The sequence below is a fragment of the Leucopleurus acutus genome (assembly GCF_964270905.1).
Source record: "Leucopleurus acutus genome assembly, chromosome: Y".
In the NCBI taxonomy this organism is placed as follows: Eukaryota; Metazoa; Chordata; class Mammalia; order Artiodactyla; family Delphinidae; genus Leucopleurus; species Leucopleurus acutus.
The window spans coordinates 14,595,655-14,667,743 of record NC_139164.1 but is presented as its reverse complement, the minus strand read 5'-3'; the positions used below and the strand labels follow the sequence as shown (position 1 = coordinate 14,667,743).

General features: G+C 42.5%; 3 protein-coding genes across 3 annotated transcripts; 1 reads left to right on the top strand and 2 right to left on the bottom strand.

Annotated features, from left to right (window-relative positions):
- Positions 1-22,428: 22,428 nt before the first annotated feature.
- LOC309978858 (RNA-binding motif protein, X-linked-like-3) lies at positions 22,429-31,420 on the bottom strand (the record flags this gene model as incomplete). Its single annotated transcript, XM_082865504.1, has 7 exons — positions 22,429-22,470; positions 23,221-23,309; positions 24,476-24,587; positions 25,748-25,869; positions 28,105-28,165; positions 30,497-30,603; positions 31,312-31,420. The coding sequence occupies 7 exons, from the start codon at positions 31,418-31,420 to the stop codon at positions 22,429-22,431; spliced, it is 642 nt and encodes a 213-aa protein (XP_082721630.1).
- A 14,248-nt stretch (positions 31,421-45,668) lies between these two features.
- On the top strand, positions 45,669-51,079 carry LOC309978857 (testis-specific Y-encoded protein 1-like; the record flags this gene model as incomplete). The annotated part of the gene is made up of 5 exons (XM_082865503.1): positions 45,669-46,271; positions 47,601-47,712; positions 47,821-47,966; positions 48,082-48,151; positions 50,913-51,079. 5 exons carry the CDS (start codon positions 45,669-45,671, stop codon positions 51,077-51,079), a joined length of 1,098 nt encoding a protein of 365 aa, XP_082721629.1.
- A 1,155-nt stretch (positions 51,080-52,234) lies between these two features.
- On the bottom strand, positions 52,235-64,730 carry LOC309978856 (uncharacterized protein; the record flags this gene model as incomplete). The annotated part of the gene is made up of 7 exons (XM_082865502.1): positions 52,235-52,294; positions 56,531-56,619; positions 57,786-57,897; positions 59,058-59,179; positions 61,415-61,475; positions 63,807-63,913; positions 64,622-64,730. The coding sequence occupies 7 exons, from the start codon at positions 64,728-64,730 to the stop codon at positions 52,235-52,237; spliced, it is 660 nt and encodes a 219-aa protein (XP_082721628.1).
- Positions 64,731-72,089: the final 7,359 nt, after the last annotated feature.

Sequence of the window (72,089 nt, the reverse complement as noted above, 5' to 3'; positions counted from 1 at the left end):
CCGGGGGTGGTTCACAAACTGCTTTACGTCAAGGAGCCTCTAGATGGCGGAGGTGAAAGGGCTGGGAGAACAGAGCGAGCCTGGAGAGCGGCCTGGGAGTGTCTGATTTCAAGGCCCCACTAGCATCTAGTCCTATTCCTTCAATACAGACTGCATGAAGGAACAATGAGCCCCTCGGGGTGTGCATATCTGTGCACTAAAACAGGGAGCCTCCGATTCTGAGAGGGAGGCCCTGATCTCCATCTGGACAGAACAAGCTTACTTCCGCACAGCAAACACTCCTGGCTCTAACTAGGATGCGCATTCATAACTCCCCACTCTCACCTCCGTTTTCCCTGATGGTTATTCCAAGAAGAACCTGTGCACAAGACAACTCTTGTGTCTCAAGAGGCCCTGGTACTAATGACAATACCTTTTTGGACCTCTGCAACTAAAGCCCTAGTTTTATTTCCTGCTATGCAGAAAATCAGCATGCCCCCACAATTTCAGGATCATATTTCCCTGAGTGTGCCCACAATGCACAATCCAACGGATACATTTTGGTACCCAAACGGCCCGCTATTTTAGGTACCCCTTGCAGTAGCCGGCCACAACGTGGTCTCTCAAATACAAAATTAAGGATACAACTTTGACCCAGAAGCCAGGGATGCTCTGGATGATGGTACTTCTGTGTTCCAGATAAGGCTTCCGCCTCCGAAGTGTTGTGACCTTGAGACGAAAGAGTTGTCGGCTGCACTCCGCATTCACAGGCTCCAGCTGTAACTGCAAGACCTTCAACGCCTCCAGCGCCTCCAGCGAGGCGCTCTTCGGGGACGGCCCTGGCTCTTCCTGCCCCTGCTCCTGAGGCTTCTCCTCCTGCTCTTCCGCCACCACCTGCTGCTGCTGCTGCTTCTCCGCCACCACCTCCACCTCTTCCATCATGTCCTCCACAGGCTGCCAAAACACCTCCATGATCCGCGCCACCTCTCCCTCCAACAGGGCCGCGCATTGCCGCACCACCTCCCCGCTAAAGATGGCGGCCTCCTCGCCCCACCCATCAGCTAGGGCCAGCACCCTACCCACCTCCCGCACCACACCCGGCGACCCGCGGGCCCCTGCTTCCTGAGGACCCCCTCCCACACCTAGGACGACCCCGGGTCCCGCCTACTGCCCATGCGGACCTGGCTCGGAGCTGGGGCAGCTGCGAAGGTGCGGCAGTTGGAAGCTCAGCACGTGGGCCGAGCACCACGCAGGCCCAGCGACTACAATCGCGCTTCGCTGCGGGCTGAACCGTTCCCAGGAGCCTCTGCGGTGAAGAGAGCTGAAACGCATGCGCAGGAGCATTGGACACCAGGCATGCGTGTCCAGGTGGCAGGAAGCAGCTCCAAGCCACGCGCAGGCCGCTCGGCCCCCATCACGACCAATCAGGGCGAGGACAGTGGGCGTCACCCTCGGTTTGCCTCGCCCCTCGCCCGGTGGAAACAGGCCGATCTCCGGGATTCGCGGCTCCGCCAAAACACCCCTTCCGTCCCCCGGACTTAGCAGCCCAGGTTCCACAAGGAGCTCGCCTCCAGGGAGGCCTCCGGCCTTGCGTCTGGGGTGCCTGGGGGCCCTGTGATACCTATGTGGCCTGTGCCAGTTGGAGCCTGGTGTTCCCGCTCCAAAATCAGAAAATCAGAATCCGGTTTGCCTCGGGACCTTTAAGCACTGGGAGCTCTCAGAAAATGTACAAGGAAATGCGTGGTGGCCGAAGTTGCTGGATACTTTTCTTCCAGGGGACAGAGAGCCCGAAGCTCTGTGGCATGAGAGGGGAGTGTCCGGCAAACCCAGCTCTTTGCTAGATTTGAATTCCTTTGCTCAAGAGCAGAAAAGCCATGCAGTGAAGAGCTCCGTCTGAGTGTCTGTCTCCCCTCTGACCGTAAAAGCATCATGTTGTATCCAAGTTTCCACCTTATCGGGTTGGTTCCAGGGCTTGACTATTTTCCTTTGTGGACTGTATCCAGTGGTGGGATGTTTTGATTACTGCCTCTGTCCACAGTGTGACTGTCTCCATTTGAGTCTGGAACCAGTGTTTGACATTTTCAGCTTCAAACTGAGTCCAGGATCTGGCTAGATCACCTTCAGATTGGGCCCAGGAGTGGGCTGTTTCAAATTCTGTCTCGATCCAAGGTTTGCACGTATCCATCCATTTGAGTATTCAACCAAGGTCTGACTCTATCAGATTCAGGCTCAGACCAAGAAATGATTGTCGGAGATTCAGGTTGGCTCCAGGTTCTGATTTTATCAGTTTGTGTTTGCAACCAAAGTCTGACAGCATCAGCTTCACGCCTAGTCCATGCTGTGACTGTATTAACTTTAGACTGTGTCATGAGTCTGAATGTAGATGATTCAGGATTTGTCCATTGTTTGATACTACCAGCTTCAGACTGAATCCATGGTCTAACCACGTCAACTTCAGGCTGAGTCCAAGAGTGGATGTTTTAAAGTCTGCCTGGGTCCTCTCTCCCATTTGATCAGGTTTTGTCCAGAACCAAGATCTGGCTGTACCAGCTTCAGGATGGTTCCAGGGTCTGATTGTTTCAGTTTCAGTGTGGGTCCAATATTTGATTGCATCTGCTTCTGGCTGAATCCAATGTCTATCTTTACCTTCTTCAGTCTGAGTTCTGGGTCTGGCAATTTGGAATTTAGTCTGAATCCAGGGTCTGCTTCCTTTAGTCTGTAACCATGGTTTGGTTGTATCAGCTTTTAATTGAGTCAAAGGTCTTGCTGATTGCGTTCCTGACTGGGTCCAAGTTTGGACAATGTCGGCTTCAGGCTGAGGCCACGGTCTCATTGTACCAACTTTAGAGTGGATTAAAGGATCATTTACCTTAGTAACTGTATGAACCAAAAGCCATGTTGTATCTTTAGGGTGCATCTGGGGTTTGACTATACAGTGTCATGTTTATTCAATGGACTCCTTCTACCCACTTGACTTAAGGATCTGATCGTCCTTGTCTTATACTGGGCCAAAGATGTAATTATATTGACTGCAGATGGAGCTCAAGTAAAGTTCCTGTTAAGAGTTGATGCAGTCCAAAATTGAGTTGACTTAGATTCAGGGAGAAGCCTGTATTCTTCTGTCTTTTGTATAGGTCCTTGGGATCTAACTATATTTAAGACAGGCTGAAACCAGGGTTCCAAGGTATCGGTTACCATAGGATATTGGGATCTCTCTTCATATAGTATGGAATGAGCCCAGAATCCAATTTTATGAACAATTAAAGGGACCCATGGTTGCAAGTTATAAGTTACTGGTTTAACAACAGCATCAACTCTATCAGCTACATGATGTATTTGGGTTCTAACACTCTCCTCACTAGATTGAATTTGCATAACTATTCCTGTTTTATCAGGCACAAAATGGGTCCAAGGTCCAACACCAGGTAATTTCTAGCCAGGGTCTAGTTAGAAGTTGACCATGGAAAGGAGCCTTACTAGAATGAACTTGAGGCTGAACAGTATTAATCTCAGAATGAACTTTTGACCCATCTATGTCACTTGAAAACAGAACATGTGATCCACCAGCATTACCTAACGGTGGTGTATGAAGCCCAGTTATACCACCTAAAGGTTTAACCCAGGATCTTAGTGAATCTGTCATAGTTTGATACTTATATTTCATTGCGTCTCTGTGAGGAAGGTTCCAGGGTGTAGGTATATCAGGTGTTGGAGTGTTCTGAGGTCCAGACAGAACAGAAGGATCAGAAATATCAGCCACTGGGGTACTCCAGGGCATAGCTGTATGAGAAGGATCCCATGATGTGGCAAGAGGAGAGGTCCAAGATTGTACCATTGGGAATGTGCTAGCAGAGGAGAGCTGACTGCTTTGAAGGCGTAACTGTGTACTGCCAGGAAAAGAGTCTCCATTATTTGACCCAAAAAATAGTGGAGGAGGATTTCAGCGCTGTCTGTTCGGTGGGAAAGTCTCCTCCATAACTGTTCAGAGAATTCATGGGAGGTCAAAATGGTAGAGGCCCTGTTCAGGCTAAGCCTGTCTTGTATACCACGTTCTACCCCAGGAGAAAAACTGCAGGGTAGAGAAAAAATAGGATCCAGTGGCTTCTGGGGTGCCTTGATTAGCCATCTCATCCAAGATAGGCAGGGGGCTGTCTTGGTCACAAGAACTGGGTCATAACAGGCCACTGAGGACTCACTGACCAGGCCTACCAGTTCCCAGTGGTTGCCAAAGTGACAGAGAACAGGACTACCCTGCTGTATCTGAATAAGGCAACAAAGATAACCCATATATATATGAGATAGATAGGCATATATTAAATATATAAGTAACATATCCACATTACATATAGGTATATAATATAAGTGAATTATAAGATACATATTTATACATTATGTATATGCTTAACATTGTTTATAAGGACATTAAAATATATAAGGTTTATCTTTATTTCTACCACATATAAATTCCAAATGACATGAAAAACATGTGCCTACTTCAAGGAGGTCCATTAAACCACTTAGGTACAAATAACCATAACGCTGATTAAAAGAGGAAAATAGTAGGGGGAATTTAGAGAACATTATAAAAAGTAAACTACATATTCAGCAACTTTATTTGGATGTCACTTATTATCCCCTTAGCTGGGTATTTCTAGGCAGACTACCTCTACTGCTTTTAGTCTGGTTCAAGCCATCATTCCTGCTTCCTTCTCACCCATCGTTATCCCACCATTTGTTCTCATCCAAGCAGGCAGAATGACACTCAGAGTAATCGCGAAGGGCTTTATGTTGTTACCCCCGATCTCAACGCTTAACATTTTTCCTTTGTTCATTTTGCTACAATCCAAGAATCGTAACCTCCTGTTCTTTCCATAGTTTCAAAGATTATTTTTAGTAAGTTCTCTACTTCTCAATGAAAATATTCCAGCTTTATTTTATTTTCTTTTTCTTTTTTTAAAAACATCTTTATTGGAGTATAATTGCTTTATAATGGTGTGTTAGTTTCTGCTGTTTAACAAAGTGAATCAGCTATACATATACATATATCTCCATATCCCCTCCCTCTTATGTATCCCTCCCACCCTCCCTATCCGACCCCTCTAGGTGGTCACTAAGTACCATCCAGCTTTCTTTTTGATCTGAAGAATAAATGTCTCTATGCATCTTCTTTTACATAGTGATGATATATGTTTACATATATCTATATGATTATGTAACCCTCATAAAGATTACATCTGTGAATTGCAGTGGAAAAAACTTTCTTTTTTTTAAATTAAATTTAATTTATTTTTTATACAGCAGGTTCTTATTAGTTATCTATTTTACATTAAACTTTTATGTATCGTTTAACATGACATCTACCCTCTTAAATTTTTAACTGTATCATATAAGATTTGTCAATCTGTATACAGTATGTTGTACAGCATATATGCAGAATTTATTCATCTTGCATAAATGAAAGTGTACATATATTTCATAGAATTTTACACACATTTTTATATGTCCCCCCAAAGGTAACTGCCCTTATAGAGTAAGTACCCAGCAGTCTTCTGGATGACTCCAGATGCAAAACTTGTTACTTTCAGTCGGGTGGGTATGTTGATGGTGGGAGAATGAGAGGTCCACCAGCTTAACTGACAGCTTCTTGGTACTGTTCCCAGAGTTACCATGGTCTGAAGGAACAGATATAGGAAGGATTGTGAGATATGGGTTATTATGTCTCTTACGTATTTTATACCATAGCTTCCTAAGATTTTTACAGTATATCTTTCAATTTTTTTAATTACATAAAATTCCTGAAATACCCTCACTTCTTTGCTTCCATCTCATCTCATATACACTTATGTTATACACTCTTGGAATTTGTAGCTGTTCCCAAATCCTTGCTAAACAGAATAATAGAACACAGAATAATTGTAACCATTGATAGTTACTTTACTTCCTTAAGGACTCAGTTGTTTCTCCCTGTAAAGTGGAGTAATATGGATTTAATTATTAATAGTTTTTAAACTTTCCATTTTATTTTCTGCTTCATTTGCTTTTTTATATTAATTTCTAAACTACATTTATGATACAACAGACCATAACTTTTGTGGCTTACTCTGATATTGGTATACCCTGCACTGTCTGTATGAGCAGTTACAACAGCTCTTCCAGAAGATGTTATAAGTGTGAGAAAGCAGTATTTCTTCCCTCCTGATAGGGTATCGCAGGATGACCACCCCTGTGTCTCCTTTGACTTGATCTTTTCCAGTCTATAGCCATGTAAGATACCTTCTTGGTCCGTGACTCCTGAAATGTCAGAGTTTAAATGTTTCCTAAGGGAAAAGAAAAATAAAGAACATAATAAAATTAGAGTGAGAAAAACATTTCATTAAACTTCCATTTAAGCCAAAATGTCTACTTACTTAGCAATATAATCCAACAAATTTCTACTTTATATCCCTGTAAACTGAAGTTCTGCATTACACACTGAATGCAATTTGAGTTTTAGAACTTCAAGCTTCCTTTTTAATATATTTTCCAAAGAAGATAAAAGTCCTTTTAATGCATCAAAATCCAAAGCCAATATAGTTAATTGTAATGAAGCAAATATAAAAATTAAACACAACTGTGATTCCCTTATGGCTCCCGGTATACTTAAAGTTTAGTCAGACAGCTGGCTATGGAGAGGATCCACCACCGACTCATGAATAATAATGCCCTGGCGGGTTTCAGCCATGGATACTAGCCATGGGGTGTCACGGGATGCTGACGGTGGGGCAGTCATTGGGGTCGATGAGCTTAACCACTGCTTTTGAGAATTAGGTACTAAAAGGGTAAGATAGGGAGGGGAAGAGGTAAACATAACATGAAAAACAACATCTTGTTGAATGACTAATGAGATTTGTCATCCTACATTTTTTATTTGATGAAGAGGGAAAAGAGGAGAATAGAGAGAAGAGTGAGAAGGGATAAAGGTTGCAAAAATGGAAGATTAAGTGAAAGAGAATAATGAATAAGAAATAGGAAATGAGATTAAAAAAATAATGAGAAAAACAGAAGATATTTTAAGAGGTTAAAGAAAAACAAAAGTATCTTCCCCAGTACTAAGACAAAAAAGAGGAGAAAAATCCCAGGTATCTATCACTCACTACCACATCAGTGAAAAAACAATCCCCAAAACTGGTAGAAGCAAAGCGGAGCTTTCATGTTGGCTCACGTGTATGTGAATGCAAGAGAGGATTCTAGTAGAATAGCTCTCAAGGTTGAGACTGAGATTACAGAGTACAGAATGTCTGACATCACAATAACTACTAGTGAGATAGCTACCTTCCTTCTATCACAAGTAATCAACTAGAAATGTTATACGTAAGAAATTTAATGAAGTTAAATATTTTTAAATTAAAATTTTTATCTATCTCAATATTAACTTTCATTTTTGGAATGGGCCAAGCAATATCCCAGTTCCACACCATGAAAAAATTATGATCTATTTGGGCATTACCACGTGGCTTTCTTTACCTACTACGTACTACTTATTAAGTAAAGGAATTAGGTAGGCCTATATGACCTGACATAGAAGTTAATGAAATACTGATTGATTATAGTTTAAAATAATTTACAGATATGAATACACAAATGATACCATATTTTACTTATACACTTATTCACATGCCCATACCTACTTACTCATCACTCTCAACTCAGGAACACTTATCGTACAAATTTGTAGAAAATTATCTCAAGAGCTAAATTCACTTTGCTATGATGGCAGTCTGGGGCAAAGAGAAACTATTCAATCATTGTTTGCCAAAGTCCTCACATAGAATGTGCTATATACGGAACACATAAACATGAGGAAAGAAGCTTTTACCCTAATTGAGTTTTCAATTTAGGGGAAGAGTATGTTATTTAAGGTGAATTTCTGCTGGCCAATCCAGTATAAAATCCATTATATAAGAATAAATTTATATTTCATATCATATGAGTCATGAGGTAGCAGCTAAGTCAGCTTTATGATTTATCAGAAATCTGAGTTCCTTGTATCTACTTGGAAAATTTTGTACTTGACATTCATCCTCGAGATGACTGAAAGATGCTTTCTCTATTCCAAAGAAGAAATGAAATAGGGCAAAATCTCATACCTTCCAGCTGAGTCAGACATTTAAGTCTCAATAAGTAGCCTTTTCTGACACTTCCAGTGCTCCCCATTGTATTTCTCCCTTTATTTCGTACCCTGTGCAAGGAACTACTCTTATCAATTCAGCCTTACAATAACACTCAAACATTTTAAAGTAATAAATTTGTAAAAATGACCACTCACACACAAGAGGAGCACAATGCTATAATAATGAACTATGGAAAAACTATGGGTATTAAACTTACGCTTGAATCAAAATCTGAAGGATGAGTAAAAATCAAGCAAACAAAATTTGAGAAGGGAGTTACTACTCTTTAAATAACTCGTTGAGAGGAAAGAAAGCATGTGGTATCCAAGGCATTTAAAGAGAGCCAGTTAAAAGAAAGTAAAAAAAGAGAGGGGGAAGCATCATAAGGGCAGAGAAGGAGATGCTTACTCAATATAACCCTGTGAGAAATTCTCAGCGCACCCTCTTCCCCCAGCAGTGGTCATGAAGTTTTATACTGGGTTTTTAATTATTTTTAAAGGTAACAGAAAAATATTCAAGGACTGAGGTGATATCAAGATGGCAAACTAGGAAGCTCCAGGATCCCGTCCCGCATTCCAACACCAACTCAACAGTAATATATTAATTCAAGCACCTTTGTGGGAGCTCTGGAAACCAGTCAGGACCTGAAGAAAGCAACCAAGCAAGTGCACAATCAGAAAAATCCACACTCAGGATCTTAAGAAATTCCATAGCGCTCTTGTCCCAACTCCTCCCAGTCTCAAAACCCTGCAGTTGGAAAGAAACAACCTATCCCTGGTTCCTCCTACAGGATGGAAGAAAAAAAAAAAAAAGAACCAAATGTTTGCCGTTTTATGGACTGATGGTAGCCAACGGGTTGGTTTCTGTCCTTACTGACTGAAAGCTTAGAAAGGTTTGGAAGCATAGTTTGGACATAGGTTGGAGGCCACTGAACAATGGCAGGTGCCACAGCATGTGAAAACTGCTGGAATAGTAAAGACCTGCAAATGGCTGAGTACGAGAGATTACGGGAACAGGAATATAATGGAACACCTCAGGCCCTAGGAGAAACAAGACTGGGTCTCTTAGAAAAATAAGACATGTAAAAGTAGATGTATATAGGACACAACTGACAAAAAACTACACGTGGAAGCCTACAGAGGCACATACCCAGAAAAGGCCTGAGAAGACCCAAATCTTCTCTCCATAATAGTTAGTAAATGTCTTCTCCTGCACCAACCCAGACTGCAATGTTTATTACAAATGCCAGATTTTCAAAACAGAGATAAAAAGCCAAGACAAAAATCAAACAAACAAACAAAAACAATACAACAGGAAAGCATGGCCTATTCAAAGGAACAAAATAAATCCCCCAAAAACCAACCATTCAGATATTAAATCTTTGGACTTACTTGACAAACAGTTTATATCTTCTGCATTATTGAGATTGTTTGGCATATAACAATAAATAAAGTTAAAGTGTACAATGTGTTCATTTAATACATATATGCTAGAGATGATTCCCAACAAAGAGTTAGCTAACTCCTCCATCATGTCACATAGTTAACCATTTCTTTCTGTGGTAAGAACAGTTATGACCTACTCTCTTAGCAAGTTTCAAATGCACAGTACAGTATTAATTACAGTAACCATGCTGTATCTTGATCCTGCCACAGCTAATTCATGTTATACCTGGAAGTCTGTACCCTTTGACCAACATTTGCCCATTTTCCCCACTCCCTAAGCCCCTGGTAACTACAACCCTATCTGTTTCTATGAGTTCCGTTTTTCTAGTTTCCCTGTATAAGCAGTTACGGTATTTTGCTTTCTCTGCCTGACTTAATTAGGATAATACCCTTGTGGTTCATCCATGTTGCCTTGCCAAATGGCAGAATTTCTTTCTCCCTCATGACTGAATAATACTACACTGTATAGATAGATAGATAACATGATGAATGGGTAAAGATGCAGCGTTTTCTTCATCCATTCATCCCATGAATGGGCATAGATTGTTTCCACCTCTCTCTCTCTCTCTTTTTTGTTTTTTGGTTGCATCGTGCAGCATGCAAGATACTAGTTCCCCAATCAGGGACTGAATGCTCTTGAAGCGCGGAGTCCTAATCACTGGACCACCAGGGAATTCCCTGTTTCTGTATCTCGACTATTGTTTCTATATCTTGACTGTTGGAGATATTGCTTTGTATTTTCTTTCTATATATCCATAGAAGCTCAGTTGCTGGATCATATGGTAGCTCTATTCCTAATTTTTTGAGGAACCTTCATACTGTTGTCCATAGTGGTTACACCAACTTACATTCCCACCAACAGTGTAGGAGGTCTCCCTTCCTCCACACCCTCTCCATTACTTGCTATCTCTTGTCTTTTTGATGATATTATAGCCATCCTAACAAGTATGCAATAATCGCTCATTGTAGTTCTGTTTTGCATTTTGATGATGATTACCAGTGTTGAACATCTTTACATGCTTTTGTTGGCCATCTTATGTCTTCTTGGGAAAAATTCCTATTTAGTTCCTCTGCCCAGTTTTTAATCACATTGTTTATTTACTTGTTTTTGGCATTGAGTTATATGAGTTCTTCACATACCTTGTATGTTAACCCCTTATTAGTTGTATGACTTCTCTCATTCCATACATGGCCGTTTCATTTGTTGTTTCTTTTGCTGTGCAGAAGCTTTTTAGTTTAATGTGATCCAATTTGTTAAGTTCTGCTTTTGTTGACTGTGCTTTTGGTGTCATATACAAAATGATTATTGCCAACACCAATATCAAGGAGGTGTTTCCCCTATATTTCCATCTAAGAGTTTTATCGTCCCAGTTCTTAAAGACTTACTTAAATCTGTAATTCATTTCAAGTTAATTTCTGTGAATAGTGTAAGACAGGAGTAAAATTTCATTTTTCTCCTTGTGGTTATCAGTTTTCCCAACACCATTTATTGAAAAGACCATTCTTTCCCCATTCAGCATTTTGGTTCCCCTGTCAAATATTAGTTGGGAGATTTATTTCTGAGTTCTTGATTCTGTTCCACTGATCTAGGTGTCTGCTTTTATGCCAGTATTATACTCTTTTGATTACTCTAGCTCTGTGATACTTTGGAATCAGGAAGTGTGATGCCTCCAGAAGATGCCTCTTCTTTCTCAGGATTGCTTTGGCTACTCAGGGTTTTTGTTCTGTAAAAATTTTAGAATGGCTTTTTCTATTTCTATAATAAAAGACATCAGAGGAACCTCCCTGGCGGTCCAGTGGTTAAGACTCCGTACTTCCACTGCAGGGGGGCACAGGTTGAATCCCTGGTTGGGGAAATAAGTTCCCGCACACCACATGGCGTAGCAAAAAAAAAATTTAAAGCCATTGGAAATTTGATAGAGATTTCATTCAGTCTATAAATGGCTTTGGATAGTATGGGAAGTTCAATTAATTATTCTGATCTAAGAATATGGGATATTTTTCCATGTTTTTCCTAACTTCATCAAAGCCTTTTTGTTTTAATGTACAGATCTTTCACCTCCTGCATGAAATTTATTTCTAAGTGTTTTATTATTTTGATGCTTTTTGTAATTGGACTATGTTATTTTTTTCAGATGTTTTGTTGTTAGTGTACAAATATGCAATTATATGTAAATTTTGTACCTTGCAACTTTAATGACCTTGTTGACTAGTTTTAGCAATTGGTGGTGGACTCCACAGGGTTTTCTACATATAATATCAAATCACCTGCAAACAAAGATAATTTTACTTCTTCCTTTTAAATTGGGTGCCTTTAATTTCTTTTTCTTGCCCACCTGTCCTAGCTAGGACTTGATGTACAATGTGGAATAGGAGTGGTGAGATTTTACCCTTTCTGCTTAGAGTATGATGTTATCTCTGCGTTTGTATATGGTCTTTATTGTGTTGAAGTATATACCTTCTGTACCCGGTTTATTAGGTATGTTTATCATGAAAAGACATTATATTTTGTCAAGTGCCTTTTCTCCATCTATTGAGATGATTACATTACTTTTATCTTTCATTAATAATGCGGTGTGTCATACTTCCTGATTTGTATGTTTTGAAGCATCCTTGCATCCCAGGGATAATTTCCACCTGATCGTGGTGAATGATCCTTTTAATGAGCTATTGAATTCCATTTGTTAATATTTTGAGAAATTTTGCGTCTATCTCCATCAGGTATATGGGTCTATGGTATTCTTTTGTTTGTAGTGTCCTTATCTGGCTTTGGTATCAGAGTAGTAGCCTCATGAGATGAGTTTAGGAGTACTTCTTGTTCTTCAATTTCTGGAATGAGTTGGAAAAGGACTGGCATTAATTCTTTAAATATCTAGTAGAATTTATCAGTGAAACCATGTGGCCCTGGGCTTTTTTGCGTTAGGAGGCTTTTGATTACTGATTCAATCTCCTTGCCTGTTATTCGTCTGTTCAGATATTCTATTTCTTCATTATTCAGCCTTGGTAGGCTGTATGTTCTCAGAATGTATCAATTTGTTGTCATAAAATTGTTCACAATAGTCTTTTAGGATCTTTGTATTTCTGTGGTATCAATTGTGATGTTTTCTCTTTTCCGATTTTATTTATTTGAGTCTTTTCTGTTTTATTCTTAGTTAGCCCAGCTAAAGGCCTCTCAATTTTGTTTATCGTTTTGAAAATCTAGCTGTTAGGTTCTTTGATCTTTTCTTTTTTTTTCTGGTCTCTATTTCATTTATTTCTACTCTTTGTTATATCCTTCCTTTTTAAGAAATTTTGGTCTTAATTTGTACTTATTTCCTTGAGGTGTTTGTTTATTTGAGATCTTTCTTTTTTCATAATGTTGGCATTTATTGCAATAAACTTGCCTCTTAGAACTGCTTTTTCAGTACCCCATTGGTTTTGATATATGTTTCCATTTTCATTTGTTTCAAGATATTTAAATTTCTTCTATGACTCACTGTTTGTTCAGAAACGTGTCGCTTCATTTCCACATGTTTGTGAATTTTCGAACTTTTCTTCTGTTATTCATTTCTAGTTTCATACCATTATGGTCAGAAGAGATTCTTGGTATGATGTTAATCTTCTTACATTTGTTAAAACTTGTTTTGTGGCCCATCACATGGTCTGTCCTGGAGGATGTTCTGTGTGTGCTGGAGAAGAATGTGTATTCTGCTGTTGTTGGATGGAATGTTCTGAAAAATGTCTGTTAGGTCCATTTGTTTGAGGTATAGCTCAAATCCAATGTTTCACTGTTGAAGTTCTGCCTGGATGATCTATTACTGTTGAAAATGAGGTACTGGAGTCCCCTACTATCACTGTAATATGTGTTTTTCTCCCTTCAGATCTGTTAGTACTTACTTGATATATTCAGGTGGTCTAAGGCAGGGGTCCCCAACCCCTGGGCCACGGACCAGTACTGTTAGGAACTGGGCTGCGCAGCAGGAGGCGAGCGGCAGGGGAGGGAATTAAGCTTCGTCTGCCGCTCCCCGTTGTTCCCCATCGCTCGCATTACAGCCCGAACCATCCCCTCCAACCCGCCCCCACCCCCACCCCCCGCAATTTTTCCCAGTCCGTGGAAGAATTGTCTTCCATGAAACCAGTCCCTGCTGCCAAAAAGTTTGGGGACCGCCGGGCTAAATTATGATCATCTTTGTTTCATTAATGTTTTGGTTAAAGTTGATGTTGTTTGATATAACTATAGCTACCCTATTTTCATTTGGTTTCCATTGAATGTCTTTTTCTATACTTTTACTTTGAGCCTATGTGTGTCCTTACAGGTAAAGTGAGTCTCCTGTAGGCAGCATGTAGTTGGTTGTTTTATTATCCAACCAGCCACTCTATGTCTTTTCACTGGATGATCCAATCCATTTACACTTAGATTAATTACTGATAGGTAAAGACTTACCAATGCTGTCCTATTATTTTCTGGCTGTTTTGTACTTTCACTGTTCCTTTCTTCCTCTCTTGCTGCTTTCCTTTGTAAATTGATGATTTTCTGTATTAGTGTGCTCTGATTCCATTCTTTATCTTTTGTGTATCTACTGTAGATGTTTGCTTTATGGTTATCATAAGGTTTATATAAAAATATATGTTTCACAGATAATTACATAATTTTATATATAATTATACACATATATATTTTATTATTTATACTATATATATTTATGTTATGACACGTAGGGGAACTTCAAACCCACTTCAAGGTACACTGGCCCAGTTCTGCAGACATCGGACCCAGCTAGGAGACACCAAATCTATTTCAAGTGACCCATAATCAAGTGGCTCTAAATCCACAAGAAGTACCTCAGGATCCAGATCTACTTCAGAGCAAAGAAGACTAACTTCAGGAATCCAGACTCAGTTTAGGCATTCCTCAGCAACAGACCTGGAAATCAGAAACATACTGCAAGTTCACAGGGTAAAAGATATGGGGCTCGCAACCTACTTAAAGGAATCAAGCCATCCTCAGGATACTAAAACTCGGTTTGGAGGACATAGATTCAACTCAAGGAAACCAGAGGTTTCTCAAGTGTCCTAACACACCTCTAGAGACCCCAGATTACATCAAGGGACCAAGATTCAATTCACACACTCCCAGATATCAATCTATGAGGTCCCCAGACCCACCCTAGGAGCACTAAGACATATATGGCTAAACACAGACTCACCTCAAACAGACCCAAATTCAACCCAGGCTCTGTCCACAGGACCCAGACTCTGATTACAAAAGCTGACATCAGTTCATGGGCACCAAACTTAGTACATGCATCCCCAGAAAATACTCCAGATGACCCCAGACACACCTCAGGGACCCCAAACTGATATTGGCCAGTCCTAATCCATCTCAATGATACAGACTTCCACAGACAACATATTAAAAGCCTAGAAACACCTCAGTTGATCCAAAGTCAACTCAGAACATTCAGGCTCACCTTTGGAAATCCCAGGCCCAAGCTAGAGAGGCAGATTCAGTTTGAATAGTCCCTAAATCCACCTCAGAATTGCCAGAACCACCTCAGCAGACTGCAGATCAATTTCAAAGGAACTTGGCTCAACTCTGGAGACCCAGACACACTTCAGACAAACCAAATGCATCAGGGGGTATCACAGAATAATCTCAGGTGACCCATATTCATTGCCATACATACACCTTAGGGATCCTAAACCTAATTCATAGGAACGAGTTAGGTTAAGCTCAGCCATCTCCAGACAACAGCAGTGTCCTCAGATACTCAAAAGAACACTCAGATCCACCTACAGGTCCAAGACGTGTTTCAGAGTATGTTTGTTTCATACAAACATACCACTCAGGCAGGCCTACACACAGTCCTGGGAACCCCCAACAGGTAGCCTAGAATCACCTCAGATACGCAAACCTCTTTAAGCGCAATAACATCCACTTCATGAATTCAGACTCACCTCAAGCACCCCAGGCAACATACTTGGGAACTCAAAATACACAATAGGGGTCTAAGCCCCAACTCAGGGTAAAATACAGGGGGCCCACAACCTACCTAATGGGACTGAACCATCCTCAAGGAACCTCACTCAGGTCAGGGGAAACAGACTCGGCTCAGGGACCACAGAATCACGTCAAGCACCCAAACTCTCCTCTGGGGTTCCCATATTCAACTCACACATGCCCAGACATCCACTCAAGAGACCCAGACCGCCCCCCCCAGCGATCCAAGACCTACATACTGGAATCCAGATCCTCTAGCATGACCCCAAATATCCACCAACATTACCCCGAAGTACGTAGACTCAGGTCCCATAGGACCCAGACTCAAATCAGGAGGTCACCTCATGGACACCAGACACAGTATATATAGACACATCCCCAAGTAACATTCCAAGAGACCCCAAACATACCATAGGTACCCCTGACACTATCAGAAAACTCTAACCAACTTCACACTTATGGTGGGCTTCTGCAGACAACATAATTGTCCTCAAAACCCCACAAGTGGCATATAATAGGCTCAAGACATGCAGATGCACCTCTGCACACCTAGACCCAATACTCAGTTCAAACTGAGCAGACTCATTTGAATACTGCAGACCCACCATGGAGATGTCAGATCCACCTCAGTGAAACCAGATCAACTTCAGAGCACCCCAGCTCAGTTGTAGAGACACTAGGCCCACATTAGAGAAATAAAATGCACCCGGCAGGTACACAGGTACACATTTGTCAGGGGACAAGGATTCAGTTTTAGGCCCCAGGCCTAGCACTGTATAGAACCAGTATTGTATAGGACCAATACTCAGCTCAGGTACTTCATAAATCTCCAGAGGATTCAGATACAAGCAGACCCATCTCTACTAAAAGACACAAAACAGTTCAAGATCTGTCAGGTGTACCCACACAACAGTTGAGACAGCCCGTGACTCTAGGTAATTCAGATCTCTAGAGGCAACTCAGACTAATCTCAGGAGACACCTGACCCCCCTACATCTGCAACCATCACAGTGGACTTAGCTTTCCCAGGGCATCCCTGGGTATCCAGAGGGGCAATAACCCAAACATCAGGAGACTCAAACCTCTTCAGGGATGTTTGGGAACTCAGGGAACCCAGATTCAGCTCAGAGGACCAAAGACAATGTCAGACTCAAACTGCAACTCCAGTCTAAGAGGAAGGACATACCACCCACCACAGGGAACCCACACCCACCTAAGGATATACAGTCTCAGTTCAGGAGACCTAAATTCAGATGACGGGACATTAAGTTCAGAGAAATCTGAAAAATATGAGGTTCAAGGCAGAAATGAGGATATGTCAGATCCAAATAAAGGGTCCTAAAAAGCAATACAAGGATTTCAGACCAACCCAAGGGGACAAAGTCTCAATTCAGGTACGTGAAAACAACACTCCAGTAATGCCACACTCAGTACAGGGGTGCACAGGTTTGCCTCAAGGGACCACAGATCCACCTAAGGTAATCCGGATGCTACCCCCAACCATAACGGTATCCAAATCCATCTCAGAGGAGGGCACACCAACCAGGAAGAAAGACAGATTCCCACCAGAAAGTCCAGATTCATTTCCCAAGTTCCACACAGGAAAACTCAGACCAAATTCAGGTACACAAACTCAGATACAGCATTCACTGACATCACTTGGGGTGTATAACTATACCAGAAAAGGGCCCAAACATACTTCAGTAAGGCTGAAACATGCCTCCGGGGACCTGGACATACATCATGGACCATACAACCAACAGGAGAGTGCTGATAATTGTCATAACACCCAGACTCGGCTAAGGTACCCAAGACAACATTACCAGGGTTTTACACTCTCGTAGAAAGAACCAGGCCAGCCACAGTGGAACCACTCCCATATCAGGACACCCAACTCTGTTCAGTCATCCCCAGCTAAAACCCAAGGAGCCATGGACACTATAGGAAACTCAGACCTTCTCAGGAACTCAGACTCAGCTAAGGGATTTCAGACAACATGCCAGGTGGATACAGATCAAACTCAGAGTTTCAGACCAAGCTGAAAGGACCAATACCACTAAAGGGATCCCATACACAATTAATGGGACACAGACCCAGTACAGGGGATGTCAACTCTTCAGAGGCATCCCCAAACAACACCCCAATACCCACACTCAAAACATATGTCAGACCCACCTTAAGGGACTTTAGACTCACAAGGGACCTAAATTTATCTTAGATTAGACTCAGCTGAGACGAGGAAGAATCACCAGGGGACCCCAGACAACGTGTCAGGTAGTCCCAGACTATACTGGGTCCAGACTCAAAGGAAGGAGCCATAACCACAAACAGTGGATGCCAGATCAACCTATGGATATATTGACTCAACTCAGGCATCTGCAAAGAATACACCAATGGCTCCACTCAACATAGGATCCTCAGACCCACATGTGGGATCCAGTCTCACTCTGGAGTCCTAGATTCAGTTGAGGGGACTCAGATTCTACCTTCGGAGATCTCCAACCCAAACCAGAGGGGCGCAGAGTCACCTCAAAAGAGTGCAGTCCCATATCATAGAACACAATCATTTCCAAAGACCCAGGTACACTTCAGGAAATACAGGCCAAATTCAGCGTATGCAGAGTCATATCACCATAGAGTCCACTTTCACATCTAAGTGTCCCAAAGCTATATCAGTAAGGCACAGAAATCCTCAAAAAAACACCAGAGAGACTCAGATACTCACAAAATCCCCAGACCCACACCAGGGGGTTGCATACTCAGTTCAGGGATCACATACCCTCCTCAGGGGACTACAGACAGCTTCAGATACCCCAGGTAAGCTCAAGAGATCCCAAGCCACAATCAGAGAACACAAATGCACCTGTAGTTACTGCAGATGCAAGTCAGGTGACCCAGAGTCAGTTTGGGGGCCAGTGATCTATGTTAACAGATCCCACACCCACCTTATGAGACCCCAATTCAGTTAAGGCATGCCCAGGCCACATCACAGGGGTTTAGACCCTTATATGAAGACCCAGTCCCACCACAGTATACCCATATCCACAACAGGGAACCAAAACCTATTGGGCCCATTAAAAACCGCAGGTAAACCAGATATTCTCAGGATACCCACACTTAGATCGAGGACCTCAAATTTCATGGTAGGTGGCTCCAAGCTCAAATTATGGATCTTCCATCCACATAAAGATGCACGAAAAACTAACACAGAAGATGACAAATCCACATAAGACATTTAGACTCAGCACAGGGACCCAATCAGCTCAGCTCAGTTATCTCCAAACAATACCTGAACGTGTTCACACTCAACACAAGGAAACCTAGATCCACCCTAGGTGACACAGAGCCTCCTCAGAGGTCCAGACTCAGCTCAGGAGATCTACACATTCCTGAGGGTAAGCAGACTCAGTTCAAGGAACAAGGGACAATACCATAGAAGACTAAGCTCAGGAGATGCAAGACCTACTACAGTAAACCTCACACCACTTAGGGCACTCAACCCTGTTCAGGCATCTCCAGATAAAGTCCACTCACTGCAGGGACTCAGTACTCCTCAAGAGATGCGGACTCTGTTCAGGGTGCAACAGACAATATGCCAGGTAGCCTCAAAACCAAGTCAGGGAGTCTCAGACCTAAATGAAGGAGCTAAGGACCCCACCACATGGGATCCCAGATGCACCCAAAGTGATACATACTAAGTATAGCGGACTCAGCCTAACTCACGTATTCCCAAAAGACACCTCACCAAGTCAGCCTTCCACACAAAGGAACTCAGACCACCCAAAGGGTCCCCAGATGCAGGTGAGGGAACCCTAGGCATGTCTCACATGTCCCATACTCATTTCTGGAGGCCCTGAGAAACAGCAGGCGACTCCAGAGAAACTCCCTGAGTTCAGGACCCAAAGAAAGGGCCAAGTCCTCCCACAGAAACTCACAAATTGAGAGGACTAAGACTCACTTCAGGCAACCACCACCAATACCCTGAAAAATCCACACTAGGAGTAAGGGGTCTTAGACCTACCTCAGAGAGTCTAGAATCTAGCATATGGGATACCAGAACCAATTCGGGAGACCACAGACCAGACCCTCTAAGCCCTGCTCAGCAGAAACATACTCAACAGACCCCGTGTACCGCAGAAAAAAAAAAAAAAGTAAAAGGCAATTTGGGGGAATAATGGGAATTTCCATATAATCAATAGGGAGAGTTCAGGGATTTTCTGATAGAATCAGCACAGGGTCCAATACTCAGCTAAGGATATTGCAGATCCAACACAGGGGGATCCACAACAAACTCAAAAAAACACAGAAACACATTAGAGGATCCAGATTCACTTCTGGAGGCACAGACCCCCAACCCCATAGGAGAAACCAGACACCTTCCAAGTGAGGAAATAACAGGTAAGCCATACACAAATAACACAGAGGTGCAAATATTCCCCTCAGAGGACCCCAGATCCACCTCAGTGAATCTAAGACACAACTCAGGGAGAGCCAGGTACCCCTGGGAACTCCAGTTCCAACTCAGGAATCTCTGACATACCTAAGGACACCCAGAGTCAGTTCAGGTATCAATATACAAGATATATAGGACACAGAACAAACCACAGAGGGCTCAGACCCATGACGAGATCCACCCAGACTTCATTCCGGTGAGAAACACCCAACTCTAGCGATACCTAATAGACTACCAGGAACTGTGACTTATCTCCATGAGACCCAGACTCACCTCAGAGAATATAAACAAATCTCTGGGTGCCCCAGACCCAACTCAGATGACCCAGACTCAGTTTCTGGGCCTGAATGCTACCTTAGAGGGTCCATACTCAGCTCAAGTATTCCTAACCAATACCCTACTGGTCTCAGAACCTCACAAGAATGCCACTCAGGCATTTCCTACACTTGAAACATACTTCAGGGAACCTAGACACTCCTAAAGAACTCCAGTCTAAGCTAACCAGACTGAGACCTTGGAGAGCCAACCCTACAACCACTTGAGCCTCTCAAATTTGTTCAGCCATCCCCACCAGGACCCACCTCAGAGGGTCCAGCGATCCTCAGAGAGGACACTGTTTCAACTCACAGAATTCTAGACATCATGCCGAATGGACCCAGACGAATTCTACACAGCCCCAGACCCAGATGTAGAAGCTCAAGGCCCACAATGGATCCCAGTCCCACCTAAGGAGACACACAGACTCAGCACAGAACCCAGACTCAGGTCAGGCCCCCCCAAACAATATACCAGTGGGCCCATATTCAACACAGGAAAAAACTCAGGCACTCCTCAGAAGATTCGTATTCAGTTCAAGGGATCACAGTCAACAATACAGGTAATCTCAGGCCAAATTCAGTGAGTCACAGCCCTAAACAAGGGGCCAATTCCCCTCACAGCAGAACCACCTGATGGACTAGGACTCGACTCATACCTGAATAAGCCACACCTTACCAGGCCCACATTTAGCATATGGGATACCAGAACCAATTCGGGAGACCACAGACCAGACCTTCTAAGCCCTGCTCAGGAGAGATAGACTCAACAGACTCCACGTACCGCAAAAAAAAAAAAAAAAAGTAAAAGGCAATTTGGGAGAATAATGGGAATTTCCATATAATCAGTAGAGAGAGTTCAGGGATTTTTTGATAGATGAGAAATGGGGAGGACCAGATCATGAAGCACTTTGCTTGCTATGCAAATATGCCACTTACTTTATTTTTTAGTGGAACTGTTCAAATAATTTTAAACAGAAACATGAATGTCTACAAGATAAAATGCATATGGTACTTTAATATGATACAAAGGAAGGCAGACAAAAAGTAATCTAAGCTTCAAAATTTAGCAGGGGCTACTCTTCATCGCGGTGTGCGGGGCTCTCACTATCGCGGCCCCTCTTGTTGCAGAGCACAGGCTCCAGACGCGCAGGCTCCGTAGTTGTGGCTCACGGGCCCAGCTGCCCCACGGCATGTGGGATCCTCCCAGACCAGTGCTCGAACCCGTGTTCCCTGCTTTAGCAGGCAGAATCTCAACCACTGCGCCACCAGGGAAGCCCTATACTATTGCTTTAAAAGGATAAAGGCACATAGAATGTCAGTAATAATGCAAACATTGTTTTTCAGCCTTTTTGGAGACTTCTCAAACCTTTTATATGTTTAAGGTTTCAAAAAGGAACATGTAATTTGCTTAGCCTAACTGGAAAACAGTCACAGCTTGCGATGGAGAAATAACACATTGCTTAATTTTGAATACATTCATGTTCAAAGACACAAAGGAAAAGTTTAGGCAAACAGCACAATTCATCCTCCAAACAAAAGTTTTATGCTTGTTTAACTCAGCAGTATAATTAACAAGAAATATTTCATGAAATTGTTTTACTCTGAAAATTCTGAGCATTACATTTTAAACACAACTTCTACTTTTCAACTAACATTAACAACTATGAAAGTACTTTGAATAATTCCATGTTGTCATTTTCTCTGAAAAGTCATAAAGGGAAAGTTAATATATGCCTGTTCCCCCCAAACCAACATTTTTCTTTTAGTAGTATTCAAGCATCAATTAAAGAAACCAACTTAAACTTTTCCTTTGTAAAGAACATTTGGTACATAACTGAGTGTTATTTTTAATATCTGCTTTGGCCCTCTCATTCATATTGGCTTCCCGCATAACCTCCCCTGGAAGCCCCACAACCTGAGCTACTGTATGAGTCACGAGGAGCAAGGTAGCCCCCATTCACAGAGGGTGGAAACCCTGGTTGTTCTTGTCTTCCACGCTCACGACCACTTGAATAAGTATTACTTTGGCTGCTTGAGTAACCTTCCGGACCTCCTCCATATCCATCTGTTGTATTGCTATCATAGCGACTGCTTCCACCGTAAGTCACAGGGGCCCTTTGTGCTGCTGGTGCACCACGGGAGTCACCTGTGAAGTTAATGATTCATAAACTAAATTTAAACATTACAAATTTTTCTGGTATCATATAACATGACTTAAAGTGCTAAATATTTGAAAAGATAAGCTTTATCTGTCTCTGCTATGAAAATATAAACTATGTAGCAACAGTGAAGGGCTTTCACATTTATTTAAAAGAGCGAGCAATATTTTTCAGCCTAAGTAGTTTATTTTAAAGTAAATGTTATTTTCTGAAAATGGACTGAAATTCTCACCTTCATAATGTTCCTATGCTTCATACTTTTAATAGCACTCTACTGATTATTTGAAAATGTTAAAATAGGGGCTTCCCTGGTGGTGCAGTGGTTGAGAGTCCGCCTGCCGATGCAGGGGACGCGGGTTCGTGCCCCGGCCTGGGAGGATCCCACATGCCGCGGAGCGGCTGGGACCGTGGGCCACGGCCACTGGGCCTGCACGTCCGGAGCCTGTGCTCCGCAGCGGGAGAGGCCACAACGGTGAGAGAGAGGCCCGTGTACCGCAAAAAAAAAAAGAAAAATGTTAAAATAGTTTTTCTGTAATGAGAAATAAAGATGAGACTGTCAATTTACCCTTCATTGCATTTTAAGTGAGCTATTAAGAAAATAATTCAAAGGTCTTTAATTTATCAAAAAGGCCATGCTAAACATAGTTTTACCTTTGAGGAACTGAAGTAAAATTAGAGTAAACAACGATCTGGTTAAGTCTAATTCTATGATTTACAGGTTGTAACTGGACTCTTACCGTAACTCCCACATGAATCCCTGTAAGACCTTCCACTTCGATATTCAGAATAATCTCTATCACGACTTCCACCACAGCCATCACGATCACTAAATTTAAAAGAATGTCATAGATTTAAATTACGTGTCACGATCACATAATTTAAAAGAATGTTTTTATTTGATAAAAACACAAAACTTTATATTACCTATGTTCCCCAGAGGGATGATCATTCCAAGAACTTGAATGTCCATAATAACGGTATGCATTGACTCTACGTGGTGGAGTATAATCCTTGCTGTCTCGGGAGCTTGGATAAGCTCTGCTTGAATAAGTTAAATAAAGCAGATAAAATTTTAAATGCAACTTATAATATCCAGAATATATAAAGAATTCAGACAACAGAAAGACAAAAAATTTTAAACGGGCAAAGGACTTGAATATACTTTTGTTCAAGGAAGATACACAATAACCAACAAGGACATGAAAAGCTGCTCAACGTATTTATTATGGAAATGCAATTCAAAACCAAAATGAAATATCTACTTTGCACCTATCAGACTGGCTATAATTTAAAAAAAACAAACAGAATATATCAAGTGCTGGTGCAGATGCAGAGAAACAAATCATGTATGTGCGTGGCAGAAATGTAAAATAGTACAGGCTCTGTGGAAAAGATTAGCAGTTCCTTAAAAAATTAAAGAATTACTATATGTCCCAGGAATTCCACTCCTAAGTATATATACACTCAAAAAGAATTGAATACAGGTACCCAAATGCTTGTACAGGAGTATTCATGACAGCACTATGATGGGAATAACCCACACAGATGGATAAACAAACCATGTTAACCACACATAAAATGGAATATTTAGTCAGCCAAAAAAAAAAAAAGATCAGAAGTAGTGATTCATGCTACAGCATGAATGATCCTTGAAAACATTTATGCTAAGGGAAAGCTGGGTAATAAAGGTCACATAGTGTTTGATTCCATTAGTGTGATATATTCAGGATTAGATAAATTCATAGATAAGGACACAGATGGGCACCTACCAGGGACAAGGCGGGAGAAAATGGGAGTGACTGCTTATTAATTTTATTTTGGGGTAATGAAATGTTTTGGAACTGAACAGAGCTGGTGGTTGCATAACACTGTTAAGTGTACTAAATGTTACTGAATTGTTCACTTTTAAATGTTCAATTTTGTGTTAGGTAAATTTCAGCAAGAACAACAAAATTAACCATGGCTTAATTCATATACTGTGTTTTTTCTTACCTATCTTTAGTAGCATAACCACCATCTCTTCGTGACATATAGCCAACTCTCCGAAAAGAGACTGGCTCTCTGTGAGGAGAAGCTCCATAATGTCTTCCACGTGATACTGAGCCTTTAATTTAAAAATGCTTGTGTTTAAGTATCTCAAAATTGACAGTAATGTTTCCAGGAAAAATTCAAAAGTCTGATATCCTTCCTCTCTCCAAAATCATTTTAAAAAACTACTCCTTCTAAAATTCCATTTATGCACATTTTTGTTTCCCTTTAAATGATACCACTGAACATTTTATTTTCGGTACACCTCCCGTTCCCTATACATTTCACATACCCTTTAAATTACCAGCAGTAGGGAAAACTTCTCAAAATTTGAGCAAATAATTAATTTTTGGTAACTACTGTCACATATTCAATCACCAAGTGGTTGGCTCTCTCCTTTATGTGTACAACCTTAATTATTGACCTTTTATGATGATAGCAATAGTGACTTCTATTGTTTATTAGCAATAAAGGGCTCATTTGAAAAACACTGTACCACTTCCAAAATATGAAACTATCTCCCATAAATAATGTTCTCTTCATGTGTTAATTCTTATTCCTAATTCCTAGAGGTCACTAGGACGTTGTTTGTTCTCTTCTCTTGTTTGTTCACTAGGCTAACCATCTAATAATGGAAAGGGTAGGCTTCTTAGCTTCTGTTGTATTTTGAAGTCAATACCGTGCTACATTTGGCTTCATTAATATTCTACACATAAAATGGCAATTTGAAAATGACTGTTTCAAGTCCGTACCATATTAAGGATCAGAAAACAGTGCTAAAAAAGTTAAGAGCACAAACTACAGTTCATATGGCAAGTTTCAGTTATTGTTTATAATAATTAAATTAAAAACCAGGTGGCCAATATACATAGCTAAACTACTCTACAGACCAGAACATTCTCTCACAGGACATAGTTTTCATGAAAATTCTGATATTGAAACTATGTGATAAAGAAGCCTACTAACCAAAAAGTGTTAGCAACAACTTAAATTAAGAGGAATTCTATAGCAAACATGGACATACAAGCAATGTTTTCCCCACTGCACTGCTAATCACCTACTACATGTATAATTAGAAACTAAAAGATTATTTCCCAACCACAAATCAATCAATAAATTAGTGATTGGTAAACATGTTCATATACTTCTCACTTTCCATTTTGCTTAAACATTCTGTTTAAAATAGCTCACTTTCATTAATAAGAATCAACTGCCTCTGCATTACATAGCATTTACCTTGTCTTCCCATCCCACTACTGCTTGGTCTTTGAGCAGATCTTTTAGGAGGAGGACCTCCACTTCTCGAAGATGGTCCTCTTTTAACTGGAAAGGGTCCCCTGGAAGAACTCGCATTGAGACTAGGAGTATATCCACCACAACCTGTGTTTAAATGAAATCTTTTTAGTTAACTAGAATCAACATTTTTTCATTGGTCAAGTTTCACTTATTGTTATAAATTTTCACTAAACAATTACCCCAGTCTTCAGCTTTCATATTTGTCTAAACCAGTAAGATTGTTTGCTCATATGACACATAAGTTAGTACAGTTCAAAGACTTACTGTAAAAGTCAGTTTGGAAAATCTAGGAAGAAATTCAAGAACCACTGGTATGAAAGCAGTTTGGGGAAAAGAAAGAGAGTACAGAAAAACCTGGATAAATTAAATGTAAACCTGAACTTTGATCAGTTTAGGAGGAAGATGATAAGTTATTAGTTATATAATTCTGGTGTCAAGGAAGCTTTTTTTTTTTTTTTGCGGTACGTGGGCCTCTCACGGTTGTGGCCTTTCCCGTTGCAGAGCACAGGCTTTGGACGCGCAGGCTCAGCGGCCATGGCCCATGGGCCCAGCCGCTCCATCCTAGGTATAGATCAAAACATTAAAAATAAAAAAGATGAATAAAAAATGCATTACCTAACAGTTAAGTATATACATACAAACAACCCCCTTTGCAGGAGAATATCTGCTTATAACTTTACAGTTGGCCCAGTATCCCTAGTTCTGCATCCATGGATTCAACCAACCTTGGATCACGTAGTGATGTAATATGTATTTATTGAAAAAAAAATCTGCTTGTAAGTTGACCCACAGTTCAAGCCTGTGTTATTCACAGATCAACTCTTAATGTTGATTTTTCAGTGAAAAGGGCTATGTTGCGTTCAATTTTAATAGTATTTAAGAAATGCACATTAAATACTGAAAATTTATGTTTTACCTTTCTAACCAGAAAGATGTTTAGATATATTCCAATTCCCCTGTAGTGCCACAGGCAAGAAAAAATGAGTATTCTTACACATGGCAGAATACGAACTAGTAAACTTTTCTCAAGATCAAGTTAGGGGGAAAAGAACAAAACTATGTTATCTTAAAATGGGCACACCCTTTAACTGAACTTTCAAAAAACATTTCCTAAAATTCACACATCTAATTAACACAAAAAGAAACCAAATGTTTTATTTCTGAAGACTGGTTATGGTTAATAGGTGAAGCAAAGGTTGTTAAATATATGGAAGTTTTTGAAATACAAAGTGCTTTTCCTCCTTTTCTTACTAAGTAGAAAACTTCTCTGAAAAAATTCAAAAAATATATTTTCAACGACTTTCTCCTCTAATACACACAGAAAGAAAACATACATGTTTCTGAAGCAGAGGTTTTTACTCTTTTCCTGAATCAAAGACACCTTTTAGAATCTAAAGCCCTATTTATTTCCCTAAGGTATTTTCCCCCAAATGCAAACAACAGACCCAGGGAGGAAAGCCTCATATCAAAATGACAACGGAGATTTGCTTAGATTTCTGAACACATACACTTAAGACAAATACTGCAAGGTGAAACCTAAAATATGAAGTGTTTATCCCTGAATTGTGGATATTCTGAGTGACTTTTATTTTCCGTGGTGTAGTTTTCAAGATTCTCTAGTATTTTTATGATGCAATAAGTCTACTCTCAGAATAAAATTAATCAATGTATTTCTAATAGATTATTAATGAATCACTGACTTAAACTCATATAAAGTTATTGGCCCTAAAATGAAAAATTCTAATGTATGATCGATAGTAGTACACTCTGTAGAAAACTTCTTGAAGAAAAGAGGCAATTAGTAATAATGGTAAAAGAGACTGAATTTAGTTTAAAATTTATGCTATTTCCCTGTAAGGTGATTAACTTTTTGCATATTATCTAGTTAAGTCATTTTATAACTACAATAAGTCCTTACAACTTAGAAATACTTCTGACTATCAATGTAATTCATCATCTAATAATTCTTACAGACTACTTTGCTCATAAAGGATGGAATAAAAACTGAGATGTTTCTATACAGTTAAACTTATGATTTTTCGGTCCTATGGCTGCAGCCTTGTATTTTAAAACATTACCCAAGTGTCCTCCACGTGAGGGATGCTCTCTTGCTCTTCCATTTCCTCCTCTTCCATTTCCTCCTCTTCCATTTCCTCTTCTTCCATTTCGTCTTCTTCCATTTCGTCTTCTTCCATTTCCTCCTCTTCCATTTCCTCCTCTTCCATTTCCTCCTCTTCCATGTCTCGGATTTCTCAGATGGCCCCTGTTTCTTGCAGGAGGTTGCGGTCTCTGTTTACCACCGCTGTCAAAAGATGGTTTGTTGGCTCGCTCTACTTTAATTGCTTTTCCATCCAAAGACTAAAAAGATTAAGTATAACATTAGTAACATTACATCAAATTTATTTACTACTGCACTAGTTCAAGATCAGTATTTTTTCCACAAAGCAAACATTTTCTTCTGAAATGATTGTGTCCTTCACTGTGCCAAATAAATGAGATTTAATTAGTAACAGTCTTTCAGTAAGTCATCCAACACAAAGTGTATGTATTGGCAGTTACAGCTCCCTGAAATGTCCTCTGGTATTAAAAGAAGATTAATACCTCTCACTTATCATGAGAGAATATACCCTTTTATTTTCTATAATGGATAACTAAACTCACTTCATTTCTGTACTTCTACCATTCAAAGTTTTCAGTGTCCCAAGGGTATATAAAAGTATACGTGTCATTTAAAAAATAAAATTTTTCATTGGAATAACAGAATTATCCATTATTCAAAATGGTTATTCCTACTCTAATTATTTTTAGCATTTATTAAATATTAAGAGAAAGAAAATTTTCCAACATGATTGCTGTTCTGTATTTACTTCTAATAATTTCCCTGGTTTTTTTTTTAAATAGAGCACTTATCTGGTCCTTAACATCTCTTGCCTTATTCAATTGTTTAAACATGTCCCCAAAGAGTAACTTATTATAATACTACTTCATATTCTTATGTTTCAGAAATGCTTACATTTCTTAATCTTCCATCAGCTTCCTAAATTAACCTTCTATAGATGCCAAAGTAATTTTTGAAAACATAATGCAAATCATCATATAATTGCTCTACATAAAACACTCTAGCTGTTTCATGTTATTTTTGGAAAACAATTTTAAATGCTGAATTCCTACTAAGACTTCTGGTGGATATGGATGGGCCCTGGCCCAATACAAACAGCCTCAACAGCCATGTGTTCCCACCTTAGGGCCTCCTTTTCTGTTTCTGGGTCCAAAATATTTCCCATAGACTTATGAATGGCTGCCTCCCTCCCAACATTCAGGATATAACATTGTGAGATCTATATGTATAGAAATAGTGTCCACCACTCCCCTTAAGCTCTAATGAAATTACTTAATTTCCCTTAATATTTTTCCATATGAAATTGCATTTATTTTTACTTGTATGCTTCTCATCTTTCACCCTAGAACACAAGTGTCCAAGAAAATAGGTATTTTGTCTTACCCACAACCATTAATCAATTGCTAAATCAATGCCTGCCAATAAAATATCTGTTGAATAAAGAAGTGAAGACTAATGTCTACACAGACTACGCGTTCTTGTGCTTGAAAACAAAGAAAATGGGGGTGGCGGATCACCATCAACTGTTCTTCATAACGCAACTTTATCTCTGCACCCAAAATAAAATCATGAGTCAAAGTCAACTTTTAGGTACTACCATACCTTAAAATATGAAAGTAAAGTAAAAGGGTCAACATGTGCCAAGTGCCTGCAGCATACCAGAAACCAAGCTATAGAAAAAGGGAATTAATGTATGTGTTCCACACTATGAGAACTGAGAAGCACTGGAGGTAATTTTAACAATTAACAATTCACAGTATGATGAATATAAAAAGATATTACCTGCAATATAAAATGGGAAAAATATTACCTACAATATAAAAAAAATCTTGGAGCAAATATGCAATTAAAAGTACAGTTTTGGGCTTCCCTGGGGGCGCAGTGGTTGACAGTCCGCCTGCCGATGCAGGGTACACGGGTTCGTGCCCTGGTCCAGGAAGATCCCACATGCCACGGAGCGGCTGGGCCAGTGAGCCACGGCCGCTGAGCCTGTACGTCCGGAGCCGGTGCTCCACAACGGGAGAGGCCACAACAGTGAGAGGCGCGCGTACCCGCTCCCCCACCAAAAAAAAACGCCGAGACTTAAAAATAACAGTATGGGGGTTTTCCTTGGTGGCGCAGTGGTTGAGAGTCCGCCTGCCGATGCAGGGAACACGGGTTCGTGCCCCGGTCCGGGAGGATCCCACATGCCGCGGAGCGGCTGGGCCCGTGAGCCACGGATGCTGAGCCTGCACGTCCGGAGCCTGTGCTATGTAACGGGAGAGGCCACAACAGTGAGAGGCCCGCGTACAGCAAAAAAAAAAACAGAAACAGTATGGGATATTGGGGAGAGCTCTACAGGCTAAAACTTATTTACTTTTATGTTTGAATGCTAAAACGGGTTTAAAATATATTGTTAAAGCTAATGTTAATTTCAATCTCTTTCCAACCAGACAATCCAGTACTTATGTGACAAAAAGGAGAGTGAAGGCTTATATGGCATTATGTTAGTTTAAAAAATTAGAAAAAAGAGAAACAATCTAGAAATAGTATTAAATGGAGAACACAAAATATTATTAAAAGACTCTTACCTTTCCATTCATATCTTTGGCAGCATTCTTTGCATCTGCAGAATTCTCAAAAGTAATAAAAGCAAAGCCTCTAGACTTGTTTGTTACCCGATCCTTCATCAAAATAACTGTAATACACATAAATCTTTTTAATTTAAAATTTCACATAAAATTGAACTTTTCATATTTTCAAAATAATCAATCCTTTGACAATTTCTCATAAGGCCTCCTTAACTCAATTTGATGTTATGGACACAGTACAGTAACAACCTCCTGAAAGTTACTTAACACTGAAACAAAAAACAAAAACACATAAACCAAAAAAACCCTTTCCATTTTATATCATTTCCAGTATTTTAAAAATAGAGTCAATAATTTCAACCATTCTACAATTAGCATATCTCTTCCCATTTCATGTCCTATGACCACAGTATATTTAAAAAGCCCTGGGACTTCCCTGGTGGTCCAGTGGATAAGACTCCACTTTCCCAATGCAGGGGACGCGGGTCTGACCCCTCTTCAGGCAACTAAGATCCACATGCCGCATGCTACTCGGTGTGGGCTTGATCCCTGGTCAGGTAACTAAGACCCTGCATGCTGCAAAGCACGGGTCGGGGGAAGAAAATAACGCTGCTTTTTTCCCTTCTCAGTAGTAGGAGCCCCTAAGGTGTACACTTTCCCTCATTGCCCAGTGCTTTCCTAATAAAAAGTAGAAACTTAAATAAAAAGTGCTCATGTGTTAAAAACAGAAAAAGCATTATAACTTAGCTGTCCAGTGGTGTATGTTTAACACACATTTGCTTTGAATAGATATATATATTGGTTCTAAAAATTACCTTCCATAATGTGACCATATTTCCCAAATACCACTTCAAGAGAATTTTCATTGGTGTCAGCATGGAGGCCTCCTATGAACAGTTTCCCAGGCTGATCTGCTTCCACCATTTTTCTGTAAGTAATTAAAAATATATCTTTATACTCATAGCAAAAAATAAATTATAAGCCAAAAGTATCAAACTATTACACCTGTTTAAAACTCAAGTAAAGTACCCAATATCAGTGAAATTATTTGCCATTTCTTACTTAAAAGAGAGGAAACTTGAAACACAAAGCAAAATAAGCACTGGCATAACAAATGCTCCATTTTTTATAGATCTCTTACAAAAACCTGTGTGTAAAAATCAGATTAGAAGGCAACTGTAAATTCTTTTGAGCTGCAGGGTTCAACGCTTCATTTCCAAAAAACAACAAAAAAATAAGCAATAAAAAATGCTCCTGGATTCTACACATCTAACAGTTAATAAGTTTTATGAACTGTGCAGAAAATACCTTAAACATTATTTTCAAAATTTTCCCATCTACTCACATTTTTCTTGATTATGCATCAAATACTGTTTAAACTTCAAAAATGGTAAGTCATAAAAGCAAAGGAGGGAGTTACATCCTTTACTGAGGGAAATTTAAACTGTTTTACTTATACTGAGAGACTTTAAGAAACACTGGTCCAAAGAGAGTAACATACTTTATGTGCAAAATTAAAATCTGACGGTTTTTGTCAAGTGAATCAACATTTTGACATCTGATAACTAAAGTTACAGGTTTTAAATCATTTAAGTTAAAATAGTTAGGTATCTTGCCTCTATTGTTCAGTACCTCTGCTTTCACAAAGAAAACCCGTAAGGAAAAAAAAAGTGCACGCGGAACAAAATGGCGCCCTGGCGTACGCTCCACTACCCGCAAGTGAGAGAAAAAAAAAAACTTAAACAGCAAAGAGGGTACGCGTTAATCAAAGGTAAATTTCTCAGTCCGCCCCCAGGGGTAAACAAGTTAAACAGCAAAGAGGGTATGCCGCTAATCAAAGGTAAATTATCTACTCAGTATTCCCTCCCACAGCATTTCAAACCTATCTCCACCCCTCTCCCCACCCTCTCAATTCACGGACAAAATCCAGGAACTTCACTGGCTTTCCACTGCTGCCTTGGGAACTGATTATCTGGAAGAACAAAACTTAAACGTACTGTTCAAGAACAACTGATAGACTTCTGGAGACAGTGTATATTCAGACATATGTCTACAAACACAACTTACTCGGCTCTTAAATCTTACAGAGAAAGCCTGAGAGAAAAATCAAAATCTGAATTACCATGCTTTCTCTGGGAACAGGAGAAGATACAGGTATCAACTCTTTCTCCTGAGGTATAAATTATTCTCTCCACCCTAAAATGCCGAATTCCTTACCTTACTTTGTCCTCTTCTTCAGAAGTCTTCCTCCCGCGTCTCTTCAGATGACCGCTAAAGAAACTAACGGTCAAGAGCAAGCGCTCTACTTATAGAAGGAGGATAAGGAACAGGACGTAGCGCTGGGTGGACGAACGGATGAGCCGCACTGGAGTTAGGGAAGATGAAAGATGTAGAGCTGGGGGAGGGGTGAAGAGAGACACTCGCGAGAGCAACTGGCGAGAGCAACTCGCGGGAGAAACTCTGAAGAAAACTGCAACGACACAATGTGTTCTCTACTTTTTTACTGCATACATTTCCCAGTTGCTTTAATTTAATCAATATAAAGGAGAAGGGCTTTCCTGGTGGCGCAGTGTTTGAGAGTCCGCCTGCTGAGACAGGGCACATGGGTACGTGCTCCGGTCCGGGAAGTTCCCACATGCTGCAGAGCGGCTGGGCCCGTGAGCCATGGCCGCTGAACCTGCGCGTCCGGAGCCTGTGCTCCGCAACAGGGGAGGCCACAAGGGTGAGAGGACTGCGTATCGCAAAAAAAAAAAAAAAAAAAGTAAAAGGCAATTTGGGGGAATAATGTGAATTTCCATATAATCAGTAGGGAGAGTTAGGGATTTTTTGATAGATGAGAAATGGGGAGGACCAGATCATGAAGCATTTTGCTTGCTATGCAAATATGCTACCTACTTTATTTTTTAGTGGAACTGTTCAAATAATTTTAAACAGAAACGTGAATGTCTACAAGATAAAATGCATATGGTACTTTAATATGATACAAAGGAAGGCAGACAAAAAGTAATCTAAGCTTCAAAATTTAGTAGTTATATGAAACTGGGAAAACTACCTAAACTCTTAAATTTACCCAGTCTACAGAAACAAGATGATGAAGAATGATCAGATAGGGTTATTGTGAGGTTAAATGATGTACTGAGCACACTGAGCACAACGTCTAAAAACATAATTCAGGGTTCAAAACAAAAGTGTGGAAATACTGTAATTGTTTTATATTAAGTGGGAGCCTGAGATTAACTTGTAATCCTGCCTTTCTTAGAGACTGGTCAAAATCATGATACAGTTTTTGGTTTTTTTTTTTTTTTTTTTTTTGCTATACGCCGGCCTCTGACGTTTGCGGTCCCTCCCATTGCAAAGCAGAGGCTCCGGACGCGCAGGCTCAACTGCCATGGCTCACGGGCCCAGCTGCTCCGCGGCATGTGGGATCCTCCCGGACTGGGACACGACCCCTTGTCCCCTGCATCGACAGACGGACTCTCAACCACTGCGCCACCAGGCAAGCCCCGAAACTGTTTGTTTTCAATTACGTTCCTTTGCATATTTTGTATAAAGTAAATAATCATTGTATACTTGCACTAATAATAAGCCTAAAAGAGCATAGGAAGACATGACAGAACACACACACGATTGGAGTGAAGAATAATTATTAACAAAAAGATATGAAAAATAATTAGTAGAAATCTTTGGTGGATAACAAATGATTTAACAGAAGACAGTTTACCAATAATTATTCAAGAAGAAGTAGAACCCCCAGACGTAATTTATAGTCAATTCTAGGAGATAGCTGAAATTTTGCTTAAAAAGCTAGTATACTGATGATAAATATAAATAAATGCTATTACTCAGATGACAAAGGTTGTGTGTCAATACTGTTTACAGATATAACCTCTAAAGATAGCATGCACAAAATGTATGACAATACAAATGGTAATGAATTAGAAACAGGGCCACTTCCTTTCTGGGAATAACTACTGCAGACTAACTGGTCAAATAAAAATATCTAATAAATATTTTGGGCTGGCTACTATAGGAAGTGCTTCATTTACTTATGAATTTAACTATCTCATTTGATTACTGCCACAGTCCTATTGACTGCTCATTATGCAGATTAAAAACGTTTTTTCTCAGGTATGTGCAACACTTTTTGAAGAAGAAAACAGTAAAATTCTTTGAAATACTTGAATGACTTGAAATGACTTGAGCAACTGGAGATGGATGTTCTAATATGACTTCCATATGACCTTAAATAATATGTAAATAATATAAATAATGTGAATGAAAATTATAAGGTTATCATATATATATATGTATATATGTATTAAGGTATTTATATTTATATATGTATATATCTGTGTATATTACATATTTACTTATATATAATCTGTATATACATATTACACATATTGCATTCTCAATTAGATTTTTAGAGTTTATTTACAAGAATTACCATTCAGAAATTTAGAGCATATTCTAACAGAGGGCCTCCTTTCTGGATATTAAAGAGGATTATAAAGCCATGGTAAATGGAATGATTTAGTGAACACACAAAAAAGTAATAATCAGAAAGCATGTCCATAATAATAAAGGAACAACTGGTAATTTTAAAGTGTTCTTGATAAAACAGAAGGCAAAGCGTAATCAATACATTTTGCTATCGAATTTTTAGATAATATTGTGGGTAGAGGAACATGTTGGATATGTTGCCTCTGCATGGATAGATTCAAGAAGCAAAATTCAGACTATAGGAGACTATATGGGATAATCAATATGGATTTATAATAAATTGAAAAAAAATAAAGAATTGAAGGGGAAAACTGTTTTAGAAAACAATTAAAAACATTTGAACCAATTGCAAAGTTCAACTCTTATTTGCATTTTATTTCAGTGAAACTGAAAACATTTTTAGTTTGCCATTTATGAGAAAAATGGAAATTTGAACATACTTCATATTTTATGATTTTTAAGAAATTATTAATATCCTTGTGGGTTTTTTCTAGTAATGTGATGGCCTACAATTGTCCATTACATATCTACTGACTTGGCTTGACCAAACTGTAATCAGCTTTCGCTCCTCCTCACAGTGTGCTAAACTTTGACCTGCCCCTCAACTTCGGGGAATCACTAATATACTAAGGTCAGAACATATTCTGTAACAGCTTATTCTGAGAATCAGCTGGCAGGGGAAACATTTTCTAATAAAATACCCCTATTTTACCTCCTGCTCACCCCTCTGCTTCTGTCCCACTAGGTTTCTGCTGGCCTTGCTCATCCTTTCCTCTTAAAAAATACTTTTTCTACTTGATTTTGAAATACTTGAAGATTCTGAAATCAAAGTGTTCTTCTATTCAATCGTCTTTGTGAATAAACTCTTTCCTTACCTAGGTCTTAGTTTGGTTTTCAGTTTTCTGGTGCTATGACGCAGATAAAGTGTTGAGAGCCTTTTGATCTTTATCCTCCTGACCAACAGTGCTGCCCAAACCGGAGGGGTTCCAGCCCAGGATTTGTGTCTCAAATGAAAAAGTGTAAATGTTACCCTTGAGTAGAACTCCACCCTAACTGAGGCCTTAAACGGAGGTGTTCTCTCTCTATTGCCCAGGAGTGGATAGCACCATGAGACAGATAGTTCTTGACAGATAGTTCTTGTTCCCCAAGAACATGGCACCAAGCAGGTGACATCAGGAGTTAGTCAGCTTCTACCCAAGACACTGGAACAAGGTCCCCAGCTTCCAGGAATTCCTTATCTTTCTACCCTCACCGTTTTAACTGTCTTTCTTTGCTGATCTTTCATCTCTGTCCACTCCACCATCACTTTTGCTATGCGTATAACTGATCCTATTACAACTGTAGCTCTCCATAATAAGCCTCACGTTGTATTACCTAGTTTTAAATTAATTTTTCATAGGAGTAGAGTTGATTTACAATGTTGTGTTAGTTTCTACTGCACAGCAAAGTGAATCACTTATATGTACATACGTCTCCCCTCTTTTTTAGATTCTTTTCCCACATAGGTCATTACAGAGCACTGAGTAGAGTTCCCTGTGCTATACAGTATGTCCTTAGTCTCTGTTTTCTATATAGTAGTGTGTATATGTCAATCCCAATCTCCCAATTTATCCCTCTCCCTCCCTTCCCCCCTTGGTGTATTACCCCTCTTTATCTTCTTCCTTACATGAGCTGTTTCCCCCATAAGAATTACTCTGTCCCTCCAAGGAGCCCCAGATGTGTAGTATTCCTTCACAGGATTCAGAGCTAAACCTCACAGTCCTACTTGTGATTGATTTTATCTACCCACTTTCCTTTGGAAACCTGCAGTTTTCCCCAAATTGCTATACTGTCTCAGGTTTAAGGGCATCCTTTGTGTTGACACTTAGTGGGGGGAACTTTAGATTTTCTCTGTAGACTTCAATACGTTTTAGAAAAAGCAATGCATATTTCCACTGTAACATAACCAACAGCTGTTTCAAAGATCTAGGTATTTTAAATTATACTACTTTGCCACCAATACAAATATTTACACTATTATTACGGGAGGTCAAAGTACATATTCCTTACCTTGTTCTTTTAATACAGTATACTTGAGAAGGTCCTAAATACAATTTAACCTTTACTTGGAACTGTGTCCTGCCATCAAAAACTTGGGAACTTTCCTCTTCCAAAATGGATGGGACAGTACTTTCATCAAAAGGGTCATATGAACTCTGAAGTATAAACCCATCTGACAACCATTTTCATGAACTCTAGGTAACTCCTAATGAGACATATTTATGACTACTTTGCATATTAGTATCTTTCTGCCAGATGAGCTGGTATCTGTTATCTAGCTAATTAGTCCCTATCAAATCTTTAACTAGATTATCTTCTTTTCTCACGTTAACTACATTTTTACCTCTGATTTAAGTTTTCTAGGAACCTGATGAATCTACAAAGACATGTGACAACTACAACTTAGGTGCAGAATTCCACCTAACCATGCATGTGACCTTTCTTGGTCACGAGGTTCTCAAGAAGCCTTAAAAAAAGAGTAAGAGATTGAGAGTTCAATTAAAAAATTGACTATTGCAGCAGAAGACAAACAAGCAACCTTTATTCTTGGAGCTTGTGCTGTGTAGGCCATTCAGAAAGGTCACCAAAACTCCTGCATCTTCCATGTTCTCCTTTAGTAAATAACTATGACTGTGGGCAATCTTATCGAAACTACCAACATCATCACCAGAGAACTCCAAAACTCCACTGAGTATTCCTTCATAATTGACTGGCATTGAACATGATTCTGGCTTCCTGCCTGTGGCCATTCTGTTGTAGCTGGAAGTACCTTCTCTGCATGTTTGCTGAAACCTCTCTGTTGTCTATGCCATCACCAAAACATTCAGACATCTCCTGAGCTTAGTCTTCTATGGTATTGTCCCTTGTTCCTTGAACTGAGTCTGCTTACCCTCAGGAATGTGTAGATCTCCTGAGCTGAGTCTGGACCTCTGAGGAGGCTCTGTGTCACCTAGGGTGGACCTAGGTTTCCTTGTGTTGAGTGTGAACACGTTCAGGTATTGTTTGGAGATAACTGAGCTGAGCTGATTGGGTCCCTGTGCTGAGTCTAAATGTCTTATGTGGATTTGTCATCTTTTGTGTTAGTTTTTCGTGCATCTTTATGTGGATGGAAGATCCATAATTTGAGCTGGGAGCCACCTACCATGAAATTTGAGGTCCTCGATCTAAGTGTGGGTATCCTGAGAATATCTGGTTTACCTGCGGTTTTTAATGGGCCCAATAGGTTTTGGTTCCCTGTTGTGGGTATGGGTATACTGTGGTGGGACTGGGTCTTCATATAAGGGTCTAAGACCCCTGTGATGTGGCCTGGGCATGCCTTAACTGAATTGGGGTCTCAAAAGGTGGGTGTGGGATCTGTTAACATAGATCACTGGCCCCCAAACTGACTCTGGGTCACCTGACTTGCATCTGCAGTAACTACAGGTGCATTTGTGTTCTCTGATTGTGGCTTGGGATCTCTTGAGCTTACCTGGGGTATCTGAAGCTGTCTGTAGTCCCCTGAGGAGGGTATGTGATCCCTGAACTGAGTATGCACCCCCTGGTGTGGGTCTGGGGATTTTGTGAGTATCTGAGTCTCTGTGGTGTTTTTTTTGAGGATGTCTGATAGACTTCTGGAGACAGTGTATATTCAGACATATGTCTACAAACACAACTTACTCGGCTCTTAAATCTTACAGAGAAAGCCTGAGAGAAAAATCAAAATCTGAATTACCATGCTTTCTCTGGGAACAGGAGAAGATACAGGTATCAACTCTTTCTCCTGAGGTATAAATTATTCTCTCCTCCCTAAAATGCCGAATTCCTTACCTTACTTTGTCCTCTTCTTCAGAAGTCTTCCTCCCGCGTCTCTTCAGACGACCGCTAAAGAAACTAACGGTCAAGAGCAAGTGCTCTACCTATAGAAGGAGGATAAGGAACAGGACGTAGCGCTGGGTGGACGAACGGATGAGCCGCACTGGAGTTAGGGAAGATGAAAGACGTAGAGGTGGGGGAGAGGCGAAGAGAGAAACTCGCGAGAGCAACTGGCGAGAGATTCTCGCGAGAGCAACTGGCGAGAGCAACTCGCGGGAGAAACTGAAGAAAACTGCGACGACGGAATGTGTTCTCTACTTTTTTACTGCATACTTTTCCCAGTTGCTTTAATCAATATAAAGGAGAAGGGCTTTCTTGTTGGCGCAGTGGTTGAGAGTCTGCCTGCTGATGCAGGGCGCATGGGTTCGTGACCGGATCCGGGAAGATCCCACATGCTGCAGAGTGGCTGGGCCCGTGAGCCATGGCCGCTGAGCCTGCGCATCCAGAGCCAGTGCTGCGCAACGGGAGAGGCCACAACGCTGAGAGGCCCGCGTACCGCAAAAAAAAAAAAAGAAAAAAAGGTAAAGGCAATTTGGGGGTATAATGTGAATTTCCATATAATCTAGGGAGAGTTCAGAGATTTTTTGATACATGAGAAATGGGGAGGACCAGATCATGAAGCATTTTGCTTGTTATGCAAATATGCTACTTACTTTATTTTTAGTGGAACTGCTCAAATAATTTTAAACAGAAACATGAATGTCTACAAGATAAAATGCATATGGTACTTCAATATGATACAAAGGAAGGCAGACAAAAAGTAATCTAAGCTTCAAAATTTAGTAGTTATATGAAACTGGGGAAACTACCTAAACTCTTAAATTTACCCAGTCTACAGAAACAAGATGATAAAGAATGATCAGATAGGGTTATTGTGAGGTTAAATGATGTGCTGAGCACATTGAGCACAACGTCTAAAAACATAATTCAGGGTTCAAAGCAAAAGTGTGGAACTATTGTAATTACTTTTATATTAAGTGAGAGCCTGAGCTTAATTTGTAATCCTGCCTATTTTCGAGACTGGTCAAACTCATGATACTGCTTTTTTTTGGGGGTTTTTTGCTGTACGCCGGCCTGTCACCTTTGCGGCCCCTCCCATTGCGGAGCACAGGCTCCGGACGCGCAGGCTCAGCGGCCATGGCTCACGGGCCCAGCCGCTCCGCGGCATGTGGGATCCTCCCAGACCGGGGCACGACCCCGTGTCCCCTGCATCGACAGACGGACTCTCAACAACTGCGCCACCAGGCAAGCCCCGAAACTGTTTGTTTTCAATTATGTTCCTTTGCATATTTTGTATAAAGTAAATAATCATTGTATATTTTCACTAATAATAAGCCTAAAAGAGCATAGGAAGACATGACAGAACACACACACGATTGGAGTGAAGAATAATTATTAACAAAAAGATATGAAAAATAATTAGTAGAAATCTTTGGTGGATAACAAATGATTCAACAGAAGACAGTTTACCAATAATTATTCAAGAAGTTGAAACCCCATACGTAATTTATAGTCAATTCTAGGGGATAGCTGAAATTTTGCTAAAAAAGCTAGTATACTGATGATAAATATAAATAAATGCTATTACTCAGATGACAAAGGTTGTGTGTCAATACTGTTTACAGATATAACCTCTAAAGATAGCATGCACAAAATGTATGACAATACAAATGGTAATGAATTAGAAACAGGGCCACTTCCTTTCTGGGAATAACTACTGCAGACTAACTGGTCAAATAAAAATATCTAATAAATATTTTGGGCTGGCTACTATAGAAAGTGCTTCATTTACTTATGAATTTAACTATCTCATTTGATTATTGCCACAGTCCTATTGACTGCTATTCTTATCCTCATTATACAGATTAAAAACTTTTTTTCTCAGGTATGTGCAAGACTTTTTTGAAGAAGAAAACAGTAAAATTCTTTGAAATACTGGAAGAATGACTTGAGCAATTGGAGATGGATGTTCTAATATGACTTCCATATGACCTTAAATAATATGTAAATAATATAAATAATGTGAATGAAAATTATAAGGTTATCTCATATATATATGTATATATGTATTAAGGTATTTATGTTTATATATGTATATATCTGTGTATGTATATTACATATTTACTTACATATCACATGTATATACATATTACACCTATTGCATTCTCAATTAGATTTTTAGAGTTTATTTAGAAGAATTAACATTCAGAAATCATTTAGAGAATATTCTAACAAAGGGCCTCCTCTCTGGATATTAAAGAGAATTATAAAGCCATGATAAATGGAATGATTTAGTGAACACACAGAAAAGTAATAATCAGAAAGCATGTCCAAAATAATAAAGGAACAACTGGTCATTTTAAAGTGTTCTCGATAAAACAGAAGCCAAAGCATAATCAATACATTTTGCTATTGAGTTTTTAGGAAATATTGTGGGTAGAGGAACATGTTGAATGAGACTGCATGGATAGATTCAGAAGCAAAATTCAAACTATAGGAGACTATATGGGATAATCAATCTGGTTTTACAATAAATTGTAAAAAAAATAAAGAATTGAAGGGGGAAACTGTTTTAGAAAACAATTAAAAACATTTGAACCAATTGCAAAGTTCAAACCTTATTTGCATTTTATTTCAGTGAAACTGAAAACATTTTTAGTTTGCCATTTATGAGAAAAATGGAAATTTGAACATACTTGATATTTAATGATTTTTTAGAAATTATTAATATCCTTGTGGGTCTTTTTCTAGTAATGTGATGGCCTACAATTGTCCATTACATATCTACTGACTTGGCTTGACCAAACTGTAATCAGCCTTCTCTCCTCCTCACAGTGTGCTAAACTTTGACCTGCCCCTCAACTTCGGGGAATCACTAATATACTAAGGTCAGAACATATTCCATAACAGCTTATTCTGAGAATCAGCTGGCAGGGGAAACATTTTCTATTAAAATACCCCTACTTTACTTCCTGCTCACCCCTCTGCTTCTGTCCCACTAGGTTTCTGCTGGCCTTGCTCATCCTTTCCTCTTAAAAAGTACTTTTTCTACTTGATTTTGAAATACTTGAAGATTCTGAAATCAAAGTGTTCTTCTATTCAATCGTCTTTGTGAATAAACTCTTTCCTTACCTAGGTCTTAATTTGGTTTTCAGTTTTCTGGTGCTATGACGCAGATAAAGTGTTGAGAGCCTTTTGATCTTTATCGTCCTGACTAACAGTGCTGCCCAAACCAGAGGGGTTCCAGCCCAGGATTTGTGTCTCAAATGAAAAAGTGTAAATGTTACCCTTGAGTAGAACTCCACCCTAACTGAGGCCTTAAACGGAGGTGTTCTGTCTTTGTTGCCCAGGAGTGGATAGCATCATGAGACAGATAGTTCTTGACAGATAGTTCTTGTTCCCCAAGAACATGGCACCAAGCAGGTGACATCAGGAGTTAGTCAGCTTCTACCCAAGACACTGGAACAAGGTCCCCAGCTTCCAGGAATTCCTTATCTTTCTACCCTCACCGTTTTAACTGTCTTTCTTTGCTGATCTTTCATCTCTGTCCACTCCACCATCACTTTTGCTATGCGTATAACTGATCCTATTACAACTGTAGCTCTCCATAATAAGCCTCACGTTGTATTACCTAGTTTTAAATTAATTTTTCATAGGAGTAGAGTTGATTTACAATGTTGTGTTAGTTTCTACTGCACAGCAAAGTGAATCAGTTATATATACATATGTCTCCCCTCTTTTTTAGATTCTTTTCCCACATAGGTCATTACAGAGCACTGAGTAGAGTTCCCTGTGCTATACAGTATGTCCTTAGTCTCTGTTTTCTATATAGTAGTGTGTATATGTCAATCCCAATCTCCCAATTTATCCCTCTCCCTCCCTTCCCCCCTTGGTGTATTACCCCTCTTTATCTTCTTCCTTACATGAGCTGTTTCCCCCGTAAGAATTACTCTGTCCCTTCAAGGAGCCCCAGATGTATAGTATTCCTTCCCATGATTCAGAGCTAAACCTCACAGTCCTAGTTCTGATTGATTTTATCTACCCACTTTCCTTTGGAAACCTGCAGTTTTCCCCAAATTGCTGTACTGTCTCAGGTTTAAGGGCATCCTTTGTGTTCACACTTAGTGGGGGCTCTGTGCATGTTTAGCAGTAAACATTAGGGCAGACGGGAAGGGCGCCCACTTCCTCTTTTCAGCCTCTCCTTCAGAGACTAATTTCTTCACCCAAGTGCTGCATCCACCTTCAGGACATTGTAGCACACACGTAGCCACGACCTGGTTCCCCGTGGCCTCCCACAGCTGCCTGAGGGGGAAAGAGAAACCAGCTGAGGGCAAACACCTACAGAGCAAAGGGAGCCCTGGAGCACCTCTCTAAGCAGGCGACCCGGGGACACGCGAACCAACCTGACAGCTGAGGGAAGAGGAAAGCGTGTCCCAAGTCGGCTGGGCCCCCAGCACCTTGTCTTCCTGTATGGTGCCACAGACAGGGGCACGGGGAATGGAATCGAGCCTGCGTGCTCCCCACGGTCACCCTGTCGAAGGCAACCGGGAGGAAACAGAACACAGGTGCACGTGACTCAGCTCCCACTGCGCCCACTTTCAACCACACCGTCCCATAGGCAGGCAATCGTTCCAAGAACAACCCGTGGAGCTAAATGTGCACGTGGGCTAGATCCACAGAGGGGAGGCGGGGACAGAAAAAAACTGGGACAGTAAACAAGGGGCGCTGACCAAAATCCTTTCTCGTGGAAACACGTACGTGTAGAGTTCTGCTCAGGTACCTGCCCGTGTGTGGTGTGTGTGGGGGGGGCCTGGGGGGGCACGTATTGCACGTGCGTGCTCAGGAATAGGCACGACTACTGTCATGCATGCGTGGACGTTGGGATGGACGCGGGGACGTGGAAAAGCTTAAAGAGCTCATAGAACGTACGTAAACTGTGGGCCAGTTGAAGCCCCCAGGCCAGGGAATCCAGCCCAGAGATACCACCCGTGGAGCAAAGTGTAAGTGGCATCACACGCCAGCACCCTCGACCAGGGGCTGAGACTAGAGGGAGGAAGAAAGCACCTGTGGAAGGACAGGGAAGATGCAAAGTAAATGAGAATCATAAAGGGCCCGATGCCCAGGCCCAAAGAGGAAAGACCCACCCTCCACCCCTCCAGCCCCACTCCCATCTCAGCTACAGCCACCTTTATCTCCTTCTCCAGTGCACGAGCAACCTTTCCCCCACCCCTGTGTAGGCCCTTGAGAAACACCTGGCCTTTGTTTCATAAGGTTTGGCACACCGACCCACACCGAGGCATAACCGACTGCCTCACACTGATTTTGCTGCTTTAAGACATCACTCTAATGTTCTGACAAGCCTTGTGGCTCAGGAGTATGGCCGTGATGGCTTAGCTGGATTCTACCCCTGCTCCCCTGTCCCACAAGACTGGGGCGAAGGGCTGGGCTGGGATGTGATCTCATTTGGAAGGTGGACGAGAGCAGAACCACTTTCACAGGGCATCCTTAGGGTCGGCAAAATTCACATCCTCGGGTTGGCAGTGGAAGGCATGCATGCGTGCGTGGTGGCCCTTGACTGGGTGCAGTCCTCAGCACCTCAGTGTGTGCGCACGTGTCCAAATAAAGTTTCTGGCGTTCTCCAGTGCCACCAAAGCGTGTCGTCCCTCTCTCGGTCTCTCAAAAGACAGGATGGCCGAGTCAACTTCGTCTCGTGCCATGTGTCAATGTCCGTTCCCGGAGGGACGCTTGTCACCTTATATTGGCTAGCAGAAAGGCAATTACTGCCTGCCACTCAAGCGTTTGAAAGGCACTATGCAAACGTGTGGTCACACAAAGTCCGAGAACCCGTGGGTGCCAATGACAGACGAGGAGAGCTCTTTTGGTGCCAGGCAAGGTAGAATTTCTCGGAGAGTTTAAGTATCCAGAGGGGATCCCAGGAGAGTGGGCCACAGAGGGAGGGAGCAGATACATACAGAAACAAGAACGCGCACGCACACACCACACACACACACACACACACACACACACACACAAAGACAGAGGGGAGACAGACAGACACTCAGACGGAGCTCTTCACTGCATGGCTTTTCTGCTCTTGAGCAAAGGATTTCAAGTCTAGCAAAGAGCTGGGTTTGCCGGACACTCCCCTCTCATGCCACAGAGCTTCGGGCTCTCTGTCCCCTGGAAGAAAAGTATCCAGCAACTTCGGCCACCATGCATTTCCTTGTACATTTTCTGAGAGTTCCCAGTGGTTAAAGGTCCCGAGGGAAACCAGATTCCGATTTTCTGAGTTTGGAGCAGGAACTCCTGGCTCCAACTGGCATAGGCCACATAGGTATCACAGGGCACCCGGGCACCCCAGACGCAAGGCCGGAGGCCTCCCTGGAGGCCAGCTCCTTGTGGAACCTGGGCTGCTAAGCCGGGCAGAGGGAAGTGGTGTTTGGGGGGACCCGGCAATCCCAGAGGCCGGCCTGTTTCCACAGGGCGAGGGGCGAGGCAGCCGAGGGTGACGCCCACTGTCCTCGCCCTGATTGGTCGTGATGGGGCCGAGCGGCCTGGGCGTGGCTTGGAACTCCTTCCTGCCACCTGGACACGCATGCCTGGTGGCCAATGCTCCTGCGCATGCGTTTCAGCTCTCTTCACCGCAGAGGCTCCAGGGAACGGTTCGGTCCGCAGCGAAGCGTGATTCTAGTCGCTAGGCCTGCGTGCTGTGCGGCCCACGTACTGAGCTTCCAGCTGCCGCACCTTCGCCGCTGCCCCAGCTCAGAGCCAGGTCCGCATGGGCAGTGAGGCGGGACCCGGGGTCATTCGAGGTGTGGGAGGGGGTCCTCAGGAAGCAGGGGCCCGCGGGTCCCCAGGTGTGGTGCTGGCACTAGTTGATGGTGGGGGCGAGGAGGCCGCCATCTTTAGCGGGGAGGTGGTGCAGCAATGCCCGGCCCTGTTGGAGGGAGAGGTGGCGCGGATCGGGGAGGTGTTTTGGCTGCCTGTGGAGGACATGATGGATGAGGTTGAGGTGGTGGCGGAGGAGCAGCAGCAGGAAGAGCAGGAAGAGCGGAAGCAGGTGGTGGCGGAAGAGCCGGAGGAGGAGCCCCAGGAGCAGGGGCAGGACGAGCCAGGGCCTCGACCCACGATCACCGGGTCCCCGCTGGAGGTGCTGCAGGCGCTGCAGGCCCTGCAGTTAGAGCTAAGCACTCTGAATACCCAAGCCAGCAGGACCTACACTCGGCTCAAGCGCAGGATTTGTCAGCGGCGGGAGTCTCACTTGGATGGCAGAAGCGCCATCATTCAGGGCATCCCTGGCTTCTGGACCAGAGCCGTATCCTTACAGAGGCCCCTTGGGGTTGGCTGTGGTGAAGGAGGAGCAGGAGTAGGAGCGGCGGGGGTGAGGGTGGGGTGGGGGAGGGGGAGCGGTGGGTGCAGGTGCAGGCCAAGAGCACTGAGGAATGTGGGTACAGGAGGGCATGAGTGGCTCCAAAGAGGCAGCAGGAACAGAGGGAGGCCACAGCTGTAGGTGTCTGAGTGACAACTTTGGGTGAATGGTCTTGGCCTGCAGCGTGCACAGCAGTACTTCCCCAGGGTGGAGGGAAGAGCCCGTGGCAAGGTCACAATTGGGAATAGCCCCGAGCACCCCTCACACAGAGCAGTTACTGGAAGTGTGCATTATCCCGGGGAACTGGCAGGAGACAAGCGGAAGTCCCAATACCCGTCCTGGTCAGTCAGAGCCCGTGTAGTTGTTCCAGCTGCCTCAGTGCGAAAGCACAAGGTCCTGCCTGCACACGGGGTGAAGTTGTAAGGGGCAGCTGTCCTTGGCCGGACACCAGGACCCCGGACACGCTCTTGGGCCGGCAAGAATCCTTACCTCCACAGGCCTTTTACCAGCACACTCGAGTCTGTGGAAGACACACAGGCGCAGGCACGCCCCTGACCTCCCCGTGGACCCTGTGAGTCCTGCAGAGCTCCAGACACACCCACGCAGGCCCTTCTGAAGACAGGAAACAGGGCAAAGGCCCAAGGCTTCGTCTTTGAACACACACACACGCGCACGTACTCACACACACACACACAGGCACTCACACAAACACCCACAAGCCCATGCACACACGGCGTAAGAGAAGGCATGAGGCAGCGACAGCACATCTAGACTGCTTAAGGAGTGACATGCCGGCACCCAGCACACACAGGTCAGGTAGAGATCAGGTTCGTTCAGGAAACAGGCCCTCCCCGGGTGGGTGCACTGGACCCCAAGGCAGCCACAGGCAAGAGCACGTCTGATGGCAGGGCAGGGGCCGAGGATGTCTTTGAGGGCCGGATGGGCGTTAGCGCTCACGGATCTGGCAGATCTGCTGCTGCAGTCTCTTCCTCTGGCGGGTCTGGGGACTGGCTCTGCGGCTTGTAGCTCTTCCTTCCCTGAGGTGTGGCATGTGAAGCCTCCTTGACCTAAAGCAGATTATGAACCACCCCCAGATTTCGGCCGTGATCAGTGACCAAGATGAAGACCTGCTTAGCTACATGATCAATTTGGAGGTCCGTCTGGAGAGACTGGGGCGTCGTGGGTGGAGGCAGGTGGCCGGTAGGGAGGGGGCGGGGTTGTCCTTAAAGGTTGGGTGTAAGCAGCAGGAGAGGGAAGGGGAAATGGTTCGTGGCTGCCAAGCAGGCAAGCTCAGGACCCCTAGAAGAGCTCCTGCCCTTCTCCTCCTCTTGGGCGTGGCAGGTGAAGGAACTGGGCCATCCGAGGCACCACTGCAAGTTGAAGTTTTTCTTTCGACCCAACCCCTACTTCTGGAATGACGTGATCCTTAAGGAGTATCACCTTAGCATCGCTGGTAGGAGGGGCTCCCGCGGGGCTGCGGGGTGAGGGCAGGCTGGGGAAGGGCGTGGATGCTGGGCCACCGTGACTGTGATCCTTTCCTGTCTCCCCTGTCTTCCTCCAGGGTACAGGGCGTCTCGTTCCACTAGCATCTATTGGTTCTGGGATTATGAACGGGGAGCTCCCAGCCACAGGCAGGACCCCACCGGCCTTCACTTCCTCAACTGGTTGTCTGACCACAACTGCCCAGGGTCTAACAAGATTGCTGAGGTGGGGTGCCTCTGGTCCCCCTCAGCGGTGGTGACGCTGGAGTCCCCCGGCTGCTTGGGGGGAGGGACGTGGGCCTGGCCTGCCCTGTCCCGACCTGGCCCCTTTCCCCTACCAGATCATCGGCGAGGACCTGTGGCCCAATCCTCTGCGCTACTACCCGAGGGAGGAAGGCCCCACGGGGACAGGTAACTGAGACGAGGACAGGTGGTTAAGGAGCCCAGGGGCTGGGCGCTGAAATGAGTGTGGTCCGGGTACACTGGGGCTCTCCCTTTTCCCAAATGGGAAAGCTCAGGCTGAGAGCACACTGTGGGCGGAGCTGGGTTTCAGGTCATCCCGGCCTTGGCGGCGGGTGAGAGGGTGAGAATGGAGCCGGGAGGACTGTAGGGCACACGGGGTAGCAGGACTCTAACCAGCTAAACTTTCAGGGTGAGTGCCCCAGGTGTCTATGAAAGAGGCAAGCACCTCCTTAAGCAGGCACCTGTGTGTGAATCAGCAGTCCCTGGCTTCAGCCTGCCCTCAGCTGGGGATCACCTGGGCCCCTCCCTCTGGCCCCTCCCTCCTGGCAAAGGCCTACAGATGCCGAGGAGCTTCATTCCGAGTCTCCTCCCGCCTCTTTGCTGACTTTCCGAGTCTTCTTTGAATTTTCACGTCCATCCCTGAGCCTCCCAGCACCACCACACAGACAGTCCCGGAAACGGCACAAGGCTAGCTGGGGGCAATATTGAGGACCTGGGGCAGGAAATGGCAAGGGACCACAAAAGGGCCGGGCCTACCGCCCACCAACGCCATGTCTCATATTGCTGGACACAGCCAGTGTCCCCTGCTGAGACGCCTTGTGCCCCGTTTGTGTTCCCGTCCCTGTGCTCCTGTGTGTGTGTACGTGTCTGTGTGTCGGGCGCACTCCAGACCCAGAGATGAAGGCGCCGGGGGAGCCTCAGAGGTTGGCCAAAGAGCACCAGAGTCAGGAGGCGTCTACAGATGTGGGAGACGGGTGGAGGTGTCTACCTACGCGGTTCGGGTGCCCACGGGAGAAACGAGGAAAGGATGGCCAATGAAGGTTCCAGAGAGCGGGGCCCCACGTGCCGGGAATGACGCCCAGAGAGACATAAACACGCTCACAAGTGCTCCTGTCTTGGTGTGTGTGTATAGGTACGGGGGTTCGTGGAGTATTCACGAGTGAATCAAGTGGTGTGGGGCTTCTTAGCCCGTGCCTGCGGACCTCCCTGTCTGTGGGCGAGATGGCGGGCCTGGGGAAGTGGAGGACGTGGGGAGGGCAGGACGATGTGGGATTCCGGAGAGGCCCAGGGCCTTCCTCACAGGGCAGGGACTGGAAGGAGGAGGAGGCAAAGAAAGAGAGCCTGCTGAACTGGAGACTTGCTCCGCAGGCAGGGCAAGGAGACAGGGAAGGGCCCTGGCCTGCAGGGGCCTAATGGCCTGGTGCCGCCTAGGGCCCGTGCCTGAGCCAGCAGCCTCTGTCCAGGACGTCTGGCGCACACTGGCACGACGCGAGGCAGGTGACTCCTTAAGCTCAGGCTGACCGTTGAGCACACAGGGTGGGAGCGTGGGATCCTTGCGGGCACTAGCAGCCCGCCCCGCGGGGCAGCGTTCCAAGGACGCGTGAGGCAGACGCCGGTGTGACATGTCGCTGTGTGCCCCGGTGGCGGCGTGGGTGAGTGTGTGCGTGCGGGCGAGTGAGCGAGCAGACAAGGAAGGCGGCCGGGCTGTTTGCATGCAGGGACCCTGGGACGGTGACAGAGAGCAATGCCTGCGGGCGCAGCAGACGGCTTGCTGGCTTCCCGGCTCTGCTGACTGGGGAAGAGAGGAACTGCCAGAGAGAAGCCCCGTTCCCTCGTGAGCGAAAGGCCGCCCGTGAATCCCTTCCTTTTCCTGGGCTCTCATCCCTGCATGCAACAGGCAGAGGGGCAAAGGTGAGGGCTGAGGGCTGAGGGGAAGCGGCTGAAGGGCACCCACCTGCCTTCCCAAACCACAGGTGTGCCACCTGCCTTGCTTCCCGCCCTGGCGATCCGAGGGGCAGCACGTAACTGTTACTCAGTCTGCTACGCAGAGGCTAAAATCCTCTATCCGAGCCTGCCCTAGGGAGCGGAGGGGGCGGGACGCTTAGCGGAACTAATGCCCAAGAGGAGCACGCTTCTCCTCAAGAAACTGTCCGGTGAGCAGTTCTCGTCCTCTGGGAGCCTCCATCCGCACATCCCTTCGGCAGGCCTGGACCCCGCTACGTGGCAGGCTCCTCTCAGCTTACTGTGCGCCAGGCCTCGTGAAAGAGAAAGCCCTGGAGCAGACAGACCTCGGGCCGGGAGGCCCAGGGATCCGTTTTGGGGTGGGGCATGGGGGGTGGCCCGGGGCAGGTGAGGGGAAGGGATGGCGGGCACCGGGAGTGCTCCTTCCTGAGCGGACAGCTGCTTTCCAGGCACACCTCTGGCCCAATGCACGAGGTCCGGGACCGACTCTGCGGCAGCTGGGCTTGGGAGAGTGGAGCGCGGTCCCCCGCGCTCCCTCCCCGTTGCCTGCACTTTGGTTCCAAGGGGAGCACCTCTGTCCCTGTGGTACCGGCCACGCTGACCTTCCTTTGCTTGTTTGGACTCCTGAGACCATGTGGGTGCCCACTGCCCCCGCAGCTGTTTCAAGACCAAGGAGGGTTGCAGCACCAGGGCAGCTTCAGGAATCCTCGTCCTCGCCTCCCAGCTGCACTGGCTGCGCCCTGCCGTGCATCAGCCTTGGGGATCTGAAGCCCTGAGGGCCGTGGTGTACACTTCTAGGGTGGCACACAGCCGTGGCCTAGAGAGGAAGGCCTGCCCCGCTCCGGCTGCTGTCCCCGCAGGCAGAGAGACAGACACACAGACAGACAGGGACTCTGTCCCTCCTCAGCTCCGTGATCCTTAAGCTGGAAGGGAGCCTCCCTCGTGGCTCCCACACTCCGGTGCCTAGGGTTCCCTACCGTGGAGGCAAAGGGAAACTACGTGCAGTGGCCCTGCGGCTACACGTGGGACACAGGGCAGCGGGGGACCTCCGACCCTCAGCCGGGCCCAAGTCCCTGGAGCCCTCTTGCCCTGGTCAGCGCTGCTGGGAGGGGCCTGGCAAGGATGAAAGGCTAGAGGGAAGGTTGGACAGCGTCCTCCCACAGCTTGACCTGGGCCACCCACGCGTAAGGCGCCATGGCTGGGTTCAGGTGCGGCCCGCCTGCCCAGGCACGATGTGGCAGAAATGGTCAGGCCACCCCCCGGTGGGGAAGGAAGGCTTACACTGCCCGCTGTGGCCCCGGGTGCCCACCGCCGGGGCCTCGTGGTCCAACCCAGTGGATGCGCCTCACTGAGATTCACCCTGGGGAACAAAGCTTCGACTTTGAGGGTGGAAACCTGTCAGCCCCGCTGGGGCACGGCACGCGGGGCTTCCCCTGTAGCTGTTGTTCAAGGTGGAGGGCCCACATCCTCCATGCTGTCCCTCACCGCGTCGTCCCTTGGCATATCGGGTTATCGGGGCCCTGAGACGTATGACTTCTTGTCCAGCGGGGATCTCCCTCATCCACTCAGGAGGGAGCACGCAGGCTCCATCTCTGTGAAGACGGTTTCTGTGTTGAAGTCGGCCAGGGTCTTGGTGTCCTTGTCCCTTGCGAGGCAGCGTCTAAGCTCGGCCCTGCCCGTGTTGGGGGCCCTGCCATTTCCGCGCATGAGCTCGTGTCTCTTTCTCTGACTGCGGCCAGGAGCCCCTCTGTCAGATATCCCGCCTCGCTGCCTGTCTAAAGCGATCACATCCTCCGGTCCCTATGCCCTTCTCTCCTGGCACGTCTCTGCCCGGTGCCGCTGGGGGCACATTCTCTCTGTGTATCACACAGAACCTGAAGGAGGTCTGCCCCAGGTGACACTGGCAGGGCCCCTGGTTCCTAGGTCAGGCTCTTCGGTGTCACCTGGCCAACCCGTTACCAGGGGGTCAGCGGACCTACAGCCGAGCGGTAGGCTCGGCCAACACAGAGCTACCGAGAGGAATGGAAAGGTAGCCTTGTCCTTGACCAAGTCAGTGAGACCCCGAGTGGGCAGAGGGCCTCCCGGCGAATGAAGAGGGTGCTGCTTTCTGCACCAGGGACGGGTTGACGCTGGCCCCCGGGGCAGGCAAGATTCCCAGGGTGGCCATCAGGGTGGGGGCCCTGTGCGTGTTTAGCAGTAAACAGCAGGGCAGACGGGAAGGGAGCCCACCTCCTCTTTTCAGCCTCACCTTCAGAGACTAATTTCTTCACCCAAGTGCTGCATCCACCTTCAGGACATTGTAGCACACACGTAGCCACGACCTGGTTCCCCGTGGCCTCCCACAGCTGCCTGAGGGGGAAAGAGAAACCAGCTGAGGGCAAACACCTACAGAGCAAAGGGAGCCCTGGAGCACCTCTCTAAGCAGGCGACCCGGGGACACGCGAACCAACCTGACAGCTGAGGGAAGAGGAAAGCGTGTCCCAAGTCGGCTGGGCCCCCAGCACCTTGTCTTCCTGTATGGTGCCACAGACAGGGGCACGGGGAATGGAATCGAGCCTGCGTGCGCCCCACGGTCACCCTGTCGAAGGCAACCGGGAGGAAACAGAACACAGGTGCACGTGACTCAGCCTCCCACTGCACTCACTTTGAACCACACTGTCCCACAGGCAGGGCAATCGTTCCAAGAACAACCCGTGGAGCTCAATGTGCACATGGGCTAGATCCACAGAGGGGAGGCGGGGGACAGAAAACAACTGGAACAGTAAACAAGGGGGCGCTGACCAAAATCCTTTCTCGTGGAAACAGGTACGTGTAGAGTTCTGCATAGGTACCTGCCCGTGTGTAGTGTGTGTGTGGGGGGAGTGGGGGGGCACGTGATGCACGTGCGTGCTCAGGAACAGGCACGACTACTGTCATGCATGCGTGGACGTTGGGATGGACGCGGGGATGTGGAAAAGCTTAAAGAGCTTATAGAACGTACGTAAACTGTGGGCCAGTTGAAGCCCCCAAGCCAGGGACTCCAGCCCAGAGGTACCACCCGTGGAGCTAAGTGTAAGTGGCATCACACGCCAGCACCCTCGACCAGGGGCTGAGACTAGAGGGAGGAAGAAAGCACCTGTGGAAGGACAGGGAGGATGTAAAGTACATGAGAATCATAAAGGGCCCGATGCCCAGGCCCAAAGAGGAAAGACCCACCCTCCACCCCTCCAGCCCCACTCCCATCTCAGCTACAGCCACCATTATCTCCTTCTCCAGTGCATGAGCAACCTTTCCCCCACCCCTGTGTAGGCCCTTGAGAAACACCTGGCCTTTGTTTCATAAGGTTTGGCACACCGACCCACACCGAGGCATAACCGACTGCCTCACACTGATTTTGCTGCTTTAAGACATCACTCTAATGTTCTGACAAGCCTTGTGGCTCAGGAGTATGGCCGTGATGGCTTAGCTGGATTCTACCCCTGCTCCCCTGTCCCACAAGACTGGGGCGAAGGGCTGGGCTGGGATGTGATCTCATTTGGAAGGTGGACGAGAGCAGAACCACTTTCACAGGGCATCCTTAGGGTCGGCAAAATTCACATCCTCGGGTTGGCAGTGGTGAAGGCATGCATGCGTGCGTGGTGGCCCTTGACTGGGTGCAGTCCTCAGCACCTCAGTGTGTGCGCACGTGTCCAAATAAAGTTTCTGGCGTTCCCCAGTGCCACCAAAGAGTGTCTCCCTCTCTCGGTCTCTCAAAAGACAGGATGGCCAAGTCAACTTCGTCTTGTGCCATGTGTCAATGTCCGTTCCCGGAGGGACGCTTGTCACCTTGTGTTGGCTAGCAGAAAGGCAATTTCTGCCTGCCACTCAAGCGTTTGAAAGGCACTATGCAAACGTGTGGTCACACAAAGTCCGAGAACCCGTGGGTGCCAATCACAGACGAGGAGAGGTCTTTTGGTGCCAGGCAAGGTAGAATTTCTCGGAGAGTTTAAGTATCCAGAGGGGATCCCAGGAGAGTGGGCCACAGAGGGAGGGAGCAGATACGTACAGAAACAAGAACGCACGCACACACCACACACACACACACACACACACACACACACACACACAAAGACAGAAGGGAGACAGACAGACACTCAGACGGAGCTCTTCACTGCATGGCTTTTCTGCTCTTGAGCAAAGGAATTCCAAGTCGAGCAAAGAGCTGGGTTTGCTGGACACTCCCTTCTCATGCCACAGAGCTTCGGGCTCTCTGTCCCCTGGAAGAAAAGTATCCAGCAACTTCGGCCACCATGCATTTCCTTGTACATTTTCTGAGAGCTCCCAGTGGTTAAAGGTCCCGAGGCAAACCGGATTCTGATTTTCTGATTTTGGAGCAGGAACTCCTGGCTCCAATGGCACAGGCACGCCAAAATAAAGTTAAAAACAGTAGTACTTAAAACGTTTCCCAATGTTTTACAGTCCAGGGGTACTAACTTTCACTAAGATATATACTCAGAAAAGTTAACTGGTTCCATTTACATTTAGTGGAAAATTGGTTTTATTATCATTATTCCCACGTTGGTCATCTGCCACTTGAATATGGATCAGAAAATAGATACTTAACCTCAAGATTTCTTAAACTCATTACATTCACATGTGTAAATTTTCCTTTCATTTATACTATTGCTTTTTTTTTTTAAAGGAGATGTTGGGGGTAGGAGTTTATTAATTAATTAATTTATTTTTGCTGTGCTGGGTCTTCGTTTCTGTGCGAGGGCTTTCTCTAGCTGTGACAAGCAGGGGCTACTCTTCATCGCGGTGTGCGGGGCTCTCACTATCGCGGCCTCTTTTGGTTGCGGAGCACAGGCTCCAGACGCGCAGGCTCCGTAGTTGTGGCTCACGGGCCCAGCTGCCCCGCGGCACGTGGGATCCTCCCAGACCAGGGCTCGAACCCGTGTTCCCTGCTTTAGCAGGCAGAATCTCAACCACTGCGCCACCAGGGAAGCCCTATACTATTGCTTTAAAAGGATAAAGGCACATAGAATGTCAGTAATAATGCAAACATTGTTTTTCAGCCTTTTTGGAGACTTCTCAAACCTTTTGTATGTTTAAGCTTTCAAAAAGGAACATGTAATTTGCTTAGCCTAACTGGAAAACAGTCACAGCTTGTGATGGAGAAATAACACATTGCTTAATTTTGAATACATTCATGTTCAAAGACACAAAGGAAAAGTTTAGGCAAACAGCACAATTCATCCTCCAAACAAAAGTTTTATGCTTGTTTAACTCAGCAGTATAATTAACAAGAAATATTTCATGAAATTGTTTTACTCTGAAAATTCTGAGCATTACATTTTAAACACAACTTCTACTTTTCAACTAACATTAACAACTATGAAAGTACTTTGAATAATTCCATGTTGTCATTTTCTCTGAAAATTCATAAAGGGAAAGTTAATATATGCCTGTTCCCCCCAAACCAACATTTTTCTTTTAGTAGTATTCAAGCATCAATTAAAGAAACCAACTTAAACTTTTCCTTTGTAAAGAACATTTGGTACATAACTGAGTGTTATTTTTAATATCTGCTTTGGCCCTCTCATTCATATTGGCTTCCCGCATAACCTCCCCTGGAAGCCCCACAACCTGAGCTACTGTATGAGTCACGAGGAGCAAGGTAGCCCCCATTCACAGAGGGTGGAAACCCTGGTTGTTCTTGTCTTCCACGCTCACGACCACTTGAATAAGTATTACTTTGGCTGCTTGAGTAACCTTCCGGACCTCCTCCATATCCATCTGTTGTATTGCTATCATAGCGACTGCTTCCACCGTAAGTCACAGGGGCCCTTTGTGCTGCTGGTGCACCACGGGAGTCACCTGTGAAGTTAATGATTCATAAACTAAATTTAAACATTACAAATTTTTCTGGTATCATATAACATGACTTAAAGTGCTAAATATTTGAAAAGATAAGCTTTATCTGTCTCTGCTATGAAAATATAAACTATGTAGCAACAGTGAAGGGCTTTCACATTTATTTAAAAGAGCGAGCAATATTTTTCAGCCTAAGTAGTTTATTTTAAAGTAAATGTTATTTTCTGAAAATGGACTGAAATTCTCACCTTCATAATGTTCCTATGCTTCATACTTTTAATAGCACTCTACTGATTATTTGAAAATGTTAAAATAGGGGCTTCCCTGGTGGTGCAGTGGTTGAGAGTCCGCCTGCCGATGCAGGGGACGCGGGTTCGTGCCCCGGCCTGGGAGGATCCCACATGCCGCGGAGCGGCTGGGACCGTGGGCCACGGCCACTGGGCCTGCACGTCCGGAGCCTGTGCTCCGCAGCGGGAGAGGCCACAACGGTGAGAGAGAGGCCCGTGTACCGCAAAAAAAAAAAGAAAAATGTTAAAATAGTTTTTCTGTAATGAGAAATAAAGATGAGACTGTCAATTTACCCTTCATTGCATTTTAAGTGAGCTATTAAGAAAATAATTCAAAGGTCTTTAATTTATCAAAAAGGCCATGCTAAACATAGTTTTACCTTTGAGGAACTGAAGTAAAATTAGAGTAAACAACGATCTGGTTAAGTCTAATTCTATGATTTACAGGTTGTAACTGGACTCTTACCGTAACTCCCACATGAATCCCTGTAAGACCTTCCACTTCGATATTCAGAATAATCTCTATCACGACTTCCACCACAGCCATCACGATCACTAAATTTAAAAGAATGTCATAGATTTAAATTACGTGTCACGATCACATAATTTAAAAGAATGTTTTTATTTGATAAAAACACAAAACTTTATATTACCTATGTTCCCCAGAGGGATGATCATTCCAAGAACTTGAATGTCCATAATAACGGTATGCATTGACTCTACGTGGTGGAGTATAATCCTTGCTGTCTCGGGAGCTTGGATAAGCTCTGCTTGAATAAGTTAAATAAAGCAGATAAAATTTTAAATGCAACTTATAATATCCAGAATATATAAAGAATTCAGACAACAGAAAGACAAAAAATTTTAAACGGGCAAAGGACTTGAATATACTTTTGTTCAAGGAAGATACACAATAACCAACAAGGACATGAAAAGCTGCTCAACGTATTTATTATGGAAATGCAATTCAAAACCAAAATGAAATATCTACTTTGCACCTATCAGACTGGCTATAATTTAAAAAAAACAAACAGAATATATCAAGTGCTGGTGCAGATGCAGAGAAACAAATCATGTATGTGCGTGGCAGAAATGTAAAATAGTACAGGCTCTGTGGAAAAGATTAGCAGTTCCTTAAAAAATTAAAGAATTACTATATGTCCCAGGAATTCCACTCCTAAGTATATATACACTCAAAAAGAATTGAATACAGGTACCCAAATGCTTGTACAGGAGTATTCATGACAGCACTATGATGGGAATAACCCACACAGATGGATAAACAAACCATGTTAACCACACATAAAATGGAATATTTAGTCAGCCAAAAAAAAAAAAAGATCAGAAGTAGTGATTCATGCTACAGCATGAATGATCCTTGAAAACATTTATGCTAAGGGAAAGCTGGGTAATAAAGGTCACATAGTGTTTGATTCCATTAGTATGATATATTCAGGATTAGATAAATTCATAGATAAGGACACAGATGGGCACCTACCAGGGACAAGGCGGGAGAAAATGGGAGTGACTGCTTATTAATTTTATTTTGGGGTAATGAAATGTTTTGGAACTGAACAGAGCTGGTGGTTGCATAACACTGTTAAGTGTACTAAATGTTACTGAATTGTTCACTTTTAAATGTTCAATTTTGTGTTAGGTAAATTTCAGCAAGAACAACAAAATTAACCATGGCTTAATTCATATACTGTGTTTTTTCTTACCTATCTTTAGTAGCATAACCACCATCTCTTCGTGACATATAGCCAACTCTCCGAAAAGAGACTGGCTCTCTGTGAGGAGAAGCTCCATAATGTCTTCCACGTGATACTGAGCCTTTAATTTAAAAATGCTTGTGTTTAAGTATCTCAAAATTGACAGTAATGTTTCCAGGAAAAATTCAAAAGTCTGATATCCTTCCTCTCTCCAAAATCATTTTAAAAAACTACTCCTTCTAAAATTCCATTTATGCACATTTTTGTTTCCCTTTAAATGATACCACTGAACATTTTATTTTCGGTACACCTCCCGTTCCCTATACATTTCACATACCCTTTAAATTACCAGCAGTAGGGAAAACTTCTCAAAATTTGAGCAAATAATTAATTTTTGGTAACTACTGTCACATATTCAATCACCAAGTGGTTGGCTCTCTCCTTTATGTGTACAACCTTAATTATTGACCTTTTATGATGATAGCAATAGTGACTTCTATTGTTTATTAGCAATAAAGGGCTCATTTGAAAAACACTGTACCACTTCCAAAATATGAAACTATCTCCCATAAATAATGTTCTCTTCATGTGTTAATTCTTATTCCTAATTCCTAGAGGTCACTAGGACGTTGTTTGTTCTCTTCTCTTGTTTGTTCACTAGGCTAACCATCTAATAATGGAAAGGGTAGGCTTCTTAGCTTCTGTTGTATTTTGAAGTCAATACCGTGCTACATTTGGCTTCATTAATATTCTACACATAAAATGGCAATTTGAAAATGACTGTTTCAAGTCCGTACCATATTAAGGATCAGAAAACAGTGCTAAAAAAGTTAAGAGCACAAACTACAGTTCATATGGCAAGTTTCAGTTATTGTTTATAATAATTAAATTAAAAACCAGGTGGCCAATATACATAGCTAAACTACTCTACAGACCAGAACATTCTCTCACAGGACATAGTTTTCATGAAAATTCTGATATTGAAACTATGTGATAAAGAAGCCTACTAACCAAAAAGTGTTAGCAACAACTTAAATTAAGAGGAATTCTATAGCAAACATGGACATACAAGCAATGTTTTCCCCACTGCACTGCTAATCACCTACTACATGTATAATTAGAAACTAAAAGATTATTTCCCAACCACAAATCAATCAATAAATTAGTGATTGGTAAACATGTTCATATACTTCTCACTTTCCATTTTGCTTAAACATTCTGTTTAAAATAGCTCACTTTCATTAATAAGAATCAACTGCCTCTGCATTACATAGCATTTACCTTGTCTTCCCATCCCACTACTGCTTGGTCTTTGAGCAGATCTTTTAGGAGGAGGACCTCCACTTCTCGAAGATGGTCCTCTTTTAACTGGAAAGGGTCCCCTGGAAGAACTCGCATTGAGACTAGGAGTATATCCACCACAACCTGTGTTTAAATGAAATCTTTTTAGTTAACTAGAATCAACATTTTTTCATTGGTCAAGTTTCACTTATTGTTATAAATTTTCACTAAACAATTACCCCAGTCTTCAGCTTTCATATTTGTCTAAACCAGTAAGATTGTTTGCTCATATGACACATAAGTTAGTACAGTTCAAAGACTTACTGTAAAAGTCAGTTTGGAAAATCTAGGAAGAAATTCAAGAACCACTGGTATGAAAGCAGTTTGGGGAAAAGAAAGAGAGTACAGAAAAACCTGGATAAATTAAATGTAAACCTGAACTTTGATCAGTTTAGGAGGAAGATGATAAGTTATTAGTTATATAATTCTGGTGTCAAGGAAGCTTTTTTTTTTTTTTTGCGGTACGTGGGCCTCTCACGGTTGTGGCCTTTCCCGTTGCAGAGCACAGGCTTTGGACGCGCAGGCTCAGCGGCCATGGCCCATGGGCCCAGCCGCTCCATCCTAGGTATAGATCAAAACATTAAAAATAAAAAAGATGAATAAAAAATGCATTACCTAACAGTTAAGTATATACATACAAACAACCCCCTTTGCAGGAGAATATCTGCTTATAACTTTACAGTTGGCCCAGTATCCCTAGTTCTGCATCCATGGATTCAACCAACCTTGGATCACGTAGTGATGTAATATGTATTTATTGAAAAAAAAATCTGCTTGTAAGTTGACCCACAGTTCAAGCCTGTGTTATTCACAGATCAACTCTTAATGTTGATTTTTCAGTGAAAAGGGCTATGTTGCGTTCAATTTTAATAGTATTTAAGAAATGCACATTAAATACTGAAAATTTATGTTTTACCTTTCTAACCAGAAAGATGTTTAGATATATTCCAATTCCCCTGTAGTGCCACAGGCAAGAAAAAATGAGTATTCTTACACATGGCAGAATACGAACTAGTAAACTTTTCTCAAGATCAAGTTAGGGGGAAAAGAACAAAACTATGTTATCTTAAAATGGGCACACCCTTTAACTGAACTTTCAAAAAACATTTCCTAAAATTCACACATCTAATTAACACAAAAAGAAACCAAATGTTTTATTTCTGAAGACTGGTTATGGTTAATAGGTGAAGCAAAGGTTGTTAAATATATGGAAGTTTTTGAAATACAAAGTGCTTTTCCTCCTTTTCTTACTAAGTAGAAAACTTCTCTGAAAAAATTCAAAAAATATATTTTCAACGACTTTCTCCTCTAATACACACAGAAAGAAAACATACATGTTTCTGAAGCAGAGGTTTTTACTCTTTTCCTGAATCAAAGACACCTTTTAGAATCTAAAGCCCTATTTATTTCCCTAAGGTATTTTCCCCCAAATGCAAACAACAGACCCAGGGAGGAAAGCCTCATATCAAAATGACAACGGAGATTTGCTTAGATTTCTGAACACATACACTTAAGACAAATACTGCAAGGTGAAACCTAAAATATGAAGTGTTTATCCCTGAATTGTGGATATTCTGAGTGACTTTTATTTTCCGTGGTGTAGTTTTCAAGATTCTCTAGTATTTTTATGATGCAATAAGTCTACTCTCAGAATAAAATTAATCAATGTATTTCTAATAGATTATTAATGAATCACTGACTTAAACTCATATAAAGTTATTGGCCCTAAAATGAAAAATTCTAATGTATGATCGATAGTAGTACACTCTGTAGAAAACTTCTTGAAGAAAAGAGGCAATTAGTAATAATGGTAAAAGAGACTGAATTTAGTTTAAAATTTATGCTATTTCCCTGTAAGGTGATTAACTTTTTGCATATTATCTAGTTAAGTCATTTTATAACTACAATAAGTCCTTACAACTTAGAAATACTTCTGACTATCAATGTAATTCATCATCTAATAATTCTTACAGACTACTTTGCTCATAAAGGATGGAATAAAAACTGAGATGTTTCTATACAGTTAAACTTATGATTTTTCGGTCCTATGGCTGCAGCCTTGTATTTTAAAACATTACCCAAGTGTCCTCCACGTGAGGGATGCTCTCTTGCTCTTCCATTTCCTCCTCTTCCATTTCCTCCTCTTCCATTTCCTCTTCTTCCATTTCGTCTTCTTCCATTTCGTCTTCTTCCATTTCCTCCTCTTCCATTTCCTCCTCTTCCATTTCCTCCTCTTCCATGTCTCGGATTTCTCAGATGGCCCCTGTTTCTTGCAGGAGGTTGCGGTCTCTGTTTACCACCGCTGTCAAAAGATGGTTTGTTGGCTCGCTCTACTTTAATTGCTTTTCCATCCAAAGACTAAAAAGATTAAGTATAACATTAGTAACATTACATCAAATTTATTTACTACTGCACTAGTTCAAGATCAGTATTTTTTCCACAAAGCAAACATTTTCTTCTGAAATGATTGTGTCCTTCACTGTGCCAAATAAATGAGATTTAATTAGTAACAGTCTTTCAGTAAGTCATCCAACACAAAGTGTATGTATTGGCAGTTACAGCTCCCTGAAATGTCCTCTGGTATTAAAAGAAGATTAATACCTCTCACTTATCATGAGAGAATATACCCTTTTATTTTCTATAATGGATAACTAAACTCACTTCATTTCTGTACTTCTACCATTCAAAGTTTTCAGTGTCCCAAGGGTATATAAAAGTATACGTGTCATTTAAAAAATAAAATTTTTCATTGGAATAACAGAATTATCCATTATTCAAAATGGTTATTCCTACTCTAATTATTTTTAGCATTTATTAAATATTAAGAGAAAGAAAATTTTCCAACATGATTGCTGTTCTGTATTTACTTCTAATAATTTCCCTGGTTTTTTTTTTAAATAGAGCACTTATCTGGTCCTTAACATCTCTTGCCTTATTCAATTGTTTAAACATGTCCCCAAAGAGTAACTTATTATAATACTACTTCATATTCTTATGTTTCAGAAATGCTTACATTTCTTAATCTTCCATCAGCTTCCTAAATTAACCTTCTATAGATGCCAAAGTAATTTTTGAAAACATAATGCAAATCATCATATAATTGCTCTACATAAAACACTCTAGCTGTTTCATGTTATTTTTGGAAAACAATTTTAAATGCTGAATTCCTACTAAGACTTCTGGTGGATATGGATGGGCCCTGGCCCAATACAAACAGCCTCAACAGCCATGTGTTCCCACCTTAGGGCCTCCTTTTCTGTTTCTGGGTCCAAAATATTTCCCATAGACTTATGAATGGCTGCCTCCCTCCCAACATTCAGGATATAACATTGTGAGATCTATATGTATAGAAATAGTGTCCACCACTCCCCTTAAGCTCTAATGAAATTACTTAATTTCCCTTAATATTTTTCCACATGAAATTGCATTTATTTTTACTTGTATGCTTCTCATCTTTCACCCTAGAACACAAGTGTCCAAGAAAATAGGTATTTTGTCTTACCCACAACCATTAATCAATTGCTAAATCAATGCCTGCCAATAAAATATCTGTTGAATAAAGAAGTGAAGACTAATGTCTACACAGACTACGCGTTCTTGTGCTTGAAAACAAAGAAAATGGGGGTGGCGGATCACCATCAACTGTTCTTCATAACGCAACTTTATCTCTGCACCCAAAATAAAATCATGAGTCAAAGTCAACTTTTAGGTACTACCATACCTTAAAATATGAAAGTAAAGTAAAAGGGTCAACATGTGCCAAGTGCCTGCAGCATACCAGAAACCAAGCTATAGAAAAAGGGAATTAATGTATGTGTTCCACACTATGAGAACTGAGAAGCACTGGAGGTAATTTTAACAATTAACAATTCACAGTATGATGAATATAAAAAGATATTACCTGCAATATAAAATGGGAAAAATATTACCTACAATATAAAAAAAATCTTGGAGCAAATATGCAATTAAAAGTACAGTTTTGGGCTTCCCTGGGGGCGCAGTGGTTGACAGTCCGCCTGCCGATGCAGGGTACACGGGTTCGTGCCCTGGTCCAGGAAGATCCCACATGCCACGGAGCGGCTGGGCCAGTGAGCCACGGCCGCTGAGCCTGTACGTCCGGAGCCGGTGCTCCACAACGGGAGAGGCCACAACAGTGAGAGGCGCGCGTACCCGCTCCCCCACCAAAAAAAAACGCCGAGACTTAAAAATAACAGTATGGGGGTTTTCCTTGGTGGCGCAGTGGTTGAGAGTCCGCCTGCCGATGCAGGGAACACGGGTTCGTGCCCCGGTCCGGGAGGATCCCACATGCCGCGGAGCGGCTGGGCCCGTGAGCCACGGATGCTGAGCCTGCACGTCCGGAGCCTGTGCTATGTAACGGGAGAGGCCACAACAGTGAGAGGCCCGCGTACAGCAAAAAAAAAAACAGAAACAGTATGGGATATTGGGGAGAGCTCTACAGGCTAAAACTTATTTACTTTTATGTTTGAATGCTAAAACGGGTTTAAAATATATTGTTAAAGCTAATGTTAATTTCAATCTCTTTCCAACCAGACAATCCAGTACTTATGTGACAAAAAGGAGAGTGAAGGCTTATATGGCATTATGTTAGTTTAAAAAATTAGAAAAAAGAGAAACAATCTAGAAATAGTATTAAATGGAGAACACAAAATATTATTAAAAGACTCTTACCTTTCCATTCATATCTTTGGCAGCATTCTTTGCATCTGCAGAATTCTCAAAAGTAATAAAAGCAAAGCCTCTAGACTTGTTTGTTACCCGATCCTTCATCAAAATAACTGTAATACACATAAATCTTTTTAATTTAAAATTTCACATAAAATTGAACTTTTCATATTTTCAAAATAATCAATCCTTTGACAATTTCTCATAAGGCCTCCTTAACTCAATTTGATGTTATGGACACAGTACAGTAACAACCTCCTGAAAGTTACTTAACACTGAAACAAAAAACAAAAACACATAAACCAAAAAAACCCTTTCCATTTTATATCATTTCCAGTATTTTAAAAATAGAGTCAATAATTTCAACCATTCTACAATTAGCATATCTCTTCCCATTTCATGTCCTATGACCACAGTATATTTAAAAAGCCCTGGGACTTCCCTGGTGGTCCAGTGGATAAGACTCCACTTTCCCAATGCAGGGGACGCGGGTCTGACCCCTCTTCAGGCAACTAAGATCCACATGCCGCATGCTACTCGGTGTGGGCTTGATCCCTGGTCAGGTAACTAAGACCCTGCATGCTGCAAAGCACGGGTCGGGGGAAGAAAATAACGCTGCTTTTTTCCCTTCTCAGTAGTAGGAGCCCCTAAGGTGTACACTTTCCCTCATTGCCCAGTGCTTTCCTAATAAAAAGTAGAAACTTAAATAAAAAGTGCTCATGTGTTAAAAACAGAAAAAGCATTATAACTTAGCTGTCCAGTGGTGTATGTTTAACACACATTTGCTTTGAATAGATATATATATTGGTTCTAAAAATTACCTTCCATAATGTGACCATATTTCCCAAATACCACTTCAAGAGAATTTTCATTGGTGTCAGCATGGAGGCCTCCTATGAACAGTTTCCCAGGCTGATCTGCTTCCACCATTTTTCTGTAAGTAATTAAAAATATATCTTTATACTCATAGCAAAAAATAAATTATAAGCCAAAAGTATCAAACTATTACACCTGTTTAAAACTCAAGTAAAGTACCCAATATCAGTGAAATTATTTGCCATTTCTTACTTAAAAGAGAGGAAACTTGAAACACAAAGCAAAATAAGCACTGGCATAACAAATGCTCCATTTTTTATAGATCTCTTACAAAAACCTGTGTGTAAAAATCAGATTAGAAGGCAACTGTAAATTCTTTTGAGCTGCAGGGTTCAACGCTTCATTTCCAAAAAACAACAAAAAAATAAGCAATAAAAAATGCTCCTGGATTCTACACATCTAACAGTTAATAAGTTTTATGAACTGTGCAGAAAATACCTTAAACATTATTTTCAAAATTTTCCCATCTACTCACATTTTTCTTGATTATGCATCAAATACTGTTTAAACTTCAAAAATGGTAAGTCATAAAAGCAAAGGAGGGAGTTACATCCTTTACTGAGGGAAATTTAAACTGTTTTACTTATACTGAGAGACTTTAAGAAACACTGGTCCAAAGAGAGTAACATACTTTATGTGCAAAATTAAAATCTGACGGTTTTTGTCAAGTGAATCAACATTTTGACATCTGATAACTAAAGTTACAGGTTTTAAATCATTTAAGTTAAAATAGTTAGGTATCTTGCCTCTATTGTTCAGTACCTCTGCTTTCACAAAGAAAACCCGTAAGGAAAAAAAAAGTGCACGCGGAACAAAATGGCGCCCTGGCGTACGCTCCACTACCCGCAAGTGAGAGAAAAAAAAAAACTTAAACAGCAAAGAGGGTACGCGTTAATCAAAGGTAAATTTCTCAGTCCGCCCCCAGGGGTAAACAAGTTAAACAGCAAAGAGGGTATGCCGCTAATCAAAGGTAAATTATCTACTCAGTATTCCCTCCCACAGCATTTCAAACCTATCTCCACCCCTCTCCCCACCCTCTCAATTCACGGACAAAATCCAGGAACTTCACTGGCTTTCCACTGCTGCCTTGGGAACTGATTATCTGGAAGAACAAAACTTAAACGTACTGTTCAAGAACAACTGATAGACTTCTGGAGACAGTGTATATTCAGACATATGTCTACAAACACAACTTACTCGGCTCTTAAATCTTACAGAGAAAGCCTGAGAGAAAAATCAAAATCTGAATTACCATGCTTTCTCTGGGAACAGGAGAAGATACAGGTATCAACTCTTTCTCTTGAGGTATAAATTATTCTCTCCACCCTAAAACGCCGAATTCCTTACCTTACTTTGTCCTCTTCTTCAGAAGTCTTCCTCCCGCGTCTCTTCAGACGACCGCTAAAGAAACTAACGGTCAAGAGCAAGCGCTCTACTTATAGAAAGATGATAAGGAACCGGATGTAGCGCTGGGTGGAAGAAGGGATGAGCTGCACTAGAGTTAGGGAAGATGAAAGATGTAGAGGTGGGGGAGGGGTGAAGAGAGACACTCGCGAGAGCAACTGGCGAGAGCAACTCGCGGGAGAAACTCTGAAGAAAACTGCAACGACACAATGTGTTCTCTACTTTTTTACTGCATACATTTCCCAGTTGCTTTAATTTAATCAATATAAAGGAGAAGGGCTTTCCTGGTGGCGCAGTGTTTGAGAGTCCGCCTGCTGAGACAGGGCACATGGGTACGTGCTCCGGTCCGGGAAGTTCCCACATGCTGCAGAGCGGCTGGGCCCGTGAGCCATGGCCGCTGAACCTGCGCGTCCGGAGCCTGTGCTCCGCAACAGGGGAGGCCACAAGGGTGAGAGGACTGCGTATCGCAAAAAAAAAAAAAAAAAAAAGTAAAAGGCAATTTGGGGGAATAATGTGAATTTCCATATAATCAGTAGGGAGAGTTAGGGATTTTTTGATAGATGAGAAATGGGGAGGACTAGATCATGAAGCATTTTGCTTGCTATGCAAATATGCTACCTACTTTATTTTTTAGTGGAACTGTTCAAATAATTTTAAACAGAAACGTGAATGTCTACAAGATAAAATGCATATGGTACTTTAATATGATACAAAGGAAGGCAGACAAAAAGTAATCTAAGCTTCAAAATTTAGTAGTTATATGAAACTGGGAAAACTACCTAAACTCTTAAATTTACCCAGTCTACAGAAACAAGATGATAAAGAATGATCAGATAGGGTTATTGTGAGGTTAAATGATGTACTGAGCACAACGTCTAAAAACATAATTCAGGGTTCAAAACAAAAGTGTGGAAATACTGTAATTGTTTTATATTAAGTGGGAGCCTGAGATTAACTTGTAATCCTGCCTTTCTTAGAGACTGGTCAAAATCATGATACAGTTTTTGGTTTTTTTTTTTTTTTTTTTTGGCTATACGCCGGCCTCTGACGTTTGCGGTCCCTCCCATTGCAAAGCAGAGGCTCCGGACGCGCAGGCTCAACTGCCATGGCTCACGGGCCCAGCTGCTCCGCGGCATGTGGGATCCTCCCGGACTGGGACACGACCCCTTGTCCCCTGCATCGACAGACGGACTCTCAACCACTGCGCCACCAGGCAAGCCCCGAAACTGTTTGTTTTCAATTACGTTCCTTTGCATATTTTGTATAAAGTAAATAATCATTGTATACTTGCACTAATAATAAGCCTAAAAGAGCATAGGAAGACATGACAGAACACACACACGATTGGAGTGAAGAATAATTATTAACAAAAAGATATGAAAAATAATTAGTAGAAATCTTTGGTGGATAACAAATGATTTAACAGAAGACAGTTTACCAATAATTATTCAAGAAGAAGTAGAACCCCCAGACGTAATTTATAGTCAATTCTAGGAGATAGCTGAAATTTTGCTTAAAAAGCTAGTATACTGATGATAAATATAAATAAATGCTATTACTCAGATGACAAAGGTTGTGTGTCAATACTGTTTACAGATATAACCTCTAAAGATAGCATGCACAAAATGTATGACAATACAAATGGTAATGAATTAGAAACAGGGCCACTTCCTTTCTGGGAATAACTACTGCAGACTAACTGGTCAAATAAAAATATCTAATAAATATTTTGGGCTGGCTACTATAGGAAGTGCTTCATTTACTTATGAATTTAACTATCTCATTTGATTACTGCCACAGTCCTATTGACTGCTCATTATGCAGATTAAAAACGTTTTTTCTCAGGTATGTGCAACACTTTTTGAAGAAGAAAACAGTAAAATTCTTTGAAATACTTGAATGACTTGAAATGACTTGAGCAACTGGAGATGGATGTTCTAATATGACTTCCATATGACCTTAAATAATATGTAAATAATATAAATAATGTGAATGAAAATTATAAGGTTATCATATATATATATGTATATATGTATTAAGGTATTTATATTTATATATGTATATATCTGTGTATATTACATATTTACTTATATATAATCTGTATATACATATTACACATATTGCATTCTCAATTAGATTTTTAGAGTTTATTTACAAGAATTACCATTCAGAAATTTAGAGCATATTCTAACAGAGGGCCTCCTTTCTGGATATTAAAGAGGATTATAAAGCCATGGTAAATGGAATGATTTAGTGAACACACAAAAAAGTAATAATCAGAAAGCATGTCCATAATAATAAAGGAACAACTGGTAATTTTAAAGTGTTCTTGATAAAACAGAAGGCAAAGCGTAATCAATACATTTTGCTATCGAATTTTTAGATAATATTGTGGGTAGAGGAACATGTTGGATATGTTGCCTCTGCATGGATAGATTCAAGAAGCAAAATTCAGACTATAGGAGACTATATGGGATAATCAATATGGATTTATAATAAATTGAAAAAAAATAAAGAATTGAAGGGGAAAACTGTTTTAGAAAACAATTAAAAACATTTGAACCAATTGCAAAGTTCAACTCTTATTTGCATTTTATTTCAGTGAAACTGAAAACATTTTTAGTTTGCCATTTATGAGAAAAATGGAAATTTGAACATACTTCATATTTTATGATTTTTAAGAAATTATTAATATCCTTGTGGGTTTTTTCTAGTAATGTGATGGCCTACAATTGTCCATTACATATCTACTGACTTGGCTTGACCAAACTGTAATCAGCTTTCGCTCCTCCTCACAGTGTGCTAAACTTTGACCTGCCCCTCAACTTCGGGGAATCACTAATATACTAAGGTCAGAACATATTCTGTAACAGCTTATTCTGAGAATCAGCTGGCAGGGGAAACATTTTCTAATAAAATACCCCTATTTTACCTCCTGCTCACCCCTCTGCTTCTGTCCCACTAGGTTTCTGCTGGCCTTGCTCATCCTTTCCTCTTAAAAAATACTTTTTCTACTTGATGTTGAAATACTTGAAGATTCTGAAATCAAAGTGTTCTTCTATTCAATCGTCTTTGTGAATAAACTCTTTCCTTACCTAGGTCTTAGTTTGGTTTTCAGTTTTCTGGTGCTATGACGCAGATAAAGTGTTGAGAGCCTTTTGATCTTTATCCTCCTGACCAACAGTGCTGCCCAAACCGGAGGGGTTCCAGCCCAGGATTTGTGTCTCAAATGAAAAAGTGTAAATGTTACCCTTGAGTAGAACTCCACCCTAACTGAGGCCTTAAACGGAGGTGTTCTCTCTCTATTGCCCAGGAGTGGATAGCACCATGAGACAGATAGTTCTTGACAGATAGTTCTTGTTCCCCAAGAACATGGCACCAAGCAGGTGACATCAGGAGTTAGTCAGCTTCTACCCAAGACACTGGAACAAGGTCCCCAGCTTCCAGGAATTCCTTATCTTTCTACCCTCACCGTTTTAACTGTCTTTCTTTGCTGATCTTTCATCTCTGTCCACTCCACCATCACTTTTGCTATGCGTATAACTGATCCTATTACAACTGTAGCTCTCCATAATAAGCCTCACGTTGTATTACCTAGTTTTAAATTAATTTTTCATAGGAGTAGAGTTGATTTACAATGTTGTGTTAGTTTCTACTGCACAGCAAAGTGAATCACTTATATGTACATACGTCTCCCCTCTTTTTTAGATTCTTTTCCCACATAGGTCATTACAGAGCACTGAGTAGAGTTCCCTGTGCTATACAGTATGTCCTTAGTCTCTGTTTTCTATATAGTAGTGTGTATATGTCAATCCCAATCTCCCAATTTATCCCTCTCCCTCCCTTCCCCCCTTGGTGTATTACCCCTCTTTATCTTCTTCCTTACATGAGCTGTTTCCCCCATAAGAATTACTCTGTCCCTCCAAGGAGCCCCAGATGTGTAGTATTCCTTCACAGGATTCAGAGCTAAACCTCACAGTCCTACTTGTGATTGATTTTATCTACCCACTTTCCTTTGGAAACCTGCAGTTTTCCCCAAATTGCTATACTGTCTCAGGTTTAAGGGCATCCTTTGTGTTGACACTTAGTGGGGGGAACTTTAGATTTTCTCTGTAGACTTCAATACGTTTTAGAAAAAGCAATGCATATTTCCACTGTAACATAACCAACAGCTGTTTCAAAGATCTAGGTATTTTAAATTATACTACTTTGCCACCAATACAAATATTTACACTATTATTACGGGAGGTCAAAGTACATATTCCTTACCTTGTTCTTTTAATACAGTATACTTGAGAAGGTCCTAAATACAATTTAACCTTTACTTGGAACTGTGTCCTGCCATCAAAAACTTGGGAACTTTCCTCTTCCAAAATGGATGGGACAGTACTTTCATCAAAAGGGTCATATGAACTCTGAAGTATAAACCCATCTGACAACCATTTTCATGAACTCTAGGTAACTCCTAATGAGACATATTTATGACTACTTTGCATATTAGTATCTTTCTGCCAGATGAGCTGGTATCTGTTATCTAGCTAATTAGTCCCTATCAAATCTTTAACTAGATTATCTTCTTTTCTCACGTTAACTACATTTTTACCTCTGATTTAAGTTTTCTAGGAACCTGATGAATCTACAAAGACATGTGACAACTACAACTTAGGTGCAGAATTCCACCTAACCATGCATGTGACCTTTCTTGGTCACGAGGTTCTCAAGAAGCCTTAAAAAAAGAGTAAGAGATTGAGAGTTCAATTAAAAAATTGACTATTGCAGCAGAAGACAAACAAGCAACCTTTATTCTTGGAGCTTGTGCTGTGTAGGCCATTCAGAAAGGTCACCAAAACTCCTGCATCTTCCATGTTCTCCTTTAGTAAATAACTATGACTGTGGGCAATCTTATCGAAACTACCAACATCATCACCAGAGAACTCCAAAACTCCACTGAGTATTCCTTCATAATTGACTGGCATTGAACATGATTCTGGCTTCCTGCCTGTGGCCATTCTGTTGTAGCTGGAAGTACCTTCTCTGCATGTTTGCTGAAACCTCTCTGTTGTCTATGCCATCACCAAAACATTCAGACATCTCCTGAGCTTAGTCTTCTATGGTATTGTCCCTTGTTCCTTGAACTGAGTCTGCTTACCCTCAGGAATGTGTAGATCTCCTGAGCTGAGTCTGGACCTCTGAGGAGGCTCTGTGTCACCTAGGGTGGACCTAGGTTTCCTTGTGTTGAGTGTGAACACGTTCAGGTATTGTTTGGAGATAACTGAGCTGAGCTGATTGGGTCCCTGTGCTGAGTCTAAATGTCTTATGTGGATTTGTCATCTTCTGTGTTAGTTTTTCGTGCATCTTTATGTGGATGGAAGATCCATAATTTGAGCTGGGAGCCACCTACCATGAAATTTGAGGTCCTCGATCTAAGTGTGGGTATCCTGAGAATATCTGGTTTACCTGCGGTTTTTAATGGGCCCAATAGGTTTTGGTTCCCTGTTGTGGGTATGGGTATACTGTGGTGGGACTGGGTCTTCATAGAAGGGTCTAAGACCCCTGTGATGTGGCCTGGGCATGCCTTAACTGAATTGGGGTCTCAAAAGGTGGGTGTGGGATCTGTTAACATAGATCACTGGCCCCCAAACTGACTCTGGGTCACCTGACTTGCATCTGCAGTAACTACAGGTGCATTTGTGTTCTCTGATTGTGGCTTGGGATCTCTTGAGCTTACCTGGGGTATCTGAAGCTGTCTGTAGTCCCCTGAGGAGGGTATGTGATCCCTGAACTGAGTATGCACCCCCTGGTGTGGGTCTGGGGATTTTGTGAGTATCTGAGTCTCTGTGGTGTTTTTTTTGAGGATGTCTGATAGACTTCTGGAGACAGTGTATATTCAGACATATGTCTACAAACACAACTTACTCGGCTCTTAAATCTTACAGAGAAAGCCTGAGAGAAAAATCAAAATCTGAATTACCATGCTTTCTCTGGGAACAGGAGAAGATACAGGTATCA